At 33.7% G+C, this 72,089-nt stretch overlaps 3 protein-coding genes and 1 pseudogene across 3 annotated transcripts; 1 reads left to right on the top strand and 3 right to left on the bottom strand.

The window, feature by feature from the left end:
- Positions 1-20,912: 20,912 nt before the first annotated feature.
- Positions 20,913-22,281, bottom strand: LOC145583200 (uncharacterized). The gene has a single exon (XM_081640380.1). It carries the CDS (start codon positions 22,247-22,249, stop codon positions 21,248-21,250), a length of 1,002 nt encoding a protein of 333 aa, XP_081496506.1. The 5' UTR covers positions 22,250-22,281; the 3' UTR covers positions 20,913-21,247.
- Positions 22,282-27,956: 5,675 nt separating this feature from the next.
- LOC145583196 (FT-interacting protein 1 pseudogene) lies at positions 27,957-30,750 on the top strand (annotated as a pseudogene).
- A 975-nt stretch (positions 30,751-31,725) lies between these two features.
- On the bottom strand, positions 31,726-34,503 carry LOC145583195 (large ribosomal subunit protein eL6-like). The gene is made up of 4 exons (XM_081640378.1): positions 34,214-34,503; positions 33,990-34,096; positions 32,151-32,332; positions 31,726-32,056 (listed from the first exon to the last, which is right to left on the bottom strand). The coding sequence occupies exons 1-4, from the start codon at positions 34,459-34,461 to the stop codon at positions 31,901-31,903; spliced, it is 693 nt and encodes a 230-aa protein (XP_081496504.1). The 5' UTR covers positions 34,462-34,503; the 3' UTR covers positions 31,726-31,900.
- Positions 34,504-40,138: 5,635 nt separating this feature from the next.
- LOC145581275 (bZIP transcription factor TGA10-like) lies at positions 40,139-67,365 on the bottom strand. Its single transcript, XM_081638309.1, has 12 exons — positions 67,048-67,365; positions 60,542-60,756; positions 52,644-52,753; positions 51,937-52,076; positions 51,612-51,782; positions 51,393-51,461; positions 51,146-51,205; positions 50,806-50,883; positions 50,547-50,628; positions 50,034-50,305; positions 47,452-47,691; positions 40,139-40,420 (listed from the first exon to the last, which is right to left on the bottom strand). Exons 1-12 carry the CDS (start codon positions 67,363-67,365, stop codon positions 40,271-40,273), a joined length of 1,905 nt encoding a protein of 634 aa, XP_081494435.1. The 3' UTR covers positions 40,139-40,270.
- Positions 67,366-72,089: the final 4,724 nt, after the last annotated feature.

Here is a 72,089-nt window from a genome sequence, read left to right as displayed (position 1 = left end):
GAATTTTTTGCCTTTGTTTTTGCTTCAGCTTGCCTTAGTGTACAAAAACTTCAATTTTTGTCTTGTACGCATTTCGGCAGCTATAATTTTCCACTTGTGGGTGGCTGCCGATGCTTTTATTATGCTCTGGAACATTTCAACTTTGTAGTTCGTCATCCGAACTTGTTTCTCATTAATCTGATGTTTTTCCTTCCATTGCTTTGCTTTAAACAAGCGCATTAACCTGATTGGGCAAGAAAAATTTGCTAAGTAAGAAACCCTTCAGCTCTGGAAATCTCATCTAATGATAATTTGCACTTTTAGTGTCTGTTGCCCCCCAGAAATTTGAAGATTTTATCTTCGGATTTCTTAGATGATTGCCCATCCCTTTTGGTTATAGACGGAGATTTTAACATTTCGAAAAATTTCCAACAGTTGTGCTATTATTCTTGGTTTTCTGTCTATTGGAAAGAATGGATATCTGAGACACAATGCCAACTTAAGGCAATGTCTCAAACAATGGCCCTCTGGGATATAGGGCTCAGTTAAAGCAATATCCCAGATTCATCCATGGACTCATTACCTTGGAGAACAAATCTTACTGAAGCATTTGCTTCAGCTGAAAGACCAGAGTTCTATTGTAGGCGAGTTTTTCAGCAATCCAAAACCTGATGCCTTAAAGGCGAAGGTTTCGGACATGGCTGAAGAAAACCCTTAAAGAGTAGATAGAATAAAGAAAAATGAAAGAATAAAAATTGCAAATGTTTATAGAAATGGTGGCTCTGAGGCCTTTCATTAATAACTGAAAAATGTACTTACAAAGATTGTTCTGCCCCGAAGGGTTTACACATGATATTTCTTAAGTACATCAGCATTCCAGTGATTTTTCAGCTCAGTCCCATCCAATTGCCGAAGTCAGTATGTTCCCGGCTGAATCTCATCATAGATCTCGTAGGTTCCCTCCCAAGTGGCTGAGAGTTTCCCATGGATTTGGCTTTTCTAAACTGCCGCAGCATTCCGAAGGACGAGTTCTCCAATTTTGAGAGGCCTCGAATGAACCCTTCAGTTATAAAATTTGTTGATTCTTTGCTTGTATGCAGTCATTCTATCCCCGGCTGAGTCTCTTACTTCATCAAGAAAATCGAGAGATTCCTTCATAAGTTGCTCATTCTCAGCCGAGAAGTGGTGCACTCGCAGACTTTCAGAACCGATTTCCACTGGAAGGACGGCTTCGGCACCATACACTAGCTCAAAAGGTGAGTGGCCCGTTGCCTCTTTTTCAGTCGTCCGAAGTGACCAGAGGGTCCCAGGGAGTTCTTCTATCCACTTGGACTTTTGATCTTCAACCCTCTTCTTCAGAGCATTGAGGATCTGCTTATTTGCAGCTTCGACTTGACCATTACTTTGCGGGTGACATACTGCTGAGTACGCCAACTTGATGCCAAACTAGTCAGTATAGTGCCTCAGCGGCAAATTATCAAATTGCCTTCCATGATCAAAGACAAAAACCTTCGGAATACCAAAGCAAGTGATGATATTCTACCAGATGAATTTTCTGACAGGTTGCTCTGTGATATTCGAAGCTGCTTCGGCCTCAATCCATTTTCTCAAGTAGTCTATGCCAACTATTAACCATCTTGTTTGGTAGGGAGCATCTGGAAAGGGACCTAAGATATCCAGCCCCTATTGGGCAAACGGAAGCGGATTCAGGATCGGCTGAAGGTCTCTAGCTGGCTGATGGATAACTGGTGCGAATTTTTGGCATTTTTTACACTTTCTGACCAGCTCCTTAGCGTCTGAGATCATGGTGGGCCAGTAGTACCCGGCCCTCAATGCCTTGTGGGCTAAGGTCCTTCCCCCAATCTAGTTCCCGCAGATGCTAAGGTGAATTTCTCGAAGGATGTAATCAGCATCTGTTGGGCCCACGCATTTTAGTAATGGGGCTGAGAAGGATTTTTTCAGAAGCTCCCCTCTGAAGACAATGAACCTTGAGTTGGTTCGCTTCAGCTTAGAGGCTAAGATTTTATCTTCGGGAATTTATCCCCGAAGCTTGAAGACTAGGATGGGATCCATCCAGCTTGGTTCCTGGTCAACGCAGCACACTTCAGGTGCTTCGTCGACACTTCTTTCTCAGCGCACTTCCACATAATCAGATCGGTTGAGCTCAGTGAGAGTTGAACTAGCAAGTTTGGAGAGTGCGTCGGCTTGAGCATTTGGACCCCTTGGGATCAGTTGAACCTCAAAAGTTCTCAGCTTTGCGATGACTGATCTGATCTTGGCAAGGTAGGCTATCATTGAGGGCTCTTTGGCCTCATAGTCACCTCTGATCTGATACGCAACTAGCTGAGAATCTGTCTTCAGACAGACATGTTCGGCTTCCAAAGAGATGCACAACTCTAGGCCAGAACCTGCAGCCTCATATTCGGCTTCGTTGTTCGAAGCTTTGAAAGAGAATTTGAGTGCATACTCAAAGGACTTGCCTTCGGAAGAGGTTATCACTACCCCTGCCCCCGAACCATTTACGGTGGAGGATCCATCCGTAAAAACGGTCCAGACTTTCTTTTCTTCGTCTAGCGTCTCTTGGTATGAGCATTCGGCCAGGAAGTCCGCTAGAGCTTGAGCCTTGATGGCTGCTCTCGGCTGGTAGCTGATGCTAAATTTAGTGAGCTCGAAAGCCCACTTAGCCAACCTATGGGATTTTTTAACTTTGCCGAGGACTTTTTCCAGCGGCTGATCAGTTAGGACCACTATTTGATGGCAATCGAAATAGGACCTCAGCTTCCGAGCAGCTACCACTACTACAAATGCAACTTTTTCGAGTAGAGGGAAGCGAGTCTCGGCATCCGTCAGAGTGTGGCTGACGAAGTATATCGGCTGCTGAACTTTATTTTCTTCCCTCAGCAGCACCGCACTGATAGTGGCTGGGCTGACAGCTACGTACAAGTATAGGGGTTCTCCTTCAACTGGGCAAGCCAGCGTCGGGAGTTGAGCCAGGTGCTCTCGGAGCTGCTTGAAGGCTTCTTTTTGCTCGTCTTCCCAGACAAGCTCTTTTGTTTTTGGGAGCTTCAAGGCTTTGAAGAAAGGTAACCCCTTGTCCGAGGCTTTAGAGATGAACCTTGACATGGCTGCCATTCTTCCGGTGAGCCGCTGAACGTCCCTCTTTGTTTTCGGCTCGGGAAGATCGAGCGCTGCTTGCACCTTTGCGGGATTGGCATCCATCCCTCTTTTGCTGACAATGAAGCCGAGAAATTTCCCAGACTTCACGCCGAAGACACACTTCTTCGGATTTAGCTTCATATGGTGCTTCCTTAAGGTGGCAAAGGTTTCAGCCAGGTCCTTAACATGGTCTTGATCTTTTTTGCTTTTGACGATGGAATCGTCAACATAAAATTCCATGTTTCGGCCCTTCTGATCGGCGAAAACTTGATCCACCAGCCTTTGATAAGTCGCCCCCGCATTTTTCAATCCGAAGGGCATCATTTTATAATTGTACACCCCGACGTTCGTGACGAATGCCATCTTTGATCGGTCGTCGGGGTGCATGAAGATCTGATGGTACCCCGAGAATGCGTCCATGAAACTAAGCAAGGCATGGCCACTTGTCGAGTCGACTAGCTGATCGATTCTCGGCAAAGGATAAAAATCCTTCAGACAAGCCTTATTTAGGTCCGTGAAGTCAACGCACATTCTCCAGGCGTCATTTGCCTTCTGAACCATCACCACATTTTCCAGCCATTCTGGATACTGATAGGGTTCGATGAAGCCTGCATCCAGCAGCTTTTTGACTTCGGCTGCGATGTCTCGAATCTTGCTTGTGGAGTAATTTCGCTTCTTTTGCTTAACTGGCCAACACGTGGGGTCGACGTTAAGCTTGTGAGATATGAGGTCTGGGCTTATCCCGGGCATGTCAGCTGCAGAGAAAGCAAACACATCTCGGTTGTCTCGAAGGAGTTGGATGAGCTCAACGCAGACTTGTGGATCAAGATCCAGCCCGATTGTGACACATTTTTCAGCGTCTCCTTCGGTCAACTCGACCGTTTCAGTCTGCTGATCCAGCTCCATTGCTTTGGGGCCGAATTCTTCATCATCTAGCCTGCTGTCAATATCAGCTGGCGTCCCAGACTTTTTCTTCGGCTGGCTCTCTGAATCGCTCGGCTCAGATGAAGAACCATTCTTTTCTTTCTCTGACTGCTTTTCTTTGGCCAGAGAACCTTGGGCCGAAGCACCTAGGCCTTTCGGCTTCTTCGCACTTAGCTCTTTTTCATTATTCTCCTCATCCTCGTCATCGTCCTCCGAACGACTAGTGGACGGCTTGAGGTAATTGCACCTTCGGGCTTCCTTTTGGCTGCCCTCAATTCTTTCGGGGTAGCCAGCATCTGAAACATAGATCATCATCTGATGATACGTTGAGACTACCCCTTGAATCTCGTGAATCATAGGTCTCCCCATGATCACGTTGTACACTGAAGGAGCATCAATGACCAAGAATTCGGTCATGACGTTCCTGGCTGCTTCGCCGCGGCCGATGGTGACAGGAAGTGTAATCTTCCCATCAGGATAAGTTGAATACCCGTTGAATTTGGATACCGGGTAGGGTACCGGCGTGAGGTGCTTGGGCTTCAGCTTGATCTGATTGTAGGCCTTTCGAAACAAAATGTTTTCTCCGCTACCACCGTCGACGAGGACTCAACTGACGTCGTGATTGGCCACCGTGGCGATGATCACCAACGGGTCCTCATGAGGGTACGTCACTCCCCGGCAGTCGGTGGATGTGAATGTCATGTTCGGCACCGGCGACTGGGGTGGCTGGATATCAGCATTGTTCACCTGGTGGGTCAGAGCCCTAAGGTGACGCTTGTGCTCCCTCCGAGAACATGTTCCTCCCGAAATAACATGTATCGGAGCAAATTTTTCCTCCGAAGCTTTGTTGTTGTTCTTCCGGGGGAAGTCAATTTCTTGCCGAGAGTCTTTTTCGGACTTCTCAGCTTCTTTTTTCTCGCGGTGATCCGCGATATATTTTTTTAAGTACCCTTTCCGGACCATATCCTCGATCTGGTCCTTCAGTTGGATACACTCTTCAGTGTTGTGTCCCGGGGATTCGTGGAACTCACACCACTGATTCTTATTTTTCTGTTGATACCACTGGGGAAGTGGTCTCGGCTTTTGGTAACTCTGTTCCCCTTTCGTTACGCTGTAGATTTTAGCACGCGGGAGGGCGAGCGGAGTGTAGGATTCATATCTGCCCAAGTGAGGCGCAGATTTGTCCTTCTTCAACTCGTTGGCCGAAGATTGTTCAGAGGCTTTCGCCTTTCCTTTCGAATTCTAGCCTTGGCCTTCGGTCGATTGTTTTTGTTTCCTGCCCCCAGTTTGAGGTTGGGTTTTTGTTTTGTTCCACTCTTCGGATCGGATGAACTTATCCGAAGCGCTCAGAGCCTCCTCCAAGGTCTGAGGTGAATTCATGACCATGAAGTCGGAGAACGGTCCAATCTGAAGGCCGTGCTGAAGAGCAAAAACGGCCAACCCTTGATCCAGCCGAAAAATGCTGGATGACTCGTTGCTGAAGCGAGTCAGGTAGTCCCGGAGGCTTTCGGCCTCCCCTTGGTGCAGGCCCTTGAGCTCTGCTGTTGTCTTCTCTCGGCGATTTGTCGTAGAAAACTTGATCTTAAACTTGGTGGATAGATCATCCCACCCAGTTATGGAGCCTTCCTTTACCCCCTTGGAGATCCACGCTTGCGCGACCCCCTTAAGAGTGGTGGGAAAATATTTGCACCAGGTCGCTTCAGACCTAGGGCACAGGTGCATATGCCCCTCGTAAGAGGCAATATGGTCCTTCGGATCCGAAGTCCCATCATAAGTGATGTGCAACGGGATTTTAACCGTAGGCACATGCTCTTCCAGAATCCATTGCTCGAATGGAGAGCTGGTAGGAAGCATCACGGCCTTGCCCTTATTTTTAGCCGGAGGAATCGCGCTCCGCCCTCTCAGAGAGGTAGAAGTGGTTTTTGTTCCTCGGTCAGAAGGCTGGGCCTCGGCTCCAAGGAAGGAGAGGCGACTGTGCACACTCGGCTCCCTATGACCGAGGCGGTCGAGGACGCTTCGGCGAGCAATGTCTGGCCGAGAGGCAGAACTGCTGCTTTTGTTAGTCTGGCTCTGGATGAGCTGGGTGTCAGATTCCTTGAAGTAGTGCGAGTTCCTTTTTCTTTCTCGCTCTGTCCTCCAAGAGTCTTCCTCCCACTCATCTGCCAGCTCCCTGAAGAAGGAGGGTTTCCCCCCTCCTGGCCGAGCCTCCTCCGCTGATTCCTAGTTTACGAAGGTGTTCAGTCGCGTGGAGGTGGCACGTTTTGGGCCCTCATGGCGTCCATGAGTACCGCCAGGGCTCTCGGTACCTCTTCCGAGTTGAGCACCGTCAAAGGTGTCCTCGGCTGAGAACGAGAGTGAGAATGGATGCTCAAAGCTGGCTCCGAGCATTGGATTGAGTCCTGTTATTGGAGTGATTTTCAGCATTGGACCTAGCAGGACTCGTCCGGTGCTGAGAGTGAATGGAGGGAGATTGAGATCTCCCTTGGGATGCCCCCTCCGAACTGGAGGGTGGTGGCGACGGAGAAGGAGGGTCCAAGGGCCTCTTCCCCGGCATCATTCGGCTCTTCTGTGATGGAGAAGGGCCGCTTTCCGATTTCTTGTTCTTGCGATTCTTAGCCATTGGTACTTAGATTTAGGTAGAACAATTGAGATTGGCTTAAAGATTTTTTTTTTTTTTTTTGAGAGACCTCCCCACATACGGCGCCAAATTGTTTTGGGTAAAACAATGGGACCTTCGGCAAGATCCTTCTGAGGTGGCTGAAGACTGGGCTCGGTCCAAGTGGTGTTGGGCCGAGGGTTTCCTGCACAGCAAACACACGTAAACTAGCCTCAGGGGTTATGCCGAGGAAGGCCCATCCGATGCCGAAGTCAGTACAGTGTGTAGAGAGAAGTAGCTATGCAAGAGTATTAATTGCTTAAGGATATATGTGAATGAACGATAAATGGTACAATTGATGGCTTTTATACCTTTGCATAAATGGAAGAATCGGCCTGAGCCAAATGGGCTTGCCACATGGACTTGGACCTTGACTTAACTTTGACTTGGCATGAATTGGAGAGTTGAACCTTGGACCTTGGGCTTAGAATTGAATCATTTATGAACTAGGCCCAATTAGATAAATTGGACCCAAACAGTTATTATGAATTTATGATCATTATATAGAACCAATTCACCTTAAAATCCGTTACTACAAAATCCAAACAAGCTTGAAGCTTCACGTACCTCTTAGGCAATATTCTCTCTTTCATATCGAAACATATCTTTAAATTATTTTTGTTACGGTTGAAGTTAAATTATTTTTATTCAAAATAAATTATATTTACTGAAATTAATTAAATCAGTTTACTTAAATTCAAATTGTTATTACTAATTAAAACTTAATTATACTAAGTGTCAGGAATTGGGCCGATAACATTGGCTCATTAGCTATACAATATTAGGCTTAACACCCCCTTCAACTAGGAGCATGCAAATCACAAATGCCCACCTTGTCAAGGGTCTGGGCCGCATCCGTCACGGGAGAGTGTAAATCCACCACTTTACAAGACTAAGGAGGTTCCACCTCAAAATCATATGGCAATGAGGGGAGTAGCCCCTTAACCTTATATAGTGGCGGTAAATCTTGAATTCTTTCAATGTGGGATTCCATTACCACTTCACTCCCCCTTTAGTCTTTTAGTGTGGGACAAGAGAATGTTCACAAGTCGGTTGTTCCTGAGCTCAACATGATGTTTTATTACTACCTCCATCATTTTTTAGTTGACACGTATTGATTTTAACCTTATTAACCTACTTCTCTTTTAACCTGGTTTGTGATTTATATATTTATGAAAAATATAGTGATCTTATTAAATACATCAAGGTAAACATTTTCAAATTATCATATTTTTATAATTTTTGCTTATTGGTAATGAAAGATATTAATAATTGAATTTGTACAATAACAAACGTAACTAAAGAAATGTGTTAACGAAATAGAGGAAAAATACATGCCGGAAACAATAAAATTATTTTAATTGATTATGACTAAACTTAACTTATTTTAAAATAATATTACTTGTTTAAGGTGAACTAAAAACTTTTATAAGAGTTGTTCACTTAAAAAGGTTAAAATTCTAGTACGTTTTATACTACTCTTCTATACAATACTAAAAAGAGAATTGTAGCTTTGGGTGAAAAGGGCATTTGCACAATAGCATCTTTTAATGTAATTCCTTTTATGTCCCTTTTTTTCTTTCTTTTTTTTATTTTTTTATTGTTAGTAAGGTGTGGACCTATTTGTATAATTGTGTAGATAGTGATGATTGCAAATGATGTAGAACTTGTGATATTAATCTTCTCTGTTCAACAAGGTTTCTATTAAATAAGTACGTAGTATCATAATTTGAGACTTTGAGATACGAGTTAATTTTAGACCCAATCATGGCTCACCAAGAAACCGAGGGAGCAATGACTTATAAACAAGTTTTGTGTGTGGTCAACCACACAAGGCGATCATAATTGTTTATATAAACTGTAATAAAGTTATGACCATAAAAAAAGGACGAATAAAAAACCATAGAGGGTAGTATTATACTTCCTCCGTTTCTTTTTAATTAATATGTTTTTTTAAATTTTTAGTCATGTTTGTCAATGCACAAATTCAATCAATAATATTCTTAATTACTGATAAGAAAAAATCATAAAAAGTTGATATTTAGAAAATATAAATCATGACGAATCTTACAAGATCCTACATGACTATAATCTCGTTTCATATAAATCACAAAACTTAGTCAAAGGAAAATGTGAGAATAGTGCTAAAGTCAAAACGTGCCAACTAAAAAACCAAAGGAAATATATATATATATATATATATATATATATATATATATATATATATATATATATATATATATATATATATAGTTAATTTATAGTTGATTTTTTTCTTGCTTATGTATGATAATTGTCATATATTTGTCTCACTTATAGTCAAAATAATATATAAATTTAATATTACATATGCTAATACATAAATCCATGATTGTTTAGAGATATCCTATATTATATAAACCTTTATATATAATAACACATGTATCATAAAAGAACAAATAACAGTTATTATACGAATATTAATTCATATATTAAGGTTAAAAAAACATGTTAAATTTAAGCATAATTTAATTAGATATATAAACAAAAATAATGATAGCAATTTTCGACTACATATATATAAGATGTTGGTTATACAAAATTATATGGAAAAAAAGGGACACAAAGGAAGCTTTTTCAAAGCAAAAGGTTTTGTGTGAGATCGGACTCACGTGAGACCGGGCTCAATAATAAAAGGCCAACAAAAAGGCGCGGGCTAACTAAACCCGATCGCGAGGCCCGCGACACCAACTCTGCCTTAGTACTACTTCCTCCAATTTCTTGGATTGTTTTTCGTCGTTGTTGATACTCCGAAGAAGAAGGTTGAGCTTTGAAGATCGGCTTCCGAGTCTAGATCGAGAAACTACCGATTCTTTGATACTTTGACCTTTTTCTCTCCTACAACAAACAAAAATGAAGTTATAGAAGAGAGGAAATCGGATCAAAAATCTGGTATCACTAGAAACCAGAACGGCAATGGTGGAAAAATTAATAATATTCAGAAAATTAAAAGAAGTTTTCTTTTTTGTCAAGAATAAGTAGTCTCCATTTCGTATTGCTTTGTGTAAAGGTGTTGCACCTTCAGAATTTTGAAGATTGAATAGATTTTGTGCGATTAATCTGTAGAAAGTCTTCATACCCTCACTCAAAAACAAAAGTCAGAGTTCGTTTGTTGATGAAGATGATAAGATTGGGAAACTTTAGCATCTTAATATCAAACAACAATAAGTCTAATACCTAATCCATATAACCTATTATCAAACAAAATAAGTCTAATACCTGATCAATGTAACCTATTTTCAAACAAAATATGTCTAATACTTGACTAATATAACCAATTATCAAACAAGATAAATCTAATACATGACACTAATATTTTAATATCTAACAATAATATTCTAATACATGACACTAATATTCTTATACCTGACAATAATATTCGTATACATGACACTAATATCTGACAATAATATTCTAATACATGACACTAATATTCTTATACATGACACTAATATTTTAATATCTGACAATAATACTCTAACACATGTTACTAATATTCTTATACCTGACAATAATATTCTTATACATGACACTAATATTTTAATGTCTGACAATAATATTCTAATACATGACACTAATATTCCTAACACCTAACCATACTAATCTATTACCAAACAAAAGATTCCTAACACCGACTATACTAATTTATTACCAAACAAAATAAACCTAATACCTGACCATAATAACCTAATATCTGACATTAATAATCTAATATCTGATATTATAAGTACTAATAGTTGGTCGTGTAAAATAATCTAAAACCAAACACTTATATTCCTATATCTGACAAAAATGTTCTAAAACCAAACACTTATATTCCTATATCTGACAAAAAATGCTCTAATATCTAAAATATTATATCTAACAAAATAATAGGTACAGGAGAATTGAGAAAATCAATTATAAAATCAAGGAGCTTAATACGGTCTCTAATGGCACAAGAAGTAGCCCTTTTATTGAAACCCATTTCGATATCTTCATTATCTTCCTTAAATGAATTTTGTTGAATAACACCAAAGATGTATTCTGTTGAATAATTTCATCAGTTGATGAGAATGAAAAACAAAGAACTCTTCAAATAAAGATCTTAAAAGGAAAGAAACACATAAGATGAATTCTGTTGAATAAATCGGAGATGATGATGATGATGATGAAGGTGAGAAATACGACGACGTGTTGGAGTAGTACTAGTGAGACGACGACTGTTCTCGCCGCCAACTGCCGGCGATTGTCATTGACGTCATTTTGTGTGTAGTGTTAGATTTTCAGGCTGCGGGCCGGTTAATAAAACGGACTCACATGAGTCCGTTCTACACAATATTTTTCGTTTTCAAAGTGCTCTTGACCAAGTTAATTTATCAAATCAAATCAATACGATTTTACGAGTGTGAGGCAACTATACAATATACATAGTATTTTTGTAAATATTTAACATTTTGTGTGTCAAGATGAATATGCTTATACTAGATTAGCTATTGCTATTATAAATTATCAAAATAAGGAAAGGTGAAAATGAGATAGATCACTCATGTTTATAGATTTAATTTATAGATCAGATAGAAGAGATAGAAAGTACAAGCATTTACTTGGGTGGCATGGCCTTACAAAATGAGGTATTAGATAATTAAAAACAAAAAAGCATATTATATAAAAATATAATAAAAGTGAATACAACTTTAGAAAATTAAGGAACATAGATATTTCGAATGTATTTTTGGCCCTCAACTTTTTTTCTTCTAATATTTATAATCTTTGTGACTTTCCACAAATTGAGGGAATGTTTGAGAAAAAAAATTACTGATGCAATAATTTTTACCGGCCTACATTGATTATTTCATCTCATCTATCAAATACTTAATTTTCTTTATTTTGGAATCAAATCATTATTTAGATTGTATTAGTAAAGTATGTAAACTGTATTAGTCTACAAAAGCTTCCTTCGATTTTACAATATATGCTACTACTTTAGCTATTATATCTGTTTTAATTTATAAATTTTTACCTTTAATGCTTTTCTTACAATCCTCTTAGTTGTATTGTCTTATGTTAGCTTAGTTTTAATGTGTCAAATTTTTATAATTTTTTATTTTATTCATAATATTATCAAAAAAAATACTCGTAATGTGTTAGCTTAATGTATAAAAGAAGTGTATTACTCTATGAGTACATACTCTTTTACATACTCTTTTCATCTCATCAACACAAGTGTTCATTCCTTATATATTAGGGGAATTAAGGGTAGTGAAAGAAGATGTAATATTCTTAAGAGTAGAGAAATTATTAATTACATGGAAAATGACAAAAAAATCTTGACATTCGTAATGGATACTCTCTTCACTTTGTTGATCAATCACTAAATTAAAAATAAGGAAAGGAGGAATCCTTATAATTTAAAATTTTGATTGCAATTTTGTAATTATTGTTTTGTTTTTTCTTGTTTTATCTATGGGAATTGGCTATAATTAAATCTCATAGAATACCCAATTAGCACATATATTAACCAATCAGAATTGTTTGACTCTTTAAATACCCAATTAGATTAACTATTACAGATTATGAAAATTATTCACCCTATAATAATAATAGGACATATTCAATAGGGGTATATCATTTTGAAACACCCAAAATAGTATATGAGACTAACGAAGTGAAGCGGAGAGAGTATGATTTATTTGAAATTAGGGTAATTTTTATGGAAATGGTTAAGAAAAGAAGGCACGTATGTAATGACACAAAGATTTGGGAAATAGAGGATTCCTATACAAGGAAAAAGTAAAAAAGTTGATTAAATTATATTATAATATTTTTTAAAAAATAGCTACTAAGGCTCTATTATCTTAACTTAATAATTTGTATATGGTGAGCTGAAATAATATTTGGTTATCTAAATTATTTTTACTAATTTTCTATATTGATTGTTACTGATTAAAAATTTATTTTAACTAAATCGATTTTTTTTTAAAGAATTAACTTTTGTTTACTAAGCTAAAATTAATTTTACGGAATATAAATTATTTTTACATATTGTTATTTGAAAAAGATGAAAAGAAAATAATCTTAATTTTGTACACACAATTAAAAATTCAGTCATTAAAAATAGGGTGATTTCCTTAAGTAATGTTGAAAGAAATCAAAATTCCTTAAATACGCCCCTTTTTATTAAAATTCCCGTTATACCGTCTCCATCAGCAAAGAGTCGACCACTTTTTTTTTTTAATGAGTCACCACAAAACCGCTAACTGAAATAGGTAAGTTAGCGGTTTCAAAATAAATGTACAAATAATATTATTATTCCCTCAACTCTTTCGTTATTTCTCTATCTTCTCTTTCACTACTGTTTCATAGTATTAAAAAAAAAAAGTTGTTTCTTCGTGAACCTCGCTTCCGAGCAACCTACGTCATATCCTTAAGCACACCCAAGACCCACCCTCGCATCAACCATCAGCAATTAAGGAGGAATGAATTATTTTTTTTCAAAGAAATTCATAGTAGATCCGAGAAGAAGCTAAGGTTGATTGTTTCCACCGCCCGATACTGCTCATCGCCACCACTACTAGCTGTTAATTTAGCCCTAATTTAATTGATGTGTAATAGTTATATGAATTTGATTATTGCATAATTAACTAATATAGTGGAATATTAATTTAAGTTCGTTTGCAATTGCTTGGGTTATATACTAGAGTATTTTTTTTTTTTTTTTTTGGTTTTTACTATGATAGAAACCGCTAATTGGGGTTCGTTTGGCATTGTTGTGGTTTTTTGTTTTTTGGTTTTTTATTTTTTAAAAGTATATGATATATGTCCCAAAATGAATCAAAAATTAAGTAAACTTATTAAAATCATGATAATTTTGAAAACTGACAAAAGAAAAGTGAAAACACCTTCTTTTTTTTTGTTTCCTGTTTTTGGTTTTTGATTTTTAAAAAAATAGAAAACTAAAAACCAAAAATGATGCCAAGCAAGCTCGAATTAGCGGTTTCACAATTGTGAAAACCGCCAATTCAATTAGCGGTTTATGGTGATTCATTAAATGTCCGTTGACGTGGATGGTAGTTTGGGAATTTTATTAAAAAAGGGCGTATATATGGAATTTTGGCATTTTCCACCATTTTTCAAGGAAATCGCCCATAAAAATAGAATAAATTAATTTTATGTACTTTGAAAGTTGGTTGACACGTGCGTAGCACGTATCGATCCAACTAGTAGTTACTCCCTCCGTTCCACAATGATGTTCTTGTTTTGACTTTTTGACTTTTTTAAGAAAGAGAGAATCTTCTAAATTTCTCTTAATCTATAAGAATAAATATAGTCATGTGGGATCTAGTTTGACTCGTCTTAGTGAGTAGATTATTAATATCTAACTTTTATAATTTTTGGTAGTGTGAGATTAAAGATATTTGCGGTCAAAGTTGGGTCAAAATTTGCATCGATTTACGAAACAGGAACATCATTATGAAACGGAGGGAGTATTAAAGGAGAAATACTGAAACTAAAAGAAAATACTCGTAGTGCAATTTAATCAATTTGCAATCTTAAACCTTATCCATTTCTTTGCCGTCATTATATCATCATCAGTGGACCAAGGTGATACGAGTACGTATTAGACAACACTTACACACATTTATTGATGCCGCCATGCCGGACCACCCCGTGTGTTTGTTGAATTGACTAGGAATAATTGAATAGGATAATTATCTGTGTATTTTAAATTTATATTTAATTTTGATCTTGTGTACTACAAAGCTGATAGATTAGTATGGAGTTGTCTGAACATATAATAATTCTACTCATAGATGATAATAATAAGTATTTATTAATATTTTTAAACATCAAATTGGTATAATAATTGAACAAACACAAAGCTCTAAAAATATCAAGTCTATTGTTACTTTAAAGATCTTATGTTGATACAATATTATACTTACATGAGTTCGTTCTAAAAGTATCAATGAACAATTGTTATTGTCACTCATAAATAGAATAATTATTGGTGTAGACGTCCTCCTTCGTACTTTAACAAGCATTATTAATACTAATTATAACTAAATATATGCATTTTAAAAAGGGTCTAAATTACTTTGTAGTGCTTTTCATTTTCATTAAATAAATAGTTTTACTTTTAATTGGCTTAATCCAATCACGGTGAAATTGAAAGTAGTTTCATGTCATCCAAGTATATATATTAAAGTTGCTTGATTTGGACAAACATCATCAGTATAATGTAAACAAGCCAAATTACCCTATAAAAGTGTTTTAGGGGCATGCAGATTAACAGTCTTTAATAATAAGGAACTTGCTAACAGTACATACGATTAATATAATATGCTTTCAATTATTATTAGTGCAATATGTCAACCGATAATTGTACATATAGATCCTAGATTCCTAGTGTAAGCCACAAAAAACACTAAAATAAAAATGTCATCATTTGTGCTACTCGTGAGTTTTTTCTTTTATTTCCTTAAAAATTTCTCAGAAGGCAAATTTGCATGCCACCCAAATGACAGAAATGCCCTTCTACAAATAAAATCACACTTTATTAACAACGTTTCCACCTTCTCCAAACACGGAGTGTTGCTACTGGTCCAACGTCGGGTGCGACGAGGATGGCCGAGTGGTCATCTGCGTCGTAGGTCATCCTCGTCGTATACGACGCAGACGATGTAGTCGGGCAGCTCTCGCCCGCCATCGGTGACCAGGGCCGTCTCAAGTATTTCGGAGGCCCTGTGCCAATTATAAAAATGAGGCCCCTAAAATTACTTTCAATTTAAGATACTACAGTAGTATTTTTTTTTTTTTTTTGACAGAGACAATTTAAATAATACTTCGTATTTGGTAATGCATTCCTTGAAACTAAAAATTACATTCAATTTATGTTAGTGTTTGAATTTTGATGCCTTTAGAACATAGTAATAAAACCAGTAATACCCCCAAAAAGACAAATGAAAACTAGATTAAAAAGGCTAGCTATGCCTATTTCCCCAAAATAGCAAACGAAGGTGCAGTTTAAAAAAAAGAAAAAAAGAAAAATAGACGTCATTCTTTAAATTGAAAACAATATTAGTCCAACTAATTAAAAATATATCAGCAAGCCAAGTTGAATAGAAAAGTTGAAAATCCCCATTTATATAGACACGAGAGAGTAGAGAACAAACCTCCATGGCTCTACCGACCGCGAGTTTCTCAAATCACATAGCCCGCAAAGACAACCACTTCATTAACAAATGGTGATTTTTTTTTTTTTTTTTGTTAAAAAGAAAACTTTAAAAAACTAAAACTAGCGAAATGAAGCTCCGTTTGTTTGGATTTGGTGGCAGCAATCAATTGATTGAATGATAATTTGGTACTACTTTGAACAAAAAAATTAAGAACCGTATACATTTGGATTTCGGAGCATGGGAGGAAATAGGAGAAATAAGATATAACTCATAAAAATTAGACAGAAATAACTCAATAAATATCAATTACCAAAGTCAAGTGTTTTAATTACCAAAATTAATGAGTATCAATTACCAAAGTCAAGTGATTTAATTACTTTGGTAAATTAAAAAAACAAAAAAATGAACAAGTGCGGAGTAATTAATTATGGAAGTTGGAGGAGACCAAGGAGTACATGGCGGAAAGAATCAGATCAACAATCTACACTGGGCTTCAGAACATTTTGGGGCCCTAAACATATTGGGGCCCTGTGCTAAGGGCCTGTTTGCACAGGTCCTTAGCCGGCCATGTCGGTGACCTACGTTACGTACAAGCGTTACGATTTTGGAATCTCCCGAATTTAACCGGGCCAATTCCTAGCACTATTGGTAAACTTACAAAGTTGCTAATCTTGGATATTAACAATAATAGTATGTCGGGACCAATTCCTAAAGAAATAGGAAAGCTTAAGAAACTTGAGCAACTTTTTATTACGTCTAACAAGTTTTCTGGCTCCGGAAATGTCTCGCCTCTCAAAGCTCGTATATCTCCACCTCTTTGGGTATGTTTGACTATCAAATTTTGCTATTTTTATTACTAATATTGTGTTCTTTGAGATTAAACTTTTGTTAGATTATTAAATTTATCATTACTTAAAAAAAGTACAGTATCATAAAACTAGAGTAACGAATTTGCCTAGGTAATAAATGAGTACATGTCACACTTTTTGAATTTTGATATCCACATTTGTGATTTTATATGCAATTTATACTTGGATACACGTACAACATTTGATTCATAAAATACAATATTCGTGCTTTAAATTTTGATCATTATTTGTGCTTTTCAATTCAAAAGCTCTGTTAGCAAATTTACAATAGATATCACACAATATATCTTAGCTCGTTTATACCATCATATATGTACTAGAGCTCCTCGGAAAAAAATAAATCATTACGAGTATTGTGTAAATTTTGGGGAAATGTAGAAGATATTAATGTGTATGACAAGTGGGATGCCCCAGTTTCTATAGTGACAAATAAAATTTATTTTTCACGTGGCATTTTTATAAATAAACCAACAATTTTATTCAATTATGGAGCCTATAATAATTTAAAAATTGTTGATTTATTCACGAAAAAGTCCCCATGAAAAACAAATTTCGTTTCTCAATATAAGTAACGTGACAACACAGGAAACCTGTCAAGTTTGTAGTAAAATTAGTGCCAACTTTTAGTGGGTATGACAAGTCTATAACTAGTAAAATCTGTCAAGTTGCAAGAAGAGTTTGTTCCACCTCTTGACTTCCTTAGACTAGTGAGATTGAGCATTAAATGTTTTAGAAAAAATCCAAGTGCTCATGCAAAAATCTGACACTGCCAAGAGTCATGTTGCCTAAGCTAAGCTTACAATTATACAACTTTGTACAAATAATTTAACTAGGTTTTAAACACAAATTCTTATGTGGTGTGTGACTGGCCATCAGGGATTACTTCATTAGTGTTATATGGGTTACTCGATCAGTGTTATATGGGTTACTTCATCGGTGTTATAGGAGTTACTCAGTCACTGTTATAGGGGTTATTTTATTCTTTTTCAAGCGACTGCATAGCGTGTCACACACAAAATGTGCTGATATTTTAATACCAAAGATTTCATAGAAATCAAAATAGTTTTTTTATATTAAACTCGATTGGGTGTAATAAGCATCAAAATCAAAATGTATAATATATATATGAACATATTAGTATTACCCTAGCCAAATATTGTCTGATGTTGCCACTCAAACCATCATGCTTGATTAGACATATCAATGCATGGTATTAGGAGAGCATGTTCTAGACACCCGGGTGTGCGGTACACCAAGGTAATTTACTCATTAATTTTTGCTCATTTAATAAATGAGCAGAATATTTTTGCTCATCTATTAACCTATACTAAAAGCGAATCCTTCCATTACACTTGTCATTACCTTGTGAAAAATTTTCCCGCTTTTTTCGCTGCTTTTTTTTTTTAATTTTTGTAAAATCTTTAAGTAAACTATTTATAACTTATAATATATATCTTCTTTCCAGTTTGACAATCATATTCCATATATACCTAAATAAAAATATTTATGAATATATTTTATATACTTTATATTTTGTAATATTATTGTCAAATATATTTAACAACCGTGCATTGCACGGGATTTTAATCTAGTTTATTAACTATAACAAATTCTATGATATTAGTGTAGCCATGTAAGCGTGAGTTTTATGAGATTAAGGCTTGTCTGTCAAATTTAAGAGTATGTCCACATATATTGGGTATACCTTAATTATTTAGAGTTTGCCTCATGTTTAAACTAAATCTTGACATAAATAATATCATGAGAGTGCAATAATATAACTTGTTTATCGACTGTACCATGTGTGCACATCAACGTTCAACAGTCAACCCCATTTACCCACCATCCTAATCCTATCTCAAGTCCCAACTGTACGCTTCTAGACACCCACCAAGCCACCATTGTCACATTATTAATCATCATGTCTGTCCATAATCCCCTAGCTAGCACAATCGTAACTAAGGTACTGTTTAATTCACCTAATCACATTATTTTCGATTATTTCAGATTTAATAGTCTACATAAAATAAGTTTAAATAAACTTTTATCTTATGAGGTATATACTATATTGTTTACGTATATTATTACTCTAACGTAGCTATTATCAGGAACAAGCTAACCGGTTCAATTCCAGCAAGCTTTGGATCATTCAACACCAATCTAAGGGTCTGTTCTCTTCCGTTGAAATTCAATTCAGTTCAGTTCAGTTCAGTTCAGTTCATTTCAATTCAGTTCAGCTCTTAATTTATGTCTAATGATATTGCTAATGATATAAAGCCAAATTTCATTCTTTTAAGCTCTTACTACAACGACGATGACAACAACAACAACAACAATAATAATAATAATAATAATAATAATAATAATAATAATAATAATAATAATAATAATCAATAATCAATAAGTAATAAATAATAATAATAATAATCATCAATAAATAATAATAATAATAATAATAATAATAATAATAATAATAATAATAATAATCAATAAATAATAATAATAATCATCAATAAATAATAATAATAATAATCAATAAATAATAATAATAATAATAATCATCAATAATTAATTATATTAATAATAATAATAATATTAATTATATTAATAATAATAATAAATAAATAATCAAATATCACTAATCCGTAGTTAAAAATCACTAATTAATAAGTTAAGTTAAGTTCAGTTCAGCTGAGTTCAGTCAATCAGAATAGGCCCTAAGTCTCCTACTACATGATAACCAATTATCCGGTCCAATTCCGAAGTCATTAGGTCAGGCAAAGCTCACAAAACTAAGCGTATCAAATAACCAACTCTCAGGCGATGCATCTTTCTTGTTTGGGAGCGATAAGTCAGTACTCACCGACGTATCACTAAGGAATAACAAGTTTAAGTTTGATTTTAGCAATGTGGACTTGCCCCAAGGTCTAAGAAATCTTGACATTGCTCATAACATGATATATGGATCACTTCCGAAACGACTCGGCCAGCTCCAGTTGCAGTGGATTGATATGAGCTATAACAAACTTTGTGGCAAGATCCCAATAGGACGACAATTAAAGACGTTTAGCCCTTCCCTCTTTGCCCACAACAAATGTCTATGTGGTGCTCCTTTACCCCCTTGTAAGAAATCCTATAGATGATTGGGTTAGCAATTTGAGTGAACGAGTTGTGTTTGTGTTTTAATATATCAGGGTTTGCCCTTAAATAAGGTCTAGGGCCTCAAGAAAAAGCCCAAGTTTTATTAGATGGGCACCCTTTTTTTTGGTACAAACCCTTTGAATCTCTTTTTTTTTTTTTTTTTTTTGACAAACAAACCCTTTGATTGTATATTTGTATTTTTGTTTTGTAATTTTACTTTTTTTTTCACCCGGTTCACCTCTTGGACTAATCCTGATTCGAGATCAGTTCTAGGTGGTTAGGTTTCAGTCCCCTCCCAATTGTTGTTGCGGGAGATCGAACACGAGTTCTTCCTACCAAGTGTAGTCTCAATCACCACTACACCAACAGCCAATTGGTTGTAATTTTACATTATCAATATACTTCCTCTGATGTTTTTTTTAAGTGCAACACATTTATAAACGACCTTCTATGTATCGCCTCAATATCCCTTTTTTTACTTTTTAATTATTATTTTCTCTCTTACATCACTTACTTTTAAATAAATTATTCATGTACTTTAATTTCTCTCTTTTTATAATGTTAACTTATACAACAAACCCCACTTATATACTTCTTCCGTTCTTTGTTGGTTGACACATTTAGTTAATTACCTTTATCAACAAACAATTTTAACGATTAAATAGCTCTAATTATCAACATCGTAAAATTATAAAAAGTGAATATTAATAAATGTTACATTGAAATAATTTAAACAAGATAGTTTATAAATAGTGCAAAAGTCAAGGGAAAGTATAACCTATATATGTTTCGTGAAGATGAAATTTAAAACTTTGATTGTGTTTAGTAATGACTACATACGTATGGATTTGGATTAAAGGAAAACAATGTCATATGAATTCTAATTGGATGCTTGATAATTTCTATTGTTAAAATATCAAAGGTTTATATAATTTATGTAAAATGTGTAAATAAAGATAATAATGTTCAATGTCATTATACACTTGAGAGTTGAGACCATGTGAAACTTAAGTATGAAGTACTTGAGTACTTGTATACTTCGTATATTCAAATGGAGGCAAGTAGTGGAAAACATAAAAGTAGATCTAGAACAAGTAAATTGAGACGGATATAGTTATATTCATCATAATATATTGAAATTTTCAACTATATAAATCTACAAATTAAATCAATGGAACACGATAATATACGAATAAAGCTCCGGAGCCGCCATTATTTTATAAATAACCCAAGGTATATGAAAGACGAAATTCACCAAATTTTATAAATTAACATATACCAAAATTAATAAACAAATAACCCAAAGTTTATCTTCCTAAACCGGTTCACTTACAAGCCGGGAGCGGACCGCCACAAAGGCACTTGTTATTTCCAAAAGAATCAGCCCCAAACCGGGTCAACCATTTTCCGGTTGGAACCGGTCCACAAAGCTGGTTGGAGCTCACATTAAAAACTTGTAAGGGTAACTGAGAAAGTTGTCTTGGTAGTGAACCATATATCATGTTATGGCTAACATCAAGACCTTGTAACCTTGAGCTAGATACCACGTTAGAGAAGTCAAATGAGAATGCATTGTTCTTCAAGTATATTAAAATTAGTTTTGGATTTCTAAATAAAAATGAAGCATCCCCCGTGAACCGATTGTTTGAAAGGTCTAGCCAGCTAAACCCGGCTTGGCTTAATGATTTTGGAATTGGGCCGGAGAGGTTATTATTGCTGACTTGTATTGCTAAGTTTTTAAATGAACTAAAGCTCTGGGGGATTGAACCAGAGAGTTGGTTTTTCTGTAGGATGAGTTTTTGGAGATTGGGGATACGAGATAGAGAGGCGGGGATTAGACCGTTGAATTTGTTCTCTGATAAGTCAAGGATATTAAGTTTTTTAAGCCGGTATAGAGATTGTGGGATTGAACCGGTTAAGTTAGTTCGAAAAAACTCAAGGTCTTGAAGGTTAACAAGATTTGAAATAGACGAGGGAATAGGCCCAGTTAAACCAGGCATATCATTAAAGTAAAGGACCTCAAGACCGGTCAGCTGACCGACAATTGGAGGAATCTGCCCGATGAGCTCGTTGTTCTGACCGATGGTTAGGTAGTTAACCCGATTAGTTTGGTTATCACAGCCAACGTTGTACCAAGTCTTACAACAATCAGTGTTGGGCTGCCATGAGGAGAAAAAAGTGGTGTTTGGGCCTAATTGGGCTTTAATTTCAAGAAGGGCATTTTTGTCATTTGGGTGGCAGAGTTCAGCTGCTAGAGAAAGAGTGAACAAAGAGGTGGTGATGAGAAGAGAGAATAGGAAGACAGAGATTTTCAATTGAGATTTCATTTTGTGTTGTTTTGTATGAATGTCAAAGTATGGTTTTTTTTTTGAGTTGGTGTATAATGTATTTTGATTGTGTAATTTATAGACATTCATTGCGTACTTTGGGTTTACGTATTTTGACTGAAATGTAATTGAAGAATCAGTCAATCAACATAAATAAATAAGGATATGGCTTTTTCTTGGTCAAATTGGTGTTCTCCCTACTTCCCAAGTAGTTTCCATCTGGATTCAAGTTATTATCGGATAAAATAAGTATGCTTTGTGTATTACTCTTACTAGTAGCTTAGATTTAAAACTGCATGCATGAAGTGTCTTGTTTTTGACTATGCTCCATAGATCTCCACCGTCGGGACCGTCTTAAATCTTTTGGAGGCATATGCTTCGTCAAAATTTTTTACTCATCAACTTCAATTAAAAAGTACTTCTTCCGTCTCTTTATTAGATTTCCCTTTTTAATATTTATTACTCACATAATAAAGAAAAAGGGGACTCTAATAAAGAGACGGATGGAGTATTGAAAATTATGGTCTTGTTTGACAATTGGCTGTTAGCTGCTGGCTATTTAACTTGACTTGTTTGACTGGCTATTAGTATTGGCTGTTTGTTGTGACTGTTTGACCATTTATTGTATGTAAATATGTTTGGTAAAATTAGTTGTTAGTTGTTGGCTGTAACTATGCAAAATGACCTTAAAGGACATTATTATGTGTTCTTATTAATTTATTATTAATATTCTTAATTATAAATTACTAGTTACTAATTTTTAATTATTAATCACTAATACAAAATACTAACTACTAACTATTAATTATTAATTATTACTAACTACTAGTTATTAAGTACAAAAAACTAATTATTAATTATATAATACTAATTACTAATTGTTAATTACTAACTATTAATTATTAGGTACTAATAATTACTACTTACTAATTACTAATGTAACTATTAATTTTAAGTACTAATTATAGCTAATTATTAAATATAAACTAATTATTAATTATTAATTATTAATTATTAATTATTGATTATTGATTATTGATTATTGATTATTGATTATTGATTATTACGGAGTATTAATTAGTAATTAGTGATTAGTAACTATTAATTATTAATTAATAATTAGTAATTAGTAACTATTAATTATTAATTATCAATTATTGATTATTAATTATTAATTATTGATTATTAATTATTGATTATTGATTATTAATTATTAACTATTCATTATTAATTATTCATTATTAATTATTAATTATTGATTAATGACTACTAATTATTAATTATTGATTATTGACTACTAAGTATTAATTATTAACTACTAATTATTAATTATTAATTATTAATTATTAATTATTGACTACTAATTATTAATTACTAACTACTTATTATTAATTACTAATTATTAACCACTAATTATTAATTATTAATTACTAATTACTACTAGTAATTACTAATTAACAATTAATAGTTACTAATCACTACTCACTAATTAATAATTAATAGTTACTAAAAACTAATTACTAATTACTAATTATTAATTAATAATTAATAGTTACTAATAACTAATTACTAATTAATACTCCGTAATTAATAGTTACTTATTAATCACTAATCATCAATCACTAATCACTAATTATTAATTATTAATCAAGGATAAAGAAGTAATTTGTTTAATGAAAAGACAATTGTCAAAACCAAAAAGCTAGTAAGACTAGCTTTTTGTTTTTGGCGAAAAAACTGGCTTTTCAGCTAGCTAAAAAGCCATTTACCAAACATGTATTTTGGCTGTTTGACCAAAAGAAAAAGTCAATCAAAAAGCCAGCCAAAAGTAATTTACCAAACAAGGCCTATATACGGAGTAAGAAATTATTCATTTTAGTATTTCTATCATTTTTTTTTTTTTTTTTTTTTTTGTAATTTCAATTAATTTTAGAGGAAACTTTTGGTAGATTGATTATACACCAACAAAAAAGAAGGAAGATTAGTTTGTGAATACATATGTATAGATAAGGTGAAGATTTTACAAGAAATTATTAATCTTAGTATGTCTATAAGGAAACAACACCCAAAAAAAACCTGAAAATCGTTTTTAACACTTCCTTAAAAAATTTACTAACATCGGAAAAAATTTTAAAAAATTGAATTTTACCACTACCTAACAATTTCCATCCAAACAATCCGTTAAGTGGGATCCATAGTGACACGGTATATATATATATATATATATATATATATATATATATATATATATATATATATATATAAGAACCCTCCTCTATATAAGAACTCAATCTTATATAAGAACCAATCTCAGCCCTTTATTAGTTTTGATCTAACCATCTAAAATGATCCTTTAGTAATGGCATTTCTGTAATTTTGAGAATTTCGTATTTAGAACATAGAAAAAAAAATTTAGAACATAGAAAAAAAATTTAGAACATAAGTAGAAAAAGTTTAGAACATAAGCAGAAAATTTTAGAACATAAGAAAAATAATTTGAAAGATAGCAAAAATTTAGAACATAAACAACCAAAAAAGTTAGAACATAGAAAAAAATAATTTAGAACAAAAGTTGAAAAAAATAATCGTAGCATAGGTAAAAATTAATAACGTAATCTGAAAAAAATAATTTAGAACATAAGCTGAAAAAATAATGTAGAACATAGGAACAAATTTAGAACATAATCTAAAAACAATTTAGAACATTAAAAATAATTTGGAACATAAGTAGAAAAAATTTAGAATATAGGAAAAACTTTAGAACATAAGAAAAAATAATTTAGAACATAAGTTGAAAAAAATAATCGTAGCATGGGTAAAAATTAATAACGTAATCTGAAAAAAATAATTTAGAACATAAGCTGAAAAAATAATTTAGAACATAGGAACAAATTTAAAACATAATCTAAAACAATTTAGAACATTAAAAATAATTTGGAACATAAGTAGAAAAAATTTAGAATATAGGAAAAACTTTAGAACATAAGCTGAAAAAATAATTTAGAACATAGAAAAAAAAATTTAGAACATAAGCAGAAAAAAATAATTTAGAACATAGGAACAAATTTATAACATATTCTAAAAAACAATTTAGAACATTGGAAAAATTTTGGAACATAAGTAAGAAAATTTTTCGAATATAGGAAAAACTTTAGAACATAAGTTGAAAAAAATTTAGAACATAGGAAAAAGTTTAGAACATAATTAGGGTTCTTACATAAGAAAAGGTTCTTATATAAGGTGGGGTTCTTACCGGATCCCTCCCCTATATATATATATATATATATATATATATATATATATATATATATATATATATATATATATATATATATATATATATATATATATATATATATATATAGATAGAATTTAATAAAACAAATATTCCTAAAACTACCCAGCACCCCATCCCCACCACCGCTACCATCTTTTCCACCCTCACCCAGCGCAACCGCCACCGCATCCCCTCCCCCGCCCTTTACCAAACCCGCCTTAACCCTCTCCCTCCCTTTCCCTCGGCCTTAAACCGCCCCAACACCGCCAGGTTCTCAAACCGCAACCCTTCATCCCCAAAAATGGTCGCGAATTCCGCCACAATAATGGGTTAGGTTTAGGCTAGGGAGAGAATGCGCCGGCGATGGGTTTGTTGTTGGCGGCTGCACTTGGCAAGGGCGGAGTAGAGGGTGGCAGTGGTGGGGCGGTGATAGGCCTAGGGTGGTTGGGTAATCTAGAGGTTTTTTAAATTGTTTTTTTTATTTTTGTTTTTTATAAATTTATTTTTTTGGACCAATAACAAAGAGTGACTTATGACCCCACTTAACGGATTCTCGAACAAAATCAGTTAAGTGGTGGTAAAATCAAATTTTTTTAAAAAAAAAAATTTGGAATTAAAATAATTTTTCTTTGGGTGTTAAAAATCATTTTGGGATTTTTTTGGTGTTAAAATACAAAATTTTCTTTATCTTAAAAAAAATAAAAAATAAATAAAAAAAAAAAAACAGACCAACTTAGCTACCAATCTACCATAGATTTCGCTAATATCAATCATGTAATCAAAAGTTATACTTAATGGAATTCCATATTTTGGGGCCTCAAAAATTTTAAGGCACTGTGCTATTGGGCTATTTTTACAGCCCAATAGCAGGCCCTGTCAACTGTTTACCAAAAGTCAACCACTATTCTTAATGACCAGTCAAATTGTGCCTATTGTGGTAATATTATTCCTAATAGTAAACCAAAACCTAAAGGTGTTAAGATTATGCTTAGCAGTTTAGGGTACATAAATGAACCAAGTAATACTCTAATTCATCGCCTTAACCAGTTACAAAAAACAATCAATGGTAGACAGAAGAAAGTAGTACCAGATTTTGGATATTGGGAATATTGATGTACGTTAACAATCCAAGAGGTGACAAAGCCATCCCTTTTTTTAACGAGCCCATGTTGTGATGGTTCGAAATCTCTTCTAATTTTATATCAAAAAAATGGTCAAATTAATACACCATATAATTCATTATACGTTCTCTATTTATTTAGAAAATTGTGGAAAAACAAAACGTGTCATTTCTCAAAAAACACAAATATCTTATCTAAAATACTACAAAATTGTAACAATCAACCAAAATGTGCCCTTTTTATCAAAAAGATATCAATTAATCAATACGTTATTTCACTAATAGTTGGTTTATAGCCTTAATGTGTCCGCTGTTGGTTTGAGATCAAGAAAGTAATCAGTCATGTACAAGCTATAGATAAAGCTGAAATAATTTTGCAATAAGTCAAGGTAATTTACAGTTGAAATCCAAACAAGAATAAAGTAGGTGAAGAGAATAAAGAGGCTTGAAGAATAAAGCCTTTTAAGCTAAGTTTGTCCTGTATTTTTTTTTTTCTGCATGCAGGATGCAGAGCTTTAACTTACATACCCTACTTTCCTGCACTTTCCTTCATCTTACCTACCGCCTTCCGAAAGAACTGAGAGATGAAGCAGAATGCCCTGTTTGCTGATATTATGGTGGAAAGCAGAATTGGGATGTTAAACAATGGAAGCTATAAAGATACTTACTTCATAATAGAAAAGAAAGAAATAGGCCAATATATCTTTGGTCTATGTCTTGTAGTTAGTATTGCCTTGATTCTTAGGCTTCGGTAATTCAATTTTACTTTGAATCATTTCAAAATATTATGCCACTTTTTATATTTAGTAAATTAAGCTTTAATATATTATGTACTTCTTTTCACGAGTTTACAGACATGTATCAAGTTTTAAAGAAACTACTTGTTGCTACGACAAAAATGTAAAGTTTGTAGATAGTGAAAGACAGTTACGATATTTCAACTCAATTTCTTAAATATGATCCCTAGATAAAATGTGGCATAATAATAAAGGCCAAAGGATCAAACATGTATGTTATGGTACCTTGTTTTGCTCTTGATTAGCTAAATTGTGTAATATTAAGGGTCAAACAATTCCTATAAAACTTGAAACAACAAAATCCTTTTTCTTTGTCATTCACCATTACTCTAAAACCACTCTTTTCTGTAAAACTTTACATTTAATTAATCTTGCCTTTCTTTTGTGATAAGGGCTTTTTGATATTCCAAAATCCTAAAGGACCACGAGCTAGGGAAAGCAGAGCAAAAGACTAAAAGGGAATATATGCCTGCTAATGCAAAAGGTGAATGCAAACAAAGCTGTGTAAAAATGAGTAGTCAATCATATTCTAGCTTAGAATATAGTCATTAATATCACATTTTTTACATACATAAAGCTTCCTAAACCACCTTGATCAGCCCAAATTAAGAAGTCAACAATGAAATTTTACAAATTTGTTGCCTAAACCATGAAAATCCCTGCCTCAAGCAACTTCTGACATCCTGTTGTTCTTCTGTGAACACGTCGAAACCAGCAGAGTGATTCTAACACATTTTTAAGCATGTCAGACAAAAAAGCTCCAAACCCTGATGATTTCAAGTTAAAAGACACAAAGCCCCAGCTTGGGGAGCGATGGCCACATGGAGGAGTTCGGGGTGGGCATGGATGGATTGGAGGCGACAGGACTTCAAGCACCTACGACCTTGTTGAACAGATGAACTACCTGTATGTTCATGTGGTTCGTGCCAAAGATCTTCCTGTTAACCCTGTAACGGGGAGCTGTGACCCGTATGTGGAGGTCAAGTTGGGGAACTACAAGGGTAAAACAAAGCACTTTGAGAATAAAATCAATCCTGAGTGGAAACAAGTATTCGCATTTTCAAAGGAGAAGATACAATCCACTGTTCTTGAAGTCTATGTTAGAGACAGGGAGATGGTGGGCAGAGATGAGTACTTAGGCAAGGTGGTGTTTGACCTGAACGAAGTCCCTACACGGGTTCCTCCTGATAGTCCTCTGGCTCCACAATGGTATAGGCTAGAGGATCGTCGAGGAGAGGTGAAGACAAGAGGAGAGGTTATGGTTGCAGTTTGGATGGGAACACAAGCTGATGAAGCTTTTCCTGAAGCTTGGCATACAGAAGCTGCTTCAGTAGTTTCAGGAGAAGGCGTTTACAACATCAGATCAAAGGTTTATGTTTCTCCCAAATTATGGTATCTTAGAGTAAATGTGATTGAAGCACAAGATGTTGAGCCACATGATAAAAGCCAACTCCCACAAGTTTTTATCAAGGCTCAACTTGGAAACCAAATACTTAAAACTAAGGTGTGCCCGGTGAAGACTACCAACCCGCTCTGGAATGAAGATCTGATCTTTGTAGCAGCAGAACCCTTTGAAGAAATGTTGGTTCTTGAACTTGTGAACAAAGCCGGCTCAAAGGATGAACTAGTGGGGAAGATAAGCTTGCCATTAAACGTCTTTGAGAAGCGACTGGATCACAAAGCGGTCCACTCTCGTTGGTTTAACCTTGAGAGATTTGGGTTTGGAGCCCTAGAGGGAGATAAGAGAAATGAACTTAAATTCTCAACAAGGGTTCACCTAAGAGTATGTCTTGAGGGGGGTTACCATGTGCTCGATGAATCAACAATGTATATCAGTGATACTAGGCCAACTGCTCGACAGTTGTGGAAACAGCCAATGGGGATCCTCGAGGTGGGGATCTTGAGTGCTCAAGGGCTTTCACCCATGAAGAAAAAGGAAGGAGGTAGCAGCACTGACGCATATTGTGTGGCAAAGTATGGACTAAAATGGGTTCGAACAAGAACCATCATCCAGAGCTTCAACCCTAAATGGAACGAGCAGTACTTGTGGGAAGTCTATGATCCTTGCACCGTGATCACCTTAGCAGTTTTCGACAACTGCCATCTCGGAGGAGATGACAAGAGTGCAAAAGATCCAAAGATAGGGAAGATAAGAATCCGGCTGTCTACCCTAGAAACAGACAGGATTTACACCCATTCTTACCCTCTCCTTGTCCTGCAGTCCTCTGGTGTAAAAAAGATGGGAGAGCTCCAACTAGCAATTCGATTCACCTGCTTATCCTTTTCAAATATGATCTATCAATACTCCCATCATTTACTCCCAAAGATGCATTATGTCCACCCTTTCACCATAAACCAATTAGACAACTTAAGATACCAAGCCATGAACATTGTGGCAGTGAGGCTAGGCAGAGCAGAACCGCCCCTCAGGAGAGAGGTCGTAGAATACATGCTAGATGTCGACTCTCACATATGGAGCATGAGAAAAAGTAAGGCCAACTTCTTCAGGATTGTCTCGGTCTTCTCAGGAATGCTCTCTATGAGCAAGTGGTTAGGCGAGGTCTGCAAATGGAAGAACCCAGTCACTACAGTTCTAGTTCACATTCTCTACTTCATCTTAATTTGCTATCCAGAACTCATCCTCCCAACCGTTTGTCTCTACATGTTTCTGATCGGTGTATGGAATTACCGATACAGGCCAAGGCATCCTCCTCACATGGATACCAAGCTTTCATGGGCAGATGCAGCTCACCCAGATGAACTTGATGAAGAATTCGATACCTTCCCAACAACAAAGTCATCAGATATAGTTCGAATGAGATATGACAGGCTCCGAAGTATAGCAGGCAGGATACAGACAGTGCTGGGAGATATGGCAACTCAAGGAGAAAGATTTCAGGCATTATTAAGCTGGAGAGATCCTCGAGCTACCTGTCTGTTTACTTTCTTTTGCCTAATCGCAGCTATTTTACTCTATGTTACACCATTTAGGCTGCTGGCTATCTTTGCAGGCTTGTATCTCTTCCGACATCCTCGGTTCAGAAGCAAGATGCCGACAGTTCCCAACAATTTCTTCAGGAGATTGCCCTCTCGAGCTGATAGCTTGCTCTGATAAATTCACCCTACTTCATAAACTTTGGTTTGTTTTATGTGTATGATCATTATCATTAACATTTTCTTATAATTTTGTTTTCTTTTTTTTCCTTCCACTATTCGTGAGTAGTAATGTTTTGTCTCCTCAAGAAATTTTTACAGTCAATCATTTTCATTCTATAGTCATGTTGCAATGAAGATCTACTTTTTCATATCCAGCAATTTTAAAACCATGCCGTTTGCAAACCAAAAATAAAAGCTTTGTTATTTTTCATTTACTAATTTTGCGTCCTTTCGATTATTTATTTGTTTACAAAATTAATATAACCACAAATACTAGATTATATGGGTGTTGTAAATCCTAAAATTCTTTGCTTTTCCTCTTTAGTTTCCTTCTGTGGTACTGTAAAAAATTGTAAGGAAGCTCCTAAAACGGTTTTAATTAGTCACTGGCTCATCAATTATACAAAGTGTAAAGGGGTGAAAGATTATCGCAATATGTATTTTCATAATATTATTCAATTTTCATACACAAAATTAAGTAGTCTGTACTTATAAAACATTCAATTTTCATACCCGAAATAAGTAGGATATACTATATATATTGCGCAAAAACAAGTCAAGACTCAAATGGCGAAGCTTGTTTTGTTTAATCTATAAATTGAAATCAAAAGGGTGCATAGCAACATTGTTTAACCCAAACATTACTTGGAAAATGCATGGAAAAGATCTACGATGCAGTTCATTAACAAAGCAGATTCGAGAAATTTCTGACTAATTTTGCTACACAGCTAGAACTTACCCAAACACAAGCTAAGGCCGCAGCAAAATTGGGCAGACGAACCTAAAAGCAAGGGAATAGAGGTACATCCTAAAATTCATGAAACTCAGGCACATCCCAATTCCCAACATATATGAAACTCCAATGGGGTGTAGCCGTGTAGGTACAACGCCATTTATAAAGACACTTGTTAAAAAGTGAAACAACAGGTTCTGGTCAAGTATGATCAACCATACCTCTACTAGAATCTGAGCAATTCACCAATAACCAAATTTAGGAAGAGGATCAGAACAGAGGTCAACTAAGAAGCCTGAATCCCTACTAAAGCATCAACACCAAACAAAAGGGGTACTGTAACTATACTAATTTCACTGAGAAATCAAAATTGAGAAATTCAAACCAAACAAGTTGTCGTAAAGGCATTTGCTGCATCTAACAAAATTTGAAAGCTTCCACAAGGGGTTGATATCGCACGAAAATTTGTAAATACTTGAATCATGATGAGAAACATACATCAAGAAACATAAACTTAAATAATAAGATGGCAAAATCTGATGTGCAAGTTACTCTCTACTCAGCTCCTCTAAAAGACAAGCTCATGAGGTTTCATGCCTGACTTTAAGGAAAATCTTGCTGCCAAATATGCCTTCAATTCAGGGACGGCTTCAATGTTCTTTGCCAATGGGCCATCAACAGCCTTCTGAGACTCTTTCTTCTCTGCTGGAAGTACATTCTTCTCCTGTAATTTAATAAACAATTCAAATGGTGAGACTACTAAACTAGAGCACATAGAACTAACTTCAAGCAGGTAAAAATAAAAATAAAGATCTCACCTCTTTCTCTGCCTCGAAGAATTCTCCTTCTCCCTTCTTTTTCTTCTGTTCGCCTTGCTTGGCGAAGTATTTGTCATCGATGCTTGACACATCAACTCCGGAAACATCAACTTTAGTAGAAGTAGCAATCACATATGCTTGGTTGCATCTCCTTAGTGGGACACCATTAATCTTAAAGGGACCTAATTAAAAGAACAGATAGCAATTGTTATTTATAATCAAACAATCATCTACAACATCAATATGCACATCCAACTGCCTACAATCAACAAATACCACAGAAAAAGGCATGACTTCAATGTAAAAACATAGCCACACATCAGTTGGCAAGCAATTTCCCATGGTCAAGACAATCTATGCTTCCATGGAAAGATTATATCATCCTCCCACTGTCCATTTAACAAAGAAATACAAAATTCAAAAAACGTTTAATACTGTATCATATATCATTCATTTCAAACTTATCCAAAGCAACAACACTACTCTGAGTTAATATGTAATAAACATTAAAAACACAATTTCACAAATTTGGTAAACCATGTTTATTGCAACAAAAAACTTTCCTTTTACATCTCAAGAGCACAATATAAGGCTTTAGGCTCAAAGTCTATGAATCTATGATACACCATCAGCTAGCTTGGGCTAACACAGATATAAAACGTCACAATCCATCTTCCTGAAAGATTCCCATTAATTTGTAAAGATAAATGAACTAGTCTCTTACAAATTTGCAGTGATTGCATTGAACTTTGAAGAACTACATCCAGATTGCTGTATAAACTTTGCAAAAAGGGGGAGCACATGAACCCATTGGTCTGTATTCCAAACCAATTTCTTTTTGAGAACCAGCCTATTTAAACACCAGCTACCATTGAAGGAAGATTCCCAGATTATGGATTAAATATTAGTAAAAGACTAAAAGGAAACAGCTTTACCCTTGATAACAAGTTTCAGTCAAAGACTCACAGGTAAAATTCTTTTGTCAGCTGAATTGAGATTGTATCTGAGCTGTACATATTCAGACTACGGTTATACATAGGTCTTAATACAAAGCGAGGACTACAGAACAATAAGAACATACAGCCATGGAAACCCGTAATTCTTTTCAGTACCAGCTGCATTTTAATCACACCAATAACCCTATAACCTATTACGCTAATTAGCTTCAATTGACTACGAATCAAAGAGAAATGACGTACTCCATATGGAAAATAAGACCACAACATGAAAATGAAGTATAATTATGTTTACTTCACAAATTTGAACATGACTAAAAGGCCTATTGTATACTCCTACATTACATAACACCGCATACCACTTTCAGCCAAATACCAAGGCACTATTTTGACAGATTATGCAAACACAAAACCATTGAAAATTAAAGACAGAACAATCCCCAGCGAGAAACATTTCCAAATTACAAACTAACTGTAAGAAACACAACCAAAAGGCCTGAAAACAGCCCTACACATATATGCATTTCACTGCCATAAAAAACAAGGCCTCTACCCAGTATCCACAGTCAATCCGATACGACACTGACAAAATATATTAAAGACATAACAATCACAATGCAAACCATTTCCAAAATCAATTCTCATAAAGTATTATTCTAAACGCCAAGCATTCGAAACCCTATTATATCTATACATAGCTTATAGCTACAAACTAAAGCTTTCACTAGTCAATGAGGCTAACATCATTAAACAATACAGTATCACTAATCATAAGTTTAACATTATAAAATTACATTTTGAATTTACAACATTCAATTCCAAAAAATACAACAATAAAGATATTAACTTTTTAAAAAAAATAAAGGATTGAATTGAAGCTCACCAGTAATGAGAAGTAACCCAGATGAAAGTTGCTTCAAAAACACAACTCTCTTCCCCTTAAACCTTCCAGCCAACACAATCAACACTGTCCCTGGTGTAATACTCGCCCTACAATTCCACCCACAAAAAAAAACAATCAAAAATTAATTTTCAAAATCAAAAAATTAAATAAAAAAAATTGCATTTACATAAATTTATAAACCCAATTAAGAAAAAATAAATTACCTAAGTTTGGCGGGTTTGGGTTTGCGCTTGTTAATCAAGGGCTTCTTAACATCGTCAGCAGGGTAAAACTTAGAGGTCTTCAGAGCCGAAGCAGGAGCAGCAGCTTTAGGAGCATGAGTAGGAAAAACGCCGCCGTTTTTGGCCTTAATAGCCCAAAGACCTCTCTTATGGTACATCTTAGATCGGCTGAATTTGCCGATTCCCCTAACAAGATCTGGGTTTCTGCTGGCGGTTCTGGGTTTCGCCATTGTTGATTGAAGAAGGAGAAAAAGTTGAGGGGCTGAGGGAAATGGACGGAGAAAGGATAAACCCTAGAAAATGAGTTTCTTTTTATTGTAAGGTGATATGGTTTTTGGGAGTGTTGTTAAAGGGCTGGGTTTTGGTTTCGAGGGTTTTGGGTTTTCAGGATGGTTTGTGTTTTAGGCCCAAAGTTGGGATGGCTGGGAAACAATTGTGTAGTAAACCCGGGCTGAGCAAAATTATCTGAAAATCGAAAATTAAATTCATAATCAATCCGAAAATCAGGGTATCCGATCCGATAATTATAACGGTTCGGAAATGTGAACAGATAATCATAACGGTTCATACATCCGATCCGGTTATCCGATGCGGTTATTGGGTTTAGAATTGGGATCCGATAATCATAACGGTTCGTTTACCGATCCGATAATTTGTTAACAGGTGTGGTTATTAGGTATCATTTTAAAATTAGCGGTTACCCGATCTGATCCGAGAAGCAATTTTTTTCTTTTATTTCCTTCTTAAATCTATTTATCCAAATTTAAACTCTTACCTAACTTCATAATCATTTCATGATTTGAATGATTAGTACATATTAGTAGTTTGGTCAAGATTGGCGGCATTATTTTTAATTAGTGTTGAATGGTATCATAATAACTAAATTATAGAGTCTAAATTTTCATTATTGGATATCATATCGGGTATCCGAAAATCCGAGTATCCGAAGTTCGAGTACCCAAACTTAATGGTTCGGTTCATAGATATCGTTTTAAGTGCTATTGGTTATTGGGTACCCGACCCATGCTCATCCCTAAGTAAACTAGCTAATTCCCGAGTCATATATATCCGTATATAAAACTTAATGGTAATTGAAATTTAAATGTAGTAGTGTTTAGAAAAATGTGCATAATGATAAATAATTAAATAGTGATGTCCCTAGGTAAATTAATAATTCTCTAAAATTCCAAAGAAAGAAAAATAGAAAAGAATAAAGTACGGAGTAGAATTTATGAGGGAAAATTCCATCCAAAAAAAACTACTTTACTATAAGTATATATAGACAATAGTATGTACCCTTGGGCGATGCCTCAGGTTCCCTCCATAATATACATCCTTATATTTTAAAAATCCTTACATTAATTGAACACTTATAACATAATTATAAGGAATAATTATTTTCTCAAAGGCATTATGACTAATAGCTAAATCTATACACGTTTGAAACATTAGTTGATTTAAATGTTCATAATCGGATGAGTAATTTAATTTTACTGTTCCAATTACATTTAATAATTTGAATACTCCTGATCATAAAGTTGTGGTTTATAATTTTTAGAAAAAATACACTTTAATAATCCCAACTATTATCGATTAACTTCTAAAAATCCCATTTAAGGTTTATTTTTTAATAATCCTAACTATAACCTGACTTTGCATCCAAAAGACTCAACTGGTCAACACTAAGTCAATGACTTGTTGTAACAGGTAACCAATACACGTGACAGCATGTGATTGGTCTATAATTAAAAAAAGAAAAAAAGAAAAAAAAACTAAAAACCCTAACTACCACCACCCTCCCCTCTCGCCACCGCGAAATGCCACGATCAACCCCTAGTAGCAGCTACCGCAACGGCGCAACCGCAGCGACAACGATAGCCATCAGAGTGGCGCAACCAAAGCAGCAGCAACCACCACAATTGCACAACCAAAGCAGCGACAACCGCAACCCCTACTGCTGCTTTGGTTGCAGTTGCGGTTGAAACCCAGCTCCATAACAATTTCGCAGCAATTTCGACCTCAATTCGCAGCAATTTTGCATAGCAACCATCATAAATTGAAACCTAGATTTGGTCCGGCCATTTTCGGGGGGTTAGGGAGGTGACCGGCCGGTTTTCGGCTAGCTCTTGGTGGCTGGGATTTCACGGTGGGGGTTGGCTGGGATAGATTTATTGTTTTTTTTTCTTTATTTGTTTTTTTTAAAATAGGCCAATCATGTGCTGACATGTGGCGTTTAAAACCAAAAAAAAAAGTTTACCCTTTCAACAGGTAATCAGTTTTTGGGTCTATTGGAGGCAAAGTCATGTCATAGTTAGGATTATTAAAAAAAAATTAAACCTTAGTTGGGATTATTAGAAGTAAATCGGCAATAGTTGGAATTATTAAAGTGTATTTTTCGTAATTTTTAAAAGTATATGTCATAAATGGTTTTTTTATTTTTAAATACTCTTTAACACGAATATCATGATATAAAAATAATAAATTATTAAGATAATAATTATTGAAAGTTATAAATTTTTTTTAATAGGATTATAATATTATTTATACATATAAAATATTGGTATTTTATCGAAAATAAACTCTAAACCATTAATTTTATCCTAAAATTATCCAAACTAGATGAAAGCCCGTGCGATGCTTGGTTTTTCATATATTAATCTCAAGAAAAGATATTTTCGTATTTGATTTTTTTTTTTCTATTTAATAATTCAGACAAAAAAAAATACACATAATAATTTAATTAAAGTGTTATTGCCTATTACAAAAGTATTATTTTTTTTAATGTAATTTATAACGCGACTTTATTTATTGTTGTTATGTATTTTATTTGTGGTTGTTAGTTATATGACAATTGAATTTAAAAATATAAATAAATTGTAAATATGATATCTTTCAAAAAAAATTTTGTAAATATGATAATTTATCGGTTACATAAGGATAAAATCTTTAATGTGAAATGATTTTTTTTTTGTTTTTTACATATTTAAATCCTAAATCATTATTCGTTGATTTTTTAAAAATAGAAATATTAAAAAATAATAAAAACATGTATACTATTTATCTTCTATTTCTTCATCTAATAAAACTAGATAAATAAAACATGTTAGCAAAAATAAAATTTATATAAAATTAATCTTTATAGTCTTATAAAATAAATCAATAAAATTTTTGGAAAATTGATCTAAAAATTATAATTGTATAAAATCAAATCTATGCACTGGAATTTTTTAGTCGTCCCCAGTCACCGCTTCTTATTTGTAACGACTAAAAAGTAACTAATGGAGTAAACTTTTCTTTCAATTAACTTTGGACGAAACTATACAAAGTTGGCTTTAATTGAATCATGAACATTAATTTGTTCAATTAAGTTAATTTGATGACTTGATTAAGCTACCTAAATCACAAAAGAATTATTTTAATCATAAAATTAATTAATAAAAACTAAAAAGGTTTATAAAAAATTTAATAAATGTAAACGATTTATATAGATATAATACCTTATCATACTTTGTTTTTCCAATCATTTTTGCTCGAATTTAATTCGTTGATTAATTAAATTAGATCTGCATATAAAACAAAATTCAGTAAACAAAACATAAACATATAATCATTAAGCATTCCAAATAAACACAATGTAAGCAATAATCACAAATATACATTTAAACATGGATTTTAAAAAATAAAACTAAGAATTACACAGCCACTAATGATCTAAAACTGACACAAAATTATGACACAAAATTCGCTTGATTTGGTTTTGTATTGATATGAAATTTTATTGGTGTTATAGGATGTGTCAATTTATAGTGGTAGGCATCAAAATTTTTAATTTAATTATTATTAAGGAATAGTTTTTATTTCTTATCATAAACACTATCAAGATTATTTTAGATATATAAATCCTATATCTAAAGATAATTGTTTTCTTAAAAGACAATTTTTAGTTTTTTAAATAATTTAAATCCTTATAAATCACTGTTCGTTATTTTTAACTACGTGGAAAAATTCTTAAATCTCATTCGTCACTTTTGTTTAGGTGGCAAGTGAATTTTTTAATTCTAAAATAAAATAGAAATCTAATTTTTAATTGGTCAAAAATATTCCTTTGCATATGTGGCGCGTCAAATGCTCTCCAAAAATGCCTACTTTATTTATATATACAAGCTAAAAGATGCACACAATGCGTGCGTGTGCAATATAAGTAATCTATCAAGCTCGATTTTTTTTCTTCACAATATTATCTCCTTAATTCTAATTAAAAAATATTAGTGGGTTTAAAAATTATTGATAAAATATAATAAAAAAAATGTTATTTAAAAAATATGATGATGATGTTAGGTAGGATAAATATAAAATTTGACTTTCCTAAAAAAAATTTTAAAAAGAAAAGATAGCATTTTTTTTTACCAAGATGATGATTTTTTTTTTTTTTTTTTTTTTTTTAGGATGGTAGTTCTTTTTTATTTTTTTTTTCTAAAAAAAGAAAAGGTTGTAAGGGGTAATTTGAAAAAGTGAAATTTATCACCCAAACCCCCTTTCACTTTAAATATAGGATTAGATTAGATTTTATTGAAAATAAAACTCTAAACTAATTTTTTTTATCTTACAAAATATATCTAAATCAATCTAACATCCCTACGTGTCATACTAATAATTAATTGTTGTCTACGTGGTGTGACATTTGGCGAAAAGTTGTAACGTCAATTATCGCTGTCTCGTGACCTGGCTAAAAATCTAGCTTTATATATTAGTTATATGATATTATACTCGTATTAGTGGTGTGCAAAAAATCCTGACTAAATGATGGTATAGTAGTGATTTCTCAAACTTTGATGCGAGTGTGTGACTGTAATGGCGGAGCCATAAATTTTAAAGTGAGGGGACAAATAATATAATAATTATTCTATAATTTTGCAAAATGTAGGAAAAAAAATTCTTATTAATCATAAATTCCTTGATTTTTTTTATTTATTTTTATTTTTTTTATAAATTTCGAACATGTGGGTTCAAACAATGAACTTTGTTTTTGTTAGGTTGCAAGTTCAAATCATACTTCAATATACCTTGTTAAACTTTTTTTTTTTTTTTTTTTTTTTGAGATGACATTATTGGCCATTTGTGTTTACATAGTTGGCAAAACATACATGAAAGTATGAAACCATGCTTGATTGAAAAACTCTCATCCCTAATTTGTAGGGGTGAGCATGGGACGGGTACCCGTACCGTTAGTACTAACGGTTCGGGTACCCGATAACCAAAATCACTAAAAGTGATACCCATAACCGGAACCGATAAGTTCGGGTACCCGGACTTCGGGTACCCGGAATTTCGGATCGGTTATCGGGTACCCAATAAGATATCCAATAATTATGATTAAACTTAATTATGTAGTTATTATGATATAATTTACAACTAATTAACAACAATACCATATGATCTTGACCAAATTATTAATAATATTACTAATCATTGATATTATAAAGTGATTATGAAGTAAAGTAAAAGTTTAGATTTATATTAATAGATTTAAGTAGGGAAAAAAAGCAAAAAAAATGTTTATCGGATCGGATCGGGTAACCGTTAATTTTATAATGATACCCATAACCATACCCGATAACAAATTATCGGAACGGGTACCCGAACCGTTATGGTTATCGGATCGGGTACCCTAATTTTCGGAACGGTTACGGATCGGTTTTTCGGGTTTTCGGTTTTTCGGGTTCTTTTGCTCAGCCCTACTAATTTGTAACACCAACACAACAAAAAAATTATCGCATTAAAAAGGTGCAAGAAATTGTCTAGTGCATCTAAATCTAAAATTAAGCATTCTAACTATCTGTAAACATATCTTTACGAGACCAGCACAAGATTTAATTAACAATAATATTGAACTTATAAATTGGTACCTCATAAACTTTAAGAGGAAGCACATTGATCATGATTAACTATTATTAGAAAATATAATATATTGAAAAACTTTTGCAAATTTTCTTCTATTACTAGCTAGCTAGCTTGCTTCCTTTGGGTTGTTCATGCTATCTATTCTTGCCTTGGCCTAGCCATCCATAAGGAGCTTAGTGCGCGAAGTCGGTGGAAGTACTCAGCTATTGTCAGAAAACACCTTGCTGCTTGACGCGTTGTCAATATTTGATGTAACCGGTGAAATGTTTGATGCCTTAAACTATCTCCCTGAAAACAAAAATTAAAGATTATTGATTTAGATATTTAAAACGTAATTTTTTATCATTTCATCGAATTTATAAATAATGTTTGAGTGCAAGATTATTAGATGAATATAGATTCCAAATGTATGAAATTGGAAAAAAAAAAAAAATTATCTAATATTATGCTTATGTGAGTATATGCATGCTTTATAATCTATACATTTTTCCATGTATATAGTGTATTCATTTTTGGTGTAAATCCATGCGTAAACGAGTGTACTCTACGTACATATGTATGTATATGATGTATCAACCAAAGCCTGGCTTAGTTGGATGGGGATTCACATTGTAATTTTGAAATCACAAGATCGAATCCTCCCATATATTAAGCGCAATTCTAGATACGTACCATACCATGTAACATTACTCAACAACCATAATAATATCATGGCAATTATGCATCTTTTGACACAAATTCTAGTGCATATCTCTAATAATGACTAAAGGTCTAGTCTTGAGTTTTGAATAAGAATTTGAATGTGAATTGGACTACAAAGAAGCATATTTGTACTAGAAAAACGCAGATTGGGTAATATTCATGGTATTAATCAATGATAAGACTATAGGACGGTTGAAAATTGATAGAAATTTTACACAACTTAGTATGATTGATTAGACTTTAGCTGTGAATGGTTGAAGTGTCAAAAAAGAACCATCTTATATACTTTGTAATTAATGGAAACATAGGGTGATACTTTGGACACTTTCTTTTTAACACAAGATTAATTATGCTAAGGGTTTTAATTAGAAGATGTAATAATTACGTTTATTAATATAAGTGTGGTTATCATTATGATTTGACAAATAAGAGAGGAAGTATATACAAAATCTAATTTGATTTTTGAAAACTGCTTATTAGCTACCAGCAAGAAGTTGACAACACAAATCGACCAGTATGTAATTATCAGTTATGTACCCTGCATATGTCTCATTCATTTTTGTCAATAGGTATGGTATTGAATTATCCACAATATTGTGACTAATCAAACTATCATAGTCCGATGTTGAACATTATGGAGGCATCATATATTCACATTTGCTATCCAATACCATTCTAACACGAGGTATAATTTCGACTTCTATCCCTAAGACAATCAATGCCAACTAGCTTATTTTGTAACCAATGAACTTTATTTAGTGATTTTTTTTAACTGATTATTAAATCTAACCTTTAGATTGGTTAAAGGTTGCATTGTATATAAACTTAGGGCCTGTTCACTTCAGCTTAATTTCAGTTCAGTTCACTCCATTTCAGCTCCTAATTTCCTTCTCTCATAAAATATTCATTTCAGCTTTATTCAGTTCAGCTCTATTCAATAAATGTGAACAGGCCCTAGCAGTCATATTTGACTTTACAATTATCAAGTAATGCTTGATCTAGTGAAAATCAAAGCCCACTAGAAAATAGAGACATTTTGGGGTGGAATTCCCTTATCCTTTTACACCTTACTCTCGAGGGATCTACTCGCTAACCTCAGATTTGAGTTGATATAGGTGAAAAGTTTCAACCTAGTAGGGACCCTTTACAGTTTTTGAATGCAATTGTGACTATTTTTTTTATTGTTTTTTTTTTTTTTTTTTTTTTTTTTATTTTTTATTGAAGATGAATAAAATATAATTAAAAGTATATACGAAAAATAGTTTCCAATACAAGTTTAAATCTTGTGAAGTTCAATAGAAATGAAGATACATTGCATTGCTTCAATAAATTTTGGTGAACATTATCAAATATTCAAATGTATCACAATACTGAATTAATGAACTTATATTGAATTAAGGTGATGGCAAATGAATTAATTTTCTACCCGCATGTAGTTGAACGAAATTCTGTAAACAATATAACCATAAAATAGAAGCAACACTATCAAAATAATATTAATTTTATGTGCCAAAAATTATATATATTTTGTGTACTTGATACTTTAATCATGCACTATTTACACACTCTTCTTAAAAACCAGCTTAGGTGATTTATATTTTATAAAAATATATAATCGTGCAAAACCTTATTATTAGATCCACATCAATTTATTCTTTTTAATAACATCAAATTTTTGTACAAAGTAATGGAACTAACAAAATTAGTGATTGTATTAATGTATGACAAATGTAAAATACTCTCTTTATATTTTAGTAAGTATTGCACTTTGACCAAATATGCATATTGAGATAAGATTTTGACTATTAATTTATCTAATTATATGTTAGTAAAAATTATAGGAAATTGATATTATGAAACTAAAAATTATAATGAACTAAACAATGTGTTATACAATAACATTTATTTTGTCACTAAAATAATCATTAAAACCATTAGGTAAACAGTGTAAAAAGTTAAAGTGTAACACTTATTAAAATACGAAGAGTGGAAATAATTGATTGGAAAAGGTGATGTGAGAAGCGAAGGGGGGGATTTATGAGAGTGGGATGGGGCGATGGGCCATGGAGTTTTCGTAGGTCAAGCGGTTATGACTCTGACATCATGAGTTATGGGTCTAAAAGATCTTTCGATGTTGATATTTATATGGGCCCACTTTCCTCTCTGTTGTTTATGCATGCTTTCTAACTTCCATTCTCTGTGTTGCGAATGTTCATTAATACTCGCGTGACACCCCTTTTTCTATAATAAAAACGGTTCTCTCACAATAAATTAATTTTTGGTACTATTCAATATTACGCCGAGTGAGTGTTTGTCTAGACTGTTAATTAGATTATTTGGTTGTTTAAAAAAAAAAAATAGATTATTAGGTAAAGTCTTTTACAATTAAATCTAATATCGAAAATAATCAACTTTATAATGCATGCTAATTTGATTTTATTATAATCTGTACATCATACTCCATATATAACCAGAGAAAATTTTGGTCTTAGACTCTTAATGGCCATTTAATGTATATAAAAAAAAAAAAAAAAAAAAAAATCCTCCATTTTGAATAAATTAAAAAAGGAAAAATTTACACCAATAATCCCACCTTTTGCAAATCTTTTCAAAATAGTCTCACCTTTTAAAAATTTGGAAATAATCCCACTTTTTAGATATATCTTCTCAAAACGGTCCTTAACTTGTTTGTAGGTAATATAACAGGTAAACTTGACACGTGTCTAGTTTTAAGTGGGCCTTAACATTTTTTTTAAAAAAATAAAATAATTAAACTTAATTAAGAAATAATTTTTTTTTAAAAAAAACCCCAACCACCCCTTCCACCCATCACAACCCAAATCCCTCACCCCAAAGCAGGCGTCGACGGTAGCTTTCCCACCCTTGGCCGGCGCACAGGCAACTACGTAACTCCCGCCGGCAAGCCCCCTCTCTTTCCCCCTCGCCCTCATTCTTCCCTTATCCCACCAAGACACAACCACACAACTCACCACGCAACCCAACCCAAAAAACCGACCACCCTCATCGTCCCTTAAACCATAACGAAACAATCGTCCTTCTTTCCCCCACCCCGAAACGACTCCCCTCGCCGTTTCACGTCGAAGTGATGGCTGTTTCAGGTGGGAAAGGAAGGAGGAGGCTGCAGGTTAGGGTTTCGCGGTGAGTTTAAGGGGAAAGGGAGGGGGTTATCCGGTGGTGGGGCTTGGTCGCCGACGGTGGACGATTCTGGGCGATGGGTTAGACAGGGGAGGGGGCTGCCGCAGGGTAGGGGGGTGGTTGGTGTTGGGTGGTTTTTTTTAATTTAATTGTTATTTTTGATAATTTAATGTTAAAAAAAAAATACCGGTTCTTTAAGTTGTAGGTCACTTAGACTATTTTGAGAAGATATCCATAAAAGGTGGAATTATTCTCAGATTTTTAAAAGGTTGGACTATTTTGAGAAGATTACAAAAGGTGGGATTATTGTTGTAAATTTTTCTATTAAAAAAATAGTCATAAATAAATAATAATTTTTCAATCACACAGTTTTAATAAAAATATATTGCTTAATCAATGGTAATCAATTTTTGTTTCAAAAAAAAAAAGTGATAATATGATTTCATATAGACGTAAATATGAAGTACTCTCTATTTATGAATACGTGATTATCTATCCCTAAACCATGTAACATCACACTGGGGACAAAATTTCTAGATGGACTTGAGTGGTGTTGTGAATAATCAAACTCAAACCACTCAGGTGTTTTACAAATAATAATGGCCACAAAGTCTTTTAGATAAGGTAACTTTCCAATCCCAACATGCTACGAAGTATGTAATTTCTCTAACTTATTCACTCCTACGGTTTTCTCTTTCACAAAAAAGTCACTTGAATAACTTGAGCTTTTTTGAACTTTATTTTGGTCCTGCCTCAGGTAGGCCGCCTTTTATATTACTACTAGATTAGCACTCGTGCGATATATGGATTAGAAAAAAAAATTCAATACAATATAAAATAATTAATTCACAAAATGTGGGTTTTTGGAAAGAGAAATATCACTAATACGCTTTTGGTTAATTGTTGTTCACACTTTAATTTATTTATTAAAAATTATTTTCCTAATATTGAATTTGGAAAGAAAAAAATATGATAAAAATGGTGTCATAAGCAATTTTGGAGGGAAAAATTTTCATGAGAAATTGGCATGTGTATAGTGGTGATGTAAGCGGTTTTTATTTTAGTTATAGTTATAAATAGATAGATAGATGTGCCGGAAAAAAAAAAAAGAATTTCTTGGCTTACTCAACCTTTTTATCCCATGCTATTAAAAAAAAAAAAACACCCTTTTATCCCATATTTTTTTTTAAAAAAAACTTCTTGTTGCTAGTATATTTATTTAATTAATAAAAGTTAATTATTGTCTTATAGTCGAACTTTTGTTATAATGTAGTTCGTACTTATTATTAATATTCTTTGAATTATATTTCCTTCAAAATACAAATTATACTATCATTTTTTTTAGATTTTAATAGCCACATTATATATGGTGAAAAGTAGATGGATTTTATAGTATAAAATACTCATGATCTACATTAGTTAACTCTAATAGGATGCTACCTAAATATTTAGGTAAGATTGAAAAATATTAATTTCATAATTATAAAAATTGAAATCAAGGGCAACATGAATGATTAACATATTATATAATTGAAATGTCATATCTCTAGCTTAGCTAGCGCTTGTTTTCACCTATAATTTTGCATGCTTGAATTGATTACTGAAAATCAAGTTGAAATTAATTTAATGAATTATATATAACTCAAAACAAAAAAACCAATTATCTTGTTAAAAGTGGTCCGCAAACTATATAAAATAGTAGTTAAGAGTCTTAAGACGCTTCTAATCTAATCAACATTGTATTCAATAATAATCAAACCAAAATAGAAAAAATTGAGTTCAACTAAGTTGGTGTAAAATGCCACGTATCACAAAACATAATTAATTAAGCCAAGCTGTCACTATGCTAAATGTCCCTCTCTAACCACAACACTAGGGTTTTCTTTTTAATTTTTGCCCTTTTCCTAAATTTGAGGGTCCATTTCAAAAACTATTTATAAAGGACATTTATCCTTTTTTGACACCCTTTTTTTTAATACTCCAATAATTAGCCATGCTCTTGTAGTAGGTTATCTGATTGGAGTAGGTTTTCCAACCATAGCAGTACCTGATTCTTCACTTCCATTTTTGGTCCCACCCGATTTCCAAAATTAGCCTTCTCTATGCTCAAATTAAATACGAAATAGCCCCCTAAATACGAGTTACAGTCTTAAATCTATTCAACTCTCGAATAATATGACAATAATAATTTAAATCGAATTTAATAATAACAACTGCTTATATAGTTATAGGGTAGCCACACGATGTGGGCACATTGGTTTATAAGAGTAATATTCATTTATATGTGTAAGTAATCTTATTTTTTCATAAGGGTAATTTCATGTTATCTATAAAAGTAACCCAAATTCACTATACGAGTGAAATTAAGTTATTTAGAAATAAGTAACCTCATTTGTTCATTCGAGCTATCCCTATTATTTTGTTTTAAAATATAAAAGAATAATTTCACTTATTTAAGAGAGTAATCCCTTTTTCTCATTTAAGTAACCCACATACGTTTAGGTAACCTCATTTGCTCGTAACCGTAACTCCTTATTACTTAATTAACTGTCTTATATGTGATTATGTGAAGTGGACACACCATGTGGCTAGCCACATATAAGATTTTGTGATAATTATATGTTACTATTACATTGTGTATGGCTATATATTACGTTCTCAATAACATGAGGTAAGTCAAGCCTTGTTTTAAAATGTATTGTTGTATAACATGCTAAAAAGATGACAAATGCACACAACATAATTAGGATTACATGCCTTCTTATCCAATAAGCCTTCAACTTTGCCTAATGCATGTAACTTGCAAAAGATTACATGCGGCCTTATTTTGTCTATAAGGAAAACTAAACAAGGTTATTTATAATCTGCTATGCACATTCGGAAGCACTTTCTCACTACTCTTACTTCTTTCGTTTCTTTCTTAGTTATATCGTATTGTTTTTACATTATTTACGTACTTAATAATGGTTATTTTTGCATATACTCCGTATGAGACAAAACATATAATCTTGTTGGATTTATTATCTCAATAAATATACTAGTATATTTATAAAATCTTAATTTTTGTATAACCTTTTTATTATAGAAATATGTATATATAGACAATATAGTACGAGTATTAAAGTTATAATTTAATTAATATGGTACGAGTACTATGAATAATCGAAGGAAACATTAGACTTTCCGCATATTACATTTAATAATAATAATCAAACCACAAGTACTAATTATGAGAGATTAAGAATGACATCAAAATTCATTCAAAAAAAAATGTGTGACATCATAATTGAGAATTTGGAGAAAGGTCAACTAATGTAAGTTTTGATTTTAGTCATTTAATTTTACCTATGTAAGGTAGGACAATCAGGACAAATGCATTATGGGAAACTTAATTATTCAAAGTACTACCACAAGTCCACAATACTAATAATTTGCTGAAGATATATTAATTATTAGCGTACCTGTCTTACAAAGTTCTCCATCGTAGAGAGCTTGTTCATGGCAAGAGCCATCTGACCCATGTAGTTGGTCATGTTAGGAGGGCAACTCAAGGCATCGGAGGCGATCACGTCCGAGAGAGATTGTTGGAGTGCATCTAGCCCTTGCGATAGCGCCTCTTCAGCCTCATGCGTCGATTGTTGCAACCCACATATGCCCATCAATTGTTGGTCACTCAAGGGCTCGATTTGGTGCAATATTATCTAATAACAATGCAAAATAGGGCAACCAAAATGAGATTTTTTTTTCTTCTTAGGACTACTTTAAATATACTCGCAATAAGGGTTATTCAAGATAGTTAAAAGTGCCCATAAAAATTAAAAAAAAAAAAAAAGATAGTTAAAAGTAGAAATACTAATCAATTAACAATGCATAATTTGTCATTTATTCTAAACTTCACAATATTTGGGGATTATATGAAGGTCCAGAATATTATTAAAATCATTGTTCAAGAGTAGTTAGGTTAATGTAATCATAAAAAATACTCTTGTAAATTTCTAGGAACCAAAGAATGAAATAGTTATCATTTAATATTATTTATGATTAATAATTGCAACAAAATAGAGACTTAAACTTATAAAAAGTGATATCATTAAAGTATATGTATCGAGACAAAACTAAAAACAGTAACAAGACCCCATTTTACTATACTTTTCTTTATGTAGATAATTTCAATTGATTATCACATAATAGTGTGTGAATAGCGTAAAACTCAACTATTGCAATAATAAAAAGACACGAGGATACAATAATCCAAGGCTCATGAATGTAAGAGGAAAGAGAGAAAAAAGGAGGGAATAAGGGAGTAGCTAGAGCCGTGCAAGTTTGCCCATATTCATAATTTAAGAGTACCACCATATAATGGTATTAGGATGTAGTCTATAAGAAGAAGTAACAGACATTGCTTTAGGGTTTGAACCAGAACATCACCTCATTTTAGTCCTTATAGTGGAAACCTTCTTCAAGATTCCTTTCTTCATTTATTTTCATACCCTTCATGCAGATCTTCTTCTCCGCACACCCACTTTACTCTAAGACAAATTGTACTCCTAACTCCATGTTATCTGAACACATATGTCCTTTTTCTATTTCTTTTTTCTTTCTTTATTTATTTATTTATATTTTTTCGTATATAATAATATGTATCAAATTGTTGTATAATATAATGTTGACGGAGTAGTTAATTAAAATGTAAACTTTCATGATATTAATATATGCTCCTATGATGTTCTTGTTTGGAATTTTTGACTTAAAAAATAAGAGAGAATTTTCTAAATATCTCTCAATCTATACGAGGGGATCTAGTTTTATTCGTCTTGGTGAGTAGATTATTAATGTCTCTAACTTTTATAATTTTTGCTAGTGTGAGATTAAAGATATTTGCGGTTAAATATGAATAAAAACTTGCATCAATTTACGTAAACAGGAACGTCATTATGAAATAGAGGGAGTATCTTTTTTATTTTTACTAATATAATAGACATTAAAGATATTATTGATCAAATATTTCAGCTAATAATAACTATCCGGTCAGACTATAACACTTGTAAAAAGAAGAAGGGTATACTTCATATGAGTTAATTTTAGCTTAGGATTGTGTTCTAGTTTATCATCCTACTCATCTTTTCAAGCCAACTAGAAAAGTAATATCAAGTTTGGCATAAAAGTGGTGCACAACAACTTTAAAGTCACAACAAATATGTATAGTAATTAGTTATTAGTGTAGACTTTAATCTAGGGTTATAACAAGGGTAAGAATTTAATGTTAAGAGTGTATAAACAAACTACCTTTAACTTATTATAATAGACGACTATAATCGACTTATTGGTCGCATTGTGACACAAAAGATTCAAATTTTTGGATATAAAGAATGAAAGGAGTAGTTCTTATTCAAGAAAATAAAAGTTATTCCACATCAAAGCTGATTTGATGATTTCTTCTACTTATATCAATAGAAAGACGAAATTTGATTGTACTTCCTACTTTCCTAGTGCTTCTCATACTATTATTAGTTAGTATTCTTAGCACTTTTCATATTATTTGTAGCCTCCTATTATATATAATTTTCTTATATATATATTAAAAAGAAAAAGAAAAGAAAATAAAAGAGAGGCACTTGTCATCCAAAAGAAACGTCAATATTAGAGTGCATGTATATATTGAGCTTTATACGAAAATATAAAGATAATTAGATTGGTTAGCTAGCTTTGACCATTAAATTAAACTTCGCATTACATAATTATGATTTGTTGATAATTTTAATAGATTTTTCAAAAAAAAAAAAAAAAAAAAAAAAGTGCTTTTATATACAAAAATAACCATACAACTGATACAAGTATTTATTCATATACGTTAAAATATATGGCCCTCTATAGCTAGAAATTAAAGTTGTTGTCTCCAAGCTGAATAGCACAAATATTAATAGGGTAAAATTAATCACTCTGAAGGACATCATTATAATTACTTTATGAAAGAACTACTTTAAATTGGGAGCTTAGGTTAATATTAGTACGTGTGGCTGATAGAAGAAGAAGTGTGTATTACCTTAATGACCTCGGAAGGGCGAAAACCGCCCATCCACATGAAGCACCGCTCGGCCGGGGTCTTCCACATACCGGAAACTAGGTGGAACACGTCGGTTTTCGCCACCATGCCCTTGAGATTCATTATCACATCGTAATGTGCTAAGCAATTATCGACGTACATTTTGAGCTCGTTCTCTGATATATGCTCTTGTACCGCTGCTCGGAGCTCGCAGGTCAACCGGTGGTGCTCTTCCAGCCACCTTGTGTATTCCAAGTCAAACACTGCTGCGTCTATAAAAAAAATTACTACGCCGTAATTAGTACTAATTTTAGTAATTTGATTGACATATTCTATGTTATTGGTTCGTACTGTTTGGTATGACTGTATAAAGGGTTGAATTAGTTATTTATGATTAAAAATTGTCATTAACTACTACAAGTTGTCAAACATACATATATTCAACTAGGCATTATAATAATGATTTAATTAATATTATGCCTTACTTATACGACTAAAATTGTAGTACCGTACCTGAGCTTATGTTGGTAACGCCTAGAGGGACACCTTGGTCCGTTCCTCCGCCTCCAGCTATACCTCCTCCGAAAAATATACCCTTAATGAACGAAATTAAATGTCAACTTTTTCTTATAGACGCGTCACGTACTCTCCCCAAATTTATTAAGTTAGCTTATTATGAAATTTAAACTAATAACGTGACAAATAAATTAAAATTAAAGGGTAGCGTAATTATAAAAAACCTTATATTAGATGATTGATTAATTAAACTTACTTGTGCTCGGGCGCGTTGAAGTTCTTGTTCTAACTGAGCAAGTCTTATCCTACTAGATTCTAACTGCTGAACATAAGCCTGCATATATTGTTTGAAGTTTGAACAAATGGATTAATTAAAAATATGAGTAAAACAAAACTAATTAAAAATAAGTGAAACAAACATATAAAAAAAAGGTACATTATTAATTTATCTAAAAATGTTGATAAAATATAGTGGTTAGTAGATAAATATACAAATTGTACTAGTTGAATAGGAAAGCTTAACAAACAAAGGACTATATGAAAATGGCTAAATGCATGTATAATATTAAAAATGTAAAGCTGTGACATTGACTTACCTTTTTTCTAAGCCTGCTTTTCCTAGCTGCCTCTCTATTCTGAGCAAGTCTTCTTAATGTCTGCTTGCAAGCAATACCCACAACACAGTACAATTTGAAAGCGTTATTCGTTGAATTTTACAAAAATTCAAATCCTCGTTTTTTTTAGTTACTACTTCAATTGATCATCATACTCATATGATGAAATTTAATTTATTATTTATTTCATTAATTTTATACGGAGTACAAAAATCGCGATAGTAACAACCTTAGGGTCGGGTGTTTTCGGCCCTTCTTGCTCCGAGCTTGATGTTGGACCTTTGCGGTTACCTTCACGCTGCTCCCATATAAAAAAGAAAAATAATGTAATTAAATACAACACATTAGTAATTTAATTCCTCATTTCGTTTTCGGGTTGATAATATAAAAATCCCAACAACAATTGTTTAAAGCTAAATCAATTTATAATCTTATAGGATCAACTTACTTTGATAGACTTGGATTGTTCAGCGGGTTGATTTTTTGATTTATTATTATTATTATTGTTGTTGTTGTTATTGTTATTGTTGGACAACTCAATTGGTGGCGGCTGCTCAGATGCTCTCTTTGTACCGCCACTCGTTGATTGACCTCCTCCTCCTAGTACTCCAGGACTCGGCTTTAATAACAACCGTAACAATTATGTATCAATTAAAACTTTATTAAAAAAAAAAATCAGTTATAAATTAAGCTTGTACAAGAAGATGAAAATAAATGGAAAAAAGAAAAAAAAGGAAATAGTCAACAACGGTTTAAAAGTTGTAATGGACTACCTTGGTAGAAGGCTCAACATGCATAGGTTGAGAAGGAAAAATGTTAAGAGTTGGCGGTCTCATTCCTCCTCCTCCACCTCCACTGCCGCCTCCTAGTCCACCTCCGCTAGGTGGTGAGGTTGATGACGAGTTGTGAGTTTCTGTAACAAAAACCCGAACATCAAATCAATCAGTCAATCAATAACATGGTAATCATAAAAAAAAAAACTACGACCGTGAATAATAATTAAAGACATGAGAATCTGTTGCACTTGATGAGTTCAATAATTGATGAAATGACTTAACTTTGTTACTAGCAATGGCAAGCTATGCTAAGAGAGAGAAAGGTGAGTGAGTAGTAGTAGAAATAATAGCGGTGCTTATTGTTGTAGTAGGAAAATAAAGTAGCTAAGCATGCATTTTGAGTTCATCTGACACATCCTCAAATTATTTACTTGGGATTTTATTTCAGACAAATTACAAAAATAAAAATACGGAGTAAAAATTTTTCTTTTAGAAAAAAAAAAGATGAAAAAAGTTTTTTTTTTTTTGATGATCTGGTCAAAGAAAAATAAAAGTACGGAAGATTTTTCATCAGAAATTCTGATCATGCTTTTCATATGACCCAATCACATCCTCAAAGAATCTTCTTCTTCCGCTCCAATTTTTTTTCACACCAAAAAAAAAAAAAATAAAAAAATAAAAAAAGATAAAAATGAATTACTCACGTCGTTGTTGTTCATGATCTGTTTGCCCATCAAGGTAAAGAAAGAGAGCTTGATCTAGCTCGCCTAAGTCGTACGCTCCAGTAGAGCTACTGTTTTCTTTTCCCGTGCCTCTAAAATGTCAGAAAAAAAAAGTCATATAATAAATATATATGAAAGAGAAAAGAAATAAAAAAAATAGACTAGGTTTTATATTTATAATGAGTGTGTATATATGTAAGTAACTAATAATTACATGAAATTATTCCCAGGAAGGGAAGAAGATGATGGAGAAGATTGCATCATGTTGAATGAAATATTCTGATGATGTTGCTGCTGCTGATGATGTTGCGGCTGGTGTTGTTGTTGGTGGTGGTGATGATGGAGGAGAGAGAATTGTTGTAATTCCAAATGAGATGATGATTCATTACTATTAATATTTTTACTATTATTATTATTATTATTATTATTATTATTATTATTATTACTATTAATACTAGTTGTAGGAGCAGCCGCAGTCGTGGTCGTGGCCATGAAAGGATGAACAACACCACCAGAAGTAAACAGGTGGTGTTTCATCTCTTGCTGCGTGGCCGCCGCGGCTGTTGCTGCTTCCACCTCTCCTAGGAAACCCATGGAGAGAAAGAAAAAAAATTAGAGAGAGAAAGAGAGGAGAGAGAGTCGGTTGTGTTTAATTGGAAATAGTGATGAGGAGGATATAAGGGAAAAAAAGCTGGGATTGAAATGAATGCTCAAGATGATAAAGGACAACTTCCTCTTCTTCTTCTCTTGTTTATTTCCTATGGAAATTAATTTTTGGGAGGAGTTTGTTATAATAAAATTGTTATTTTTATTTTTTGGGAGAGTGGTTTTCTTTCTATTAGTCTTCCAAAACTAGACGACTTTAATTTCTTCCCTTTCCTAACCCCTATTATTTTTAATAAATTTTTTTATTTTTATGGACACAAACAGAGAGCGGTGCTTTGATTTTCAATTCTCTATTTCCATGTCATTTGTAATAATAAAAAAAACTTTTGGATTTTATATTTGAATTTTTACTGTAAAAATTCAAATTTTTTATTTGAAGAAAAAAAATTAAAATAAATTGATTTTTTTTTTTTTTTTTAGTTTTTTGAAAAAATTAAGTTAATTTGTATCCTGATGAAACAAGACAAGATTTTCTTTAAGGGAATTAAAAGATATAGGCTTTGGATCTACGGTCCTCCTTTTTTTTTAGAAAAATATCGACCGTTTTAAAATTTTTGTGTTTGTAACTTAGGTGTTCTAATATGAATACGAGAAAAAAAGAAATTAAAACGAATTGTCTAATAAATGAAAAATAGTGAAAATGTAAACAAAAAATACAGGAAATTAGGTTCTTTGTCTGAACCTCTTTGGTTGGTTGTTAAGAAGGGAGTACAAACTGAAATGATGAAAATACCCTTCTTAGGTACACACTAGAGAGACGTAACTATTGGAGGAGCAATTTATGTTTAATTTGTTGGGAAGATATGGTATGTTAGCTAAATTGTCAATGCAGCTTTTATAGTTTTAAACTGATCATCACAAAATCTTTAATTATTTGTTAATTAGCACTTCTAATTATTCGGTAAAACTAGCTTAAATCTTGTTAAATCTTTGACGGTACCAAATCCGAAAACGAGCTCCCATTTTCATATGGGTGATGGTACAATATGGATGGATTTGGATGAATCAAGAGGATATGTTTTATGGGAGCTTAACTGGATCCTATGTCTTAATCAGGATTTATGTAGGGAAGATACGAACTGATTGAACAATTTTGAAGAGATGATGGGATCTAATCAACATTGATTCTTTGACTTTTTCATATTGTGATCGTTGACTAAATATGTTTACTAGATAATTTAATTGATATATAATAATTTAATCCATACAAGCATAGCACCCGTGCGATGCACGGCTTACAAATCTTATTACTTATATTAATTTCACAAAATTTTAAGATAAAACGATTTAATGAGTAATAATGAATTTACTTACATAAATGTCTTAATCATGCATTTTTAACCTTTTCAAATAATGATATCTACTTTAAAGACAACTTTTTTATTCTTAAATTGAATATAAAGTTTTTAAATATAATTCAACTCAATCAATGAACTACTGATAATCAATCCCTACATTAAGTCATTTTTTTCTTTCTCATTTCTACTTGAGTCACTGCCACCTCATTTTAAAAATGATTAAACTCTGTCCACTAACTCAATATATATAACGCTTATCCTGTGTGACTAGCACGGCTGACACACGCCAAAACACGAGTAACCCCTGACCGAGTAACCCCAAACTGACTGAGTGACCCTTGACCAATCGAATAACCCTTGACCAAATAACCCCAAACCGACCGAGTAACCCCTGACCAAGTAATCTCGGCCACACGGTCTAGCCAACCAGATATGAAACTTTGTGAACAATATTTATGCTTGGAAAAATAATTTCTATTATAAAACAACATGATCATTGTATTAATATTGTATTTCGTATATCACAAATAATGTCATATCTTTTTTCTCTCTGGCCTCTAAAACACTTGAAATTTAACATGTAACTTCTAAAAATAGGAATTTTTATATTCACATATAGCATGAATATAGTCACATCTTTTTATAGACATTTGATATGTTTATCACAATTTTTTGTATGCGGCCTGCTGTACCGTGCAACAGGGGTTAATCGAGTTACTCGGTCAGAGGTTACTCGAGTTGTCACCTCAAGTTATTCGATCAGGGGTTACTCGAGTTACTCCTGACCGAGTAACTCCTCAAGTAACCCCTAACCGAGTAACTCCTCAAGTAACCTCTGACCGAGTAGCCCCTCGAGTAATCCATGACCTAACCCCTCAAGTAACCCCTGACTGAGTAACCCCTCAAGTTACCCCTAACTCCTTAAATAACCCTTAACCAAATTACTCGAGTATGTAACCCCTGACCGAACTCCTTAAATAATCCTGACTTAGTAACTCGAGTAACCCCTGACCGAGTAACCCCTCAAGTAACCGTAGAACTGAGTGAACCCCTCGAGTAACCCCTGTCCGAACCCCTCAATTAACCCCTGACCGAGTAACTCGAGTAACCCCTGACTGAATAACTCGGGTAACCTCTAACAAAATAATTCGGGTAACCCCTGCCACACGGTGTGGCCCGCTGCACCAAAAGTTGTTGTAGTTTTATTATGTATGTAAATATTAGTTCTCATATTTTTCTTTCCCTCGTGGAGAATAAAAAATATGAAATTATCTTGTCTCATCACCTACTAAATTTTATCAAATGATGAATCAACATCATCACCACACACATATTGCATCTTCCACATCCAAAAATTTGCACGTCTAAAAATCTTAAAAGCGACTGCTTAGTATATTTTTTTTTCAAAAATTGTAACCTTTAGCTATATATGACCTTAGAAGGATGCGTAGGCTTGCCCTTAATTGTTTGATTAATTGTCTTTTTTTTTAATTATTATTATTATATGTAATCATTTGATATTTTTATTGCACATACAAGTATATAACAGTGAAAAAAATAATTATATGTACATAGATTTAAGATAAGTAAAAAAAATGCATATTACTCTTACATATCACTCGTGACGACATATACAAAATATACAACGCATTTTCTATGCGACTGGCACACCGTGTGGCCGCTTGTAAAAAGAAATAGTAATGCCTATAACACCGACATGTTAACCCCTATTTTACTAACATATTAGAGTAACCCCTTATTATACTTATTGAGTAACTCTTAAATAATTAACAAATGAAGTATCCCTTACAACACTCATCACAGTGTAACCATTATAACACTTAAAGTAAGCCCTATATTTTCCTCAAAAAAAGGAAAAAAAAGAAAAAAAGTAAGCCCTATATCACTAATTGAGTGACCCATATAACACTAACTGAGTAACCCTATGGTGGTTGCCCACATTAATGAATAACTAACACAATCAAACTTTGCATACATGTTGATGCAATAGTTTGACTTAGTTTTTATGTAATTAAATATCAATAAAAATTATATTCTTTTTAATTATAAAACCTTACATCAATATCTATTTAACAACTTAAAACGATAAAATATGAATTTATTACATTTATAAAAAAAAAAGTAAAATAAATAAACTACAATCAATGTTGATATTATAGATAGTGAAAAAAGGTCTAACATGTTAGTTATAATAGAAAGAATGGAGTAAAAATTAGTGTCGAAATTTGTATTTAAAAATGAGAATTATAGTTTATAGAGAATTATATATCAATCAACTTTGTTTACAATTTGTAGATGTTATGCATGAGTGTGTTGTGACTTTAGTTGTCGAATAAATGGTTTGTTTATAGGTTTAGCAAAAGTTTACAAACTTGTTATAATAATTCAAAGATTTCACATTTAGGAGTTCTGTAACAAAATATTATAGCAAATGAATTTATATAGCATGTATAATTTTTATTTATTTTTTTTTAAAAAAAGAATTAAGTATGATATACCTAAAATCATATGGTAGAAAATTAGTAAAGTCATCATAATTGTATCACAATTTACATTTATTTTTTTTAGAGAAAACACAATCTACATATTTATAAGCTATTTACAATTCACAACATGTCTAATTGTTTAAATATAAGCTAGAAAGCACATTATTATCAAGTTTGATCTTATTAGATTAAAATTGTTATAACTTTTCAATATATCAACTTTGTATAATTTAAATTAATGCGCAATTATATATATAAAAAAAAATTAATGGTCAAAATAGTGAATTGGAGATCGTTTAAATGTAACACTTAACAAAGTGGAGGTAGTACTCCATATTATATTTTTTAAATAAGATATATAATTTATACACATTAGTATATTTGAGTGATAATCTACATTTAATATATAACCAAATATATCTTTTACTAATCCGTAATATAAACTTGACTTAAATACAAAAGATATGGACGGAGGAGGCCAGGGTGAGATCCATGAAGAAACTTGAAAAGGTCATATCCCACAAGTATAGTCTCAAGTTTAATTTTTTAGGATAAATAATTGGTTGAATTGAGTTTGATAATATTAATGAGGTTGACAACAGAGCACAATTAGGTTCAACATCATTAGGAATGGTGTTATTAGCCATAGGAATAATGTAGGGAGGAAAAAAAAATTAGGTTGAAGGAATAACCTGCTCTAATATAGTTGTACATGTGCTAATAAGGAAACCTAAAATATAATGTACGGAGTACAAAATAACAAAATATACTCTCCTCGAATTAAGCAATCTAAAGTCAAATGATATGGACTAAATATATGCTGAAAATCCATGAATAATATTAATTGAGAAACAATATTAAGAAAGTCAAAATATTATCTCGAAGTATCTTTAATAATAGGATCTTTGACAATTATACATTTTACCCAAAAAAAAAAAAAAAAACGTAAAACAGGAACACGTGGCAGCCATGGAGCTAGTGTACCTTGTTTTAGTATAGTATATAGATTTCATAAATTTCAACTGCGGGGATCTTTCCAAAGCAAATGTGTATTTTATTTATTAATTAAGGGCCTGTTATGATTGACTGAACTTAGCCGAACCGAACTGAACTCAATTGAACTGAACTGAACTTATTGGAGCTAGACTGAACTGAACATTTTATGAGAGAAGGAAATTAAGAACTGAACTGAATTGAACTTATTAGAGCTGAACTGAGCTGAACTGAAAATAATCTGAAGAGAATAGGCCCTAATATATGCAGTTTTCAAAAATAAATGAAAAAATATATGCATGCAATAAGAAAAAGTTACCATTCTTATTCATTTCGAATTGGTTGCTACACTATGACTGGTACAAGAATTTAGGCATTTTATTTAATAGGTGCTATCAGAATATTTATTGTTTTAGGGCGTGTTCTGTACCAGTTTTTGATTAGTTTGACCAAATTATATCACTACTTAATAAAAAAAAATGAGTATTTGGTATTGTAGTAGTGATTGGGGTAGCTTAATATTATTAGCTTTTGAAAATTAAAAGTACTTAGCTGTTAAAATTTTATTATATACTTTTAAGAAAAAAATATTAATTTTTATTTGTTAACAACTAGTAAACAACTACTTACCGAACACGCATATTTGAGTTATTTATCTCATAGCTAATAGCTACTTAGACAACTAACCACTAGTACAACAATTAACAGCTACCTCCACATCTATATATTGCTGAACATACCCTTAATGTAATTAACGAGAAATGTGTCATTAGTTTTTAAATTATTGAATGACAAGGGTTTCTTTTTAACGATATTTCATATAGTAAGGCTCCATTCTCTTCACCTTAAAAAGAGACTATCAAGTTAATATCCTATATTAATTAAAACTTGTTTGTATCATCAAAGGTTATTTATAAGTTCATCAATTACACCCCCCTTTCAATTCTGATCTCTCTCCTCTATCACCACCGCACGATCACTAGTACCACATGTCGCACAACCACATGACCATTAGCACCACCATCCACGACCACTAGCATCACCAGTTGACCACCGCACCACCGCGAGCTCCAACCGCACGAGTAAATGTATTTCCCTATCTATGGGCCCACTTTACATACTTTGCTACTATGCTGTCTTTTGTTCGACCGGCCAACTAGCCAGTTTAGAGCTATGAAGATGGTCGATCGCCGGCATGGCCATGGGTAGGGAAGAGAGAGAAGGAAATACTGGCTATGAGAGCGGAGGAGGGAGAAGGATAAAAGTGTCCATGGGAGGGGAGAAGGGAAAAAATGGGTGATATAAACTAGTTTTGTTAATGTAGGATAATAGCTGAGTTTTGCTCCCTTTAAACATAATATTTAGTATAAACAATTTCAGTTTAGTAAAAATAAATTTAGTTAACTAAAAAATAATTTCAGTTTAGCAAAAATAAGTTAAATTAGTATGACCCTACTCTCTTCACATTACATTTGCTATTTTTTTTATACAGAAAATTATTATGCTTACTAAAATTAATTTTTTTTTTGCCAAACTTAAAAAAATTATACAGAACTTAAATTATTAATTCCAGTTCTCTATTACTCGTATATTTGTTCTTCAAAGATACTGATTTTTACTGATTAATGAAATTAATGTTACAGAACTTAAACTTTTTCTATTGAATATTTTTATTAATAAAGTGAAGATAACACGGCCTAACCATGAATCAATTTAAAGAACAAATATAATATAAAATCAGTAAAAACTAGCTAGTTCAACACAAAAAGTTTCAATTCAAAAAATAATTTTATTTCTGTAAAATAAGGTGAAGAGAATAGGACCTAAGTAATTGGTCCAATGTAAGTGAGGGAGTTAATAAATAAATTAAAGTTTCATGCCTTTAATTAAAATAGTACAAGCAATTTGAGAAAGTTTTAAATGAAAATTGATCTACTTCCTGCTATTCCGAATTAATCACACTTATTATTATTATTATTATTATTATTATTATTATTATTATATCTCAAAAACAGATAAAGTTATAGAACCTATAGAAAATTAGTGGAAAGCCGAGATACAATCTGGGCCGAATTGATAAAGTTATTATTATTATTATTATTATTATTATTATTATTATTATTATTATTATTATTATTATTATTATTATTATCATCATCATCATCATCATCATCATCATCATAAATCAAAAATAGACAAATTCATAAAACTTAAAAAAAATTAGTGGGAAGCCAAGATACAATTTGGGCCCCCATCTTCTAACTATAAACGGGCCGCACAAAGCCTATGATAGTAAAGACATGAGCGAGCCCCAATGTCTTGAGTTTTCGACAAATTCTGAACCCGTTTCAGCAACGCAAAGGTCTTATTCTCTGCTATTTTAAGTGAAGAAAAGAAGAAGGGAAGAAAATCGTACCCAGTAGCCCGACAACGAGCTTCATACTTGACCAGCTTTCGATGAGCCACATCAGTTACAACCCATACAGGGACAAAATTAGACAACTCGGACTGTGTCAAAGGAGTAGACCCTGTCAAGTCAACACACACATCACAACCTCGTTCCCAAGAATAAAGCAACGCATCTAAGATGTTGTTGTTGTTGTTGTTAAAAGTAGTACTTTCTTTTTTAATCTGTTGACTCAAAATTAACTTATGTTTTCCAAAATTTAATTTCCTATGATTTAAACTAAAATAGTATAATGTTTTGACTTAGCTAGTTAGGTTAACTAAACAAATCTAAATGAGTAATTTCATAACAACTTGCTAGATAAACATAAATGAAAATATGGTTAGATCGTGATATAAAGCATAACTAGCTTTTAGGCTCGGCCTGGCGATGTCCCGAGTTATTACATTAATTCCATGATTAAAATACTTATTTATATTTAATTTTGATAAAATAACATATAATATAGTAATAGCTTAATGGCTAACACTATAATTAAATTTTAAAACTTAAAGTTGTGGGTTCAAATTTTGTACAAGCCATATTTTTAATCATATGAATGAAAGACTCGATTGATTGAGGAACAAAGGAATGTCTTTTAATATATAGTATATAGATTATGTTGAGTTTAGCAAGAATGCAAGATTAGTAGTAGTGATAGTACGTATTTAATTGAATCTTGCCTATAGAAAATTTTTAGAATATATATAAACAAAATCACTTTAATTTTAAACCCCAATTTCCCTTCTTATCCAATCTCTCCTAAGACACCCAACCATGTTTTCAAAATTCAAAATCAAACATTCGACATTTAATGGATCAAAAAACAAATTTCCTAAAATTATTCCCAAGATCAGGGAAATTAATTTTGTCACTAGATTTAAAAGGCATATACCAAAATTGCAACATGTCAATAAAGATCACATAATTCAAATGAAGAAAAACCCAGTATCCTAATAAGCAACAATCAAAGAAAATTCGTGGATGTCAACTAGTTTAGAGGTGGCTCTCAAAATCTAGGATCGAATTTCTTCTACATCAATGCTTTTGCGGTTATTCTTCTAACACAAACTAAGGTGGCTGACTCGCACGATGTGCGCGCCATGCATAACTAGCAATATTCGGGAAGCTATTTCAATTTGCCCTTACATCACAACTTTAGTTGTTAGTAGCATTAATGAGGGAAACTATGTAAAAAAATATTGTTAGGGGTATAAATATCCGCCACTATTCTTAAGAGTTTTTTAAAAAAGCTAATTAACATTAATGGGGGCATTTCAGTAAGGAAAAATGGAAAAGATATAATCCTACCTTTAATATTTCTGCTCAAAACAATCTCACCTTTTAATAATCTTGTAATAATCCCATCTTTATACCTCATGTGCTCAAACCAATCCCTTGACCCGCTTGTCAAATTGGTGACCGGTTGAAAAGGGTAACATGCCACATGTAATATTGTAGGCGTCGTTTGATGTGCGCCTACGTAAGCATGTTGTGAATATGCTTGGTACTCATAGGAAGTGAGAATTGACATACGATTAGGGACAAGGAAAGTAGGGAGCCGCCAACAAGTTTTTAAGGAACTTGTAAACCGTTCACGGATCATAAAAGTCAACCACGATAAAGGGACAACGAAAGGCATTAACGATTAACTCGTGAAGGTTACACCCCATTCATAATCCATGAGATTACTAACTCCATATGGTTCGGAACCACGAAAGGAAGATCGGGGATGATGGTATGAAGTAAGTCATGGAGTCACATTCGCCCGTATTGGCCTTTACTCGATTCTTATAGTGAAAAGTGATTCCTGCGATCTCAAAGGCATGCAAACAAAGATTTAATTCGCTCCAAACTGTTATTATGCTAAATTGGAAGAATATTAATGCAATATATAATTCAAAAATATTAGTGATCACTTAATTAAACAATAAGATTAAAAAGGAACCTAAACCGGTCGTCCAAATTATCTTATTAGTCGTGATTTTCAATTACATATTCCCTTTAAACATGCAAAATGGTGATCATAATAACAATAGAATAAGCATTAACATTGGAAGCAATTTAACAATAATCCAACAATTAATATATGACAAACATAATAAAAATTGTTAGAAAAATAATAGTGTTAAAAGGAACATAATTCCTTACTTTGATTTTGTTTGCGTGCAAATTTCACGCCTTGGTTTAAGGATGGAACCTCGGGTAAAGTATGGATTCCTTGGAGTGTTTGGGGAAGTATTGTGAGAGAATAATTAAGGTAGGCTAGTGTTTAGGCTATAGCATAGAAGGGAAAAGAGAGAATTATTTGATGCCCCGAAACTGGAGAAATCAGGAAGGTATTTATAGAGAAAAAGAGTAGGGTGAAGCACGGAACCCTAGAAGAGATAAGAGCCGTAGAAAATCCCTAATTGGGTACCGTGACACGGTGGAAAATACCGTGACACGGCACTGGGCACCGTGTCACGACATTATCCACCGTGGCGCGACACAAGGCGCTGTGTCACGGTGCACATTATGCCCAAAAATTATCCAGATTCGTAAGCGCGTGAGAAAAAAACGCGGAGAAGACACGCGAAAGCACTGTGACACGTTAGCTTATGCCGTGACGTGGCAATTTAGCTGTTGCGCGGTAATTCCAGTTTTTTACACGTTTTTAAAACTATATTAACTTATGATCCGTAACTCGGAATAAGGCATATAATATATCGTTGGAAAGCTTATCAAGTCCACTTTCCAACCCAAATAGAATTAGGTCAAAATAATTTTTAGATTTTAAGATACGGCCATTTTAGTGAAAAGGTGTCGATTTTGGGCCGAGTTTAGTGTTTTGCTCATATCTTCTTCGTTTTAAATCGAAATCGGACTTATGATATATCGTTGGAAAGCTTATTAAAAGGCCTATCCAACCAAATAATAATTGGATCAAAATTATAGGGCCACAAAATCAGTTTCTCTAGGTCTCTTGATGTGGACACGAAAAGAAGAAAATAAGTTATGATTTAGCAAAATGGGCTAGGAATTGGGATGGTTTATGGAATGTATTGGGATTGAACATAGATTTAAGAAATCCAAAGATTAAATACTCAACCCGACCTATAATGGCTGTGAAAGGTTGTTCATCATCGGGTTTGGTTTTGGGGAGACATTTTTAGGTTTCTACAGAAGCCCCTGCTTTGACTGAGTTTGTAGAAACGTCAGCTTCAAAAATGATAGTCAAAGTATTCGATTGGGACAGAGAATGATTTAAGATGTTCTGTGATCCTAAATCACTCTGTATATGCCGATAATTACAGAATAACGTTAGTTTCACAGATAAAAGAATTAAGGGATAGAATACGTATCTGACACCAGTGTATCGGTGGAAAATATGTTTGACAATTTTCCATGCTTGAGGAAAAACTTGTTTGATGATGAGATTGCAAGTCTCTGTGTATCGAGAACCTTGCACCGTGAATCGTCTTTGCCTGGGAGATGATCACTAATATTTGATAATGGTTCAATTGTCCCCGAACGTGGGCTGTAGATGGTCCGCTTGTCCCCGAACGTGGGCTGTAAATGGTTCGTTTGTCCCCAAATGTGGGTTGTAAATGGTTTGATTGTCCCCGAACGTGGGCTGTAGATGGTTTGATTGTCCCCGAACATGGGCTGTAGATGGTTCGCTTGTCCCCGAACGTGGGCTGTAGATGGTTCGCTTGTCCCCAAACGTGGGCTGTAAATGGTTCACTTGTCCCCGTACGTGGGCAGTAAATGAGACCTGCAAAATGAAATTTGCCAAGGACTCGTATATACTGTGATTGACTTGACTAACTGACTTGATTAAGCTTGACTTGACATGACATGACATGTGTATGACTTGTGATTGTGTGTATATAGTTTGTGTGTGTGTGCAGACACAAGCAATCGAAAATGCAAAAGTAAAAATTTTCCTTCATTTTTGTCATGAGATGAGTGGAGGGTACCGACTTTTTCCCGAAAAAGAAAGACGTGAAAAATGAAGTTTTGATTTCAACTTCCCTCAATGAGAAAATTTTGAATTTTTTTTTTTAACTTCCCCAAAGAAAAGACATGAAAAAGGGAAGAAGTTTTGAACTTCCTTGTTGAGCAAGACGAAATGAATCATATGGATTGAATTGCTTGTCTTGAAAATAATGCATGCATGATGAATGTTCGTAAGCCAGGAGGCTAAGGACAATTACATCATGTGATACAATCAATGAATGCACTTAGGTCATAAAACTAAGCACAGTAGAATCGCCGATGGATGTTGCTTAGGTCTTGGAGTTAAGCATCATATAGTATAAGAAAACACAATCTTGATGAACGTTGCTTAGGTCTGGAAGCTAAGCACTTATATAGATGAAGTGATTGATTAGTATTGAATAATGAACGTTGCTTAGGTCAAGGAGCTAAGCACGATATGCTTTACAAATCATTGATATATAAATGTTGTTAAGCTCATTATGTGATGCGTGAAACAATGAAGCTAAGCAAGTATACAATGTTTCTTCTAATGAATGTTGTCTTGATAGATGATGAAACATGCGCGGACGCGCGGTAGAAACCAGATTTAATGATAAAAGGTTCCTAAGAGAAAGATGATATGGCTATGTATGTGTGAAAGAAGTGTGTGAAAGTGATACTAAGGTGAGGCTGCAAAGGCTATGGTGATAGAAAGAGATGTGAGAAGAGTCGAGATAGTGACTCTTTAGGCTAGGTAAGCTAAGTGACGTGGGTTTAAGCCCCCAAGCCTATCTCTATATGGGTAGGGATAAGGGTTGGAAATGACTCGATCATGTGTGGATATGAATGTGGACATGAATGTGAGTATGAATATGGTCACACCTCATTATGAGGTTGCCTACGTATCCGTTAGGAATCGAGCCGAACGTAGCTCTAACCGAACTTTGCACAAGTGTATGTACACCTCAAAGAGGTCTTTTGAGGGTTGCAATGTGGTTAAGCTGATGGTTTAAAGAAGAAAAGGGTAAAGGCTTAAGACCCGAGAGAAGACCCCCAAAGACATGCAATTGTGTACTTGAAATTTGAACTTTGCAAGTTTTATTTTTCACATTTTTTTTGCTTTGATTTTTTTTTCTTTTTCATTCCTTTGAATCAATGTGGGCAATCTCAGATCATGCGGTCCATCACTCACTTAGCATTCATGTTTCTCAGGCACGGTACCAAGCACTCGATGATAGATGCAATTCGAGACGTGTTCATATCAAAGACAGTGGAACACTTCCCCTTAGACATTGTTTTTTATTTCTTTGCTTTTTTTATTTATTTTTTTTATTTGAACTTTTTTTTTTGAATGTTACACCAATTTCACACCTTCCCATCCTAAGGTTAGGTGAATGTGGGTTGAATAAATGAGGCCAAACGTTAGACGAGGCTCAAAGTGGTTAATGAAGAAATGGAATGAATGTTTGAAAATGGTTAATGGGAATAATGGTTGCAAAGGTGCCTCAAGTCATTGGTGTACCTTGTGTTTAGTTTAACAATTGATTTTTTTTAATAAGAATGACATGATCGAGATATAAAGGAATAACCGAATAATGTTCATTTTATTGATGGAAATGGTGAATAAACAAACACAATAGAACCTATGTTAGACATAAAGAGGGGAATGGAAAAGAAATAAAAAAAAAACATGAAATCTTACATGATGGACTCGTCGTGCGCCTTGTCTTCATTACTTCTTGTCGCTTGGAGGGACAGGAAGTTTGTTTGCATCAACTAGATCCTGAATAACATCCTTCAAATTCCAACATTGCTCAGTAGTGTAGCCCATTCCTTGATGGAACTTGCAGTGGGCATTGGGATTCCACTTGGCGCTCCTTTCTTCAGGTTTTGGCTCTGGAAATGACCCAATAGGTGTAATCAAGCCTTGACCGTAAAGGCGATCAAAGGCCGCATTATAAGTCATTCCAAAAGGAGTGTAAGTTCTCCTTTTCTTGGGCAATGGAGCATTAAGAGCTAACACTTCATTGAGATCAACTTGGCTTATATTGTTGGTGGTACCTTCGGGCTTAGAAGATAAAGAAGAAGGAAGGTCGTTCTTCTTGTATTTCCATGTGTTATTATTGTTACTACCAGCAGTCTTTATTAGCTCATCCTCGATATTGATGCCAATGTCATATACAGCTTCGAAAGTGTTCAAAGGCAAGAACCTAAGGCGTTGCTTGTACTTGTAAGTTAGGTTCTGGATGAAGAGGCAAACCATCTCTTTTTCTTTGGGGGGATCTACCAAGAGTGCAGCCGTTTCCCTCCACCTGTTGAGATAAGCGGTGAAGCCTTCATTCTCTTTCTGTTTGAGAATGAAGAGTTCACGTTTGAATGTTACACTTGTAACGATTCATGAAACTGTCAGTGATATCTTGCCAAGTTGTAGTATGCTTGGCATCTAGAGAATAAAACCATTGTTGGCAAGCATGCTCTTAGGAGAGAGGGAACATCGTAGGGAAGAGTGTTACGTCCAATCCCTTGTGAGCCGTGGTTGCAGAGAACGCTTTCAAATGGAATATTGGATTGTCAGTAGGCTTGAACTTTAGAATATCATCAGTGGAGAACTTTTCAGGGAGCTTGTCCTTGACAGTTAGAGAAGTGGCAGATTGCTCCACATAGGTGAAGTCCTCAGAAATCTTACTCATTTGCTCCTTGATTTTGTCCATTACGGCCACAGTGACATTATTTTGCTCCATGGTGGAGACCTTGGTAGTGAGGGTTTGCATCATGGAGGTGAGTGCCTCAATGGACTTGTTGATGTTCTCGATGTCTTCTCTAGTAGCCATTGTTCAAAATGAACTGGAGACGAGGATGGAATTCGTGGGGATGATTGTGGAGGTTTCCTTATACGCCTCTTAAGTTTAAGAGGTTGTTGAGGTAGAGAATCGAACCGTAGTAATCTACCTCTGCTTCTCGACCAAGTGCTACGATATTAAAACAAATGCACCTTTAATAGACTCAACCTTGACCCATCCGGAAAAAGAAAAAGGCAAGAAATTTTTCGAAAAAAAAAAATTATTTAGAAAATAAAAGTATGTATGGGAGGATACCATCCGACTTACTCCCTAAAAATAACGGAAAAAACGACACAATACCTTCCTAAAGTACGGTTATAAATTACATGGTTCATGACTCGAAAAGTGTGTGGACTTGACTTGTGAGTGATTAGGTGAGGTTATGGACGCGTGTTATAATCGTACAACTAGACATGACACTTAACGGGACATACGGACCACATAAATACGCACAGAAGACCAAAAAACAGCTGACATGAACTTTTCCTTGGCATTGTGTCACGGTGCAACTGTCGTGACACGGTGCTTTATACTGTCAAATGGCAAAGGCTACCGTGTCACGGCGTTGTACATCGTGACGCGGCATTTCTTCCGTGACACGGTGCACAGTTCCAAGTCCAGTTTGTGATTTTTTTATTTTATTCAATTTAAGTCCGTACTAAATTCTATGTGGAATTAAAAAACCTCGGTCAGGTTAGTCCAAATAACAAAATGAACAAATACGCTTAGGGTTAGTAACAAATAAATAAAGTAGCACTTAATCACGATTATACAAAGAAAAATTTCGCAACCTAAGGTCAAGATCTATGTTCGACTAAGGTCAAGCTTTTCGGTGTTGAAGGGTACCATGGTTAAGAGTTTGGACGCATTAGCAAGGCAGCCTCCCTTGAGGGTGTATGCCAACGGGCGGCTCCACGAGTTCGTGATAAAATCGAACTTGACTGCATGGTTTGGGTGAATTTAATGACTCGGATGAACCCTTATTGCTATGAGTGTTTTTGGGTTGATAGAGCTTAAATTCCCTGGGCTAAAACGCATGTAGAACACATACAGTTTTTCAGAAAAATTGAAGGAATCCGACTGTAATAAAGAAAATAAAGTCACTGGAAAGATTTCAGGATTTCCGCGACACGGTAGGAAGCATCGTGTCGCGGTACAAAACGCCGCGTGACGGCAGACTACACCGCGACACGGTAGTCAGGAAATCTAACTGGTGCCTTTGTTTTCTTCGTTCACAATTAGGTTAATCGATTTTTCCTATGGGTAAACCTAAAATACGACGTTAAAACATCTATGCATATGTAAAAATGCTAATTTAATCACAGGAATACTTTTCAAGAATCTTTCAAGTCTCATCCACTCATCTTAATTAAATGTCGATCACTCAAATCGATAAATAACCAAGAATCCTCCCAGTGGAGTCGCCAAATTGTAGGTTTCGTTTGATGTGCGCCTACGTAAGCATGTTGTGAATATGCTTGGCACTCATAGGAAGTAGGAATTGACATATACGATTAGGGACAAGGAAAGTAGGGAGCCGCCAACAAGTTTTTAAGGAACTTGTAAACCGTTCACGGATCATAAAAGGCAACCACGATAAAGGGACAAGGATTGACCCGTGAAGGTTACACCCCATTCATAATCCATGAGATTACTAACTCCATATGGTTCAGAACCACAAAAGAAGGAGCGGGGATGATGGTACGAAGTAAGTCATGGAGTCACATTTGCCTGTATTGGCCTCTACTCGATTTTTATAGTGAAAAATGATTCATGCAATCTCAAAGGCATGCAAACAAAGATTTAATTTTCTCCAAACTATTATTATGCTAAATTGGTTGAATATTAATGCAATATATAATTCAAAAATATTAGTGATCACTTAATTAAACAACAAGATTAAAAAGGAACCTAAACCGGTCGTCCAAATTATCTTATTAGTCGTGATTTTCAATTGCATATTCCCTTTAAACATGCAATATGGTGATCATAATAAATTAATAACAATAGAATAAACATTAACATTGGAAGCAATTTAACAATAATCCAACAATTAATATATGATAAACATAATAAAAATTGTTAGAAAAATAATAGAAATAAAAGGAACATAATTCCTTACTTTGATTTTGTTTGCTTGCAACTTTCACGCCTTGGTTTAAGGATAGAACCTCGGGTAAAGTATGGACTCCTTGGAGTGCTTGGGGAAGTATTGTGAGAGAATAAGGTAGGCTAGTGTTTAGGCTAGAGCATAGAAGAGAAAAGAGAGAATTATTTGATGCCCCAAAACTGGAGAAATCGGGGAGGTATTTATAGAGAAAAAGAGTAGGGTGAAGCACGGAACCCTAGAAGAGATAAGATCCGTAGAAAATCCCTAATTAGGCACCGTGACACGGTGGAAAATACCGCGACACGGCACTGGGCACCGTGTCACGACATTGTCCACCGTGGCGCGGCACAAGGCGCCGTGTCATGGTGCACAATATGCCCAAAAAAAGTCCAAATTTGTAAGTGCGTGTGAAAAAAAACGCGGAGAAGAAACATGAAAGCATCGTGACACGTCAGCTTATGCCGTGACGTGGCAATTTAGCTGTTGCGCGGTAATTCCAGTTTTTTACGCATTTTTAAAACTATGATAACTTATAATCCGCAACTTGGAATAAGGCATATAATATATAGTTTGAAATCTTATCAAGTATAATTTCCAACCCAATTAGAATCAGGTCAAAATAATTTTTATATTTTAAGATATGGCCGTTTTAGTGAAAGGGTGTCGATTTTGGGCCGAGTTTAGTGTTTTGCTCATATCTTCTTCGTTTTAAATCGGAATTGGGCTTATGATATATCGTTGGAAATCTTATTAAAAGGTCTATCCAACCAAATAATAATTGGATCAAAATTACAGGGCCACAAAATCAGTTTCTCTCGGTCTCTTGATGTGGACACGAAAAGAAGAAAATAAGTTATGGTTTAGCAAAATGGGCTAGGAATTGGGATGGTTTATGGAATGTATTGGGATTGAACATAGATTTAAGCACTCCAAATATTAAATACTCAACCCGACCAATAATGGCGATGAAAGTGTTCATCATCGGGTCTGGTTTTGGGGAGACATTTTTAAGTGTCTACACACATCTTAATTGGTCCTTTTTTTAGTAAGTTTAGAAAACAAAATTAAAATATTTTTTTTAAAAATAAAAAATATTCCCCTCCTCGATCCCCACCTGAACATCAACCTCCCCAACCCCACACCCACACCCATATTCCTCAATGAACAAAGCAAACGCAGACAACGAAGCTCTTTCTAATGGCATCAATGGCGACACCTCTTATCCCAACAAACTTGATCATTCTTTCGAGAAGTCATCCTCCACCTCCTCCATTGACTACCTTAATCAGAGGATCGAAGCTTTGGAGAATGTGAAATCCAATTTAGAGACAAAAATTCAAAATCAGAGGCTAAAGTCGGTGAATTACAAGTTGAGATCAGTCATCGAAGGCTTAAAACGCCGAGTTGGAGTTGAATCATAGGGGGCGAAATCCATAGCTAACCGGTTTTAATCTTGTACCTCTGTGCACAAGTGTTTTAATATGGGTGGGATTTAGTCAGATGCGGTGGGTTTCGAACTAGGGTGGGAGTTTACAGTCCGATGTACTGGGGTTTAGTGGGGTGACATTTTGGTTCTGCGGTGTGGGAATCAGGTAGAAAGGGATGAGGTTTTGGGTAGGGATGAAGGTGGAGGTGGTTGTAGCATGCCTGCGTAGGGAATCTATTTTGGGTTTCTGATTTGTTTTTTTTAGTGTGGATCACTGGGTCAGTTTTGTTCAGTGGAGGTCCGATGGATTGGGAATCTTGGGATGGAGGTCTGGTGGGGTAGGGGCAAGTGAGGTTGTAATGTGGTGGTGATCATGGAGGGTAGGTGGTGGTCATGGTGGGTTGGCCATGGTAGAAGATTGTGAGGTGTGAAGAGAGAATAAAAAAAATATATTAAAAAAAATTACTTGATTAATAGGTTTTAGGTAAAATAGCTTGTTTTGAGAAGATGGTGTTAAAAGGTGGGATTATTTCCAGATTAATCAAAGGTGGGATTGTTTTGAGCCGAAATATCAAAGGTGGGATTATATTTTTCCATTTTTCCTTTAAGTAATTAAACATTTTAAAGGGTATGATTGTCCAAGCACTGTTCATAAGGCATTTAAGTAAATAAACATTTTAAAGGGTATAATTGTCCAAGCACTAATTATAAGAGTTATTTCATACTTTTTAAAAGGTAGGAAAACATACAACAATCATTATAATAAAAAATATAAATTAATAACTTCTCTAACAAGAAAAAGAAATTTAAAAAGTCAAAAACAAGATACACTTGTACAATGACTAGACGACCTCTCAAATTGAGTTGAATACTTTTTTAAAAAAACTTATGCATAACATTAATTAATGGTACTCAAAGACCATCCTAGCACAAAGTTCAGGGAGCTTCCAGCATCAAGCTTCCTAATGCAAACCAAAATAAAACCATGCAACAAAGAGAAATGGTCTGTTACAGAAATTGTGACAAAGCAAAGTAAAATTTCATAAACTGGAGCAAGTCTAAGGATAATACAGAAACACCCTCTGCATCTAAATCCTTCCTGTAATGTCATCCTCGTACGCATCTTTTGCATTGCTAGGAACTTCAGCGAACATTTTTCCACCCACATCCAGATCCAAT

The sequence above is a fragment of the Chenopodium album genome, chromosome 15, assembly GCF_948465745.1.
Source record: "Chenopodium album chromosome 15, dcCheAlbu1.1, whole genome shotgun sequence".
NCBI lineage: Eukaryota > Viridiplantae > Streptophyta > Magnoliopsida > Caryophyllales > Amaranthaceae > Chenopodium > Chenopodium album.
The sequence above is the reverse complement of the archived record's forward strand: the minus strand, read 5'-3'. Positions and strand labels throughout refer to the sequence as shown.

Bases quoted from the DNA above. Each gene is read 5' to 3' on its own strand.
- LOC145583200 (XM_081640380.1), bottom strand. From the start codon at position 22,249: ATGAAATCTCAATTGAAAATCTCTGTCTTCCTATTCTCTCTTCTCATC.
- LOC145583195 (XM_081640378.1), bottom strand. From the start codon at position 34,461: ATGGCGAAACCCAGAACCGCCAGCAGAAACCCAGATCTTGTTAGGGGA. The intron at 34,097-34,213 runs GTAATTTATTTT...GTGGAATTGTAG, and splicing joins CCCAAACCCGCCAAACTTAG to GGCGAGTATTACACCAGGGA. The intron at 32,057-32,150 runs GTGAGATCTTTA...ATTAAATTACAG, and splicing joins TCTTCGAGGCAGAGAAAGAG to GAGAAGAATGTACTTCCAGC.
- LOC145581275 (XM_081638309.1), bottom strand. From the start codon at position 67,365: ATGGCTACTAGAGAAGACATCGAGAACATCAACAAGTCCATTGAGGCA. The intron at 50,884-51,145 runs GTAAGTCAATGT...CAATATATGCAG, and splicing joins AAAGCAGGCTTAGAAAAAAG to GCTTATGTTCAGCAGTTAGA. The intron at 40,421-47,451 runs GTACGCTAATAA...TTTTGTTTTCAG, and splicing joins TGGAGAACTTTGTAAGACAG to GGAGATAGTTTAAGGCATCA.